The sequence below is a fragment of the Eutrema salsugineum genome, unplaced genomic scaffold (assembly GCF_000478725.1).
Source record: "Eutrema salsugineum unplaced genomic scaffold, Eutsalg1_0 scaffold_14, whole genome shotgun sequence".
Taxonomy (NCBI): Eukaryota; Viridiplantae; Streptophyta; class Magnoliopsida; order Brassicales; family Brassicaceae; genus Eutrema; species Eutrema salsugineum.
This window is the reverse complement of record NW_006256877.1, coordinates 5,508,424-5,580,512: the sequence shown is the minus strand read 5'-3', so window position 1 is coordinate 5,580,512 and position 72,089 is coordinate 5,508,424. Positions and strand designations below refer to the sequence as shown.

The 72,089-nt window shown below is 40.5% G+C and overlaps 4 protein-coding genes and 1 non-coding gene across 5 annotated transcripts; 1 reads left to right on the top strand and 4 right to left on the bottom strand.

The window, feature by feature from the left end:
* Positions 1–20,717: 20,717 nt before the first annotated feature.
* Positions 20,718–22,205, bottom strand: LOC112088410. Its single transcript, XM_024158685.1, has 6 exons — positions 22,025–22,205; positions 21,737–21,968; positions 21,579–21,660; positions 21,391–21,446; positions 20,805–21,337; positions 20,718–20,737 (listed from the first exon to the last, which is right to left on the bottom strand). The coding sequence occupies exons 1-6, from the start codon at positions 22,203–22,205 to the stop codon at positions 20,718–20,720; spliced, it is 1,104 nt and encodes a 367-aa protein (XP_024014453.1).
* A 1,553-nt stretch (positions 22,206–23,758) lies between these two features.
* Positions 23,759–24,571, bottom strand: LOC18022656. Its single transcript, XM_024158684.1, has one exon. The coding sequence runs from the start codon at positions 24,569–24,571 to the stop codon at positions 23,759–23,761; it is 813 nt and encodes a 270-aa protein (XP_024014452.1).
* Positions 24,572–31,537: 6,966 nt separating this feature from the next.
* Positions 31,538–31,645, bottom strand: LOC112088724. Its single transcript, XR_002900668.1, has one exon. It is a non-coding gene; the product is annotated as a small nucleolar RNA R71 (small nucleolar RNA).
* Positions 31,646–46,368: 14,723 nt separating this feature from the next.
* On the top strand, positions 46,369–46,944 carry LOC18022655 (putative B3 domain-containing protein At1g78640). Its single transcript, XM_006405689.1, has one exon. The coding sequence runs from the start codon at positions 46,369–46,371 to the stop codon at positions 46,942–46,944; it is 576 nt and encodes a 191-aa protein (XP_006405752.1).
* A 9,140-nt stretch (positions 46,945–56,084) lies between these two features.
* On the bottom strand, positions 56,085–59,299 carry LOC112088409. Its single transcript, XM_024158683.1, has 2 exons — positions 58,553–59,299; positions 56,085–58,490 (listed from the first exon to the last, which is right to left on the bottom strand). Exons 1-2 carry the CDS (start codon positions 59,297–59,299, stop codon positions 56,085–56,087), a joined length of 3,153 nt encoding a protein of 1,050 aa, XP_024014451.1.
* Positions 59,300–72,089: the final 12,790 nt, after the last annotated feature.

Genomic DNA, 72,089 nt, shown 5'->3' with positions numbered 1-72,089 from the left:
GTTGGGACGTTCAAGTAGTTAAAAGGGCTTAAGGATTTTCGGGAACTTAGTTCTCACGCCTTAACATCATTTTTCCGCGGATCCAATCAGCCAGCTTAGTCACCCCCTTGTTTCAAGCCTTTCACCGCGAGTTTGGGCCTAACGATCTTCGGGTTTCAACCCACCCCTTAGCATCTTCTCCGTGAAACCGTTTAGAGTCAAGGATCTATCAGCCAAATCCGATCAAGAGTGTGATTTCCTTGGGAAGATCATATCAAGTGGTATCAGAGCCACACCCCTGAAATCGATATTATCTATCTTTTAGTCTTTTAAACTTCCGCCTTATCTTCTCTTTGTTTTGTAAAATTCCCAGATCATAAAAAAAAGAGGAAAAAACGAAAATCAAAAAAGAAAAGAAAAGAAAAGAAGATCTGGTTGAAAACGAACATCTTTTCTGTCTATCTACTCTTTTCCTTCTTCATAATCCGCTTGATATTCTGTTTTGGTTTGGGCTTAAATCGAGTTTTCGATCTAGTTCTACAAGAACCGAGGAGAGTTTCTAGTGTTGTGAGAACCTTAAGAGTGATTGAGTGAAACACTGAGTGAAACACTTGTGAGAAAACTTTTACTAACTTGTTTGTTCATTTTGCGAGGTACATCATGTCTTCTAGTGAAGATCCATCCTGTGTTCGTTCAGGAGAAATAAGGGACGCAGCCGTGGTTCATAAAATGGATCAGATCACCCAGATGTTGAGTCGCATGAACCGGCGTATGGAACGGTTAGAGACCACGTAGCCCCGACGAGCTGATGAAGCCGGACCAAGCGATGGTGGTCGAAACCGTTTATGCCAGAGGAGGAGAACTCAAGACCAGGAAGAGGTTGTCAACGAAAACCCATTTTATAATGACAAACACTCCTCGGATGGAAGTAGGATTCGACACAGGCGAGGTCGGGAGGATCGTGATCGGCCAAACCATGACCACAACCCAAGACAAGAACGGCACGAACCAGATGCAGCCCGAGGCCGACCTGATAACGACCTTGGCGGGCTGAAGTTGCGAATACCACCCTTTTATGGGAAGAACGATCCCGATGCTTATCTGGAGTGGGAAAAGAAGATCGAGATCGTGTTTGGTTGCCAGAATTTTACAGAAAGAAAGAAGATCAACCTGGCAGCTATAGAGTTCCACGGCTATGCTGTCAATTGGTGGGATCAGATTGTCACCAACCGGAGACGGAACGGGGATCGACCCGTTGAGACATGGGACGAGATGGTGGGTCTAATGCGACGGCGGTTTGTTTCGAGCTACTACAACCGGGAACTACACAATAAACTATGGCGGCTGACCCAGGGCCCCAAGAATATCAAGGATTACTACCAGGAAATGGAGCGACTGATGCTCAAAGCCGACGTAGAAGAACCGGAAGACGCTACTATGGCACGGTTCCTTAGCGGTATGAACCGAGACATGCAGGATCGTATGGAGATGGAGACCTACCGAAGTTTGTCCGACATGTACCATAAGGCCATACTTGTGGTACAGCAGTTGAAGAGGAAGAGCACTGCCCAGTATGGATCCAGCTCGCGGCCCAATGACAAACCGAGCTATCCTTCCCGATCTGATGCCAAGCCCAAGTTAGATTCCAAGCCGACTTCATCTACAGCCGATTACAAAGGCAAGGCCGAAGCTACCCCGGTCAGGAACAGGGACATTGAGTGCTTCAAGTATAGAGGCAAAGGGCATTATGCCAACAAATGTCCGAACCAGCGGGCAATGATTTTGCTTGACTCGGGTGAGATTGTGTCAGATGACGAAGAGGATACCGGACCAGTTTTCGACGATGATGAGGAGCATGCAGCCGAGGGTGAATTGCTCGTATCCAGACGGGTTTTGCTAACTCAGGAACCGGTCAAGAAGGAGGAACAGCGGGAAAACATTTTTCATACCCGATGTGTTGTTCAGGGAAAGGTGTGCAGCCTTATCATAGACGGAGGAAGCTGCACGAACGTTGATAGCACTACCTTGGTGGAGAAATTGAACCTTGTCACTCGGAAACATCTGCAGCCATACAGCCTTAGGTGGTTAAACAATCAGAGGCAGCTGAAGGTTACTAAGCAGGTTTCGGTGCCCTTAGCCATCAGCCGATACGAGGACGAAGTGGTGTGCGATGTGTTACCCATGGAGGCCGACCATATATTACTCAGGAGACAATGGCAGTATGACCGGAGAGCAGTACACGACGGCTTTACCAACAAACTTTCCTTCGAATTCAAGGGCCGGAAGGTTACTCTTGCACCCTTATCTCCCCGCGAGGTATCTTTGGGCCAACTTAGACTCGAGCAGAACAGCAAAGGAAAATCCATTGTGAGTGATCTTCCAAATACCCCTTCCACTAAATCTGAGAGTGAGAGTCTGAGAAAAACCCAGAAAATGGCCTTTGAGAATGAACCCGGGAGATCAAACCATTCATTATTTGTGAGGCCGAGTGAGATTAAACACGCCTTGCTTTCTAGGCAGCCTTTCATTCTTCTCTTGTTTAAGGATGCTTTGACTAGTATTTCTGACCCAGAGCCGGTTCTTCCGAGCAGTATTTCATCTGTTTTGCAGGAATTTTCCGATGTGTTCCCGGAAGACAACCCAGGCGGCTTGCCACAGATCCGAGGGATCGAGCATCATATTGATTTTGTACCTGGAGCCTCCTTACCGAACCGGCCAGCTTACAGAACCAATCCACTTGAAACAAAGGAGCTTCAGAAGCAGGTTGGCGAGCTTATGGAGAAAGGCTACATCCAAGAAAGCATGAGTCCATGTGCGATACCCGTTTTGCTTGTGCCGAAAAAGGACGAAACCTGGAGGATGTGCGTAGACTGTCGGGCTATCAACAACATCACAGTTAAGTACCGCCATCCCATTCCCAGGTTAGATTATATGCTCGATGAGTTACATGGGTCTAGTGTCTTTTCGAAAATTGACTTTAAAAGTGGTTATCACCAAATCCAGATGAAGGAAGGTGATGAGTGGAAGACCGCTTTCAAAACCAAACACGGTCTGTATGAGTGGCTTGTCATGCCATTTGGCCTTACTAATGCACCCAGCACTTTCATGCATTTAATGAACCATGTCCTTAGGTCTTTCATAGGAGTCTTTGTTGTAGTATATTTCGATGATATCCTGATTTACAGCAAAACTCTAGATGATCATGTGGGACATTTGCGACAGGTTCCAGAGGTGCTTAGGCAAGAAAGACTTTTTGGTAACTTTAAGAAATGTTCTTTTTGTACAGATAACGTGGTCTTTTTAGGGTTTATGGTGAGTTCACAGGGCATACAGGTAGACGAGGAAAAGATTAAGGCCATCCGAGATTGGTCAAGCCCTAAGACGGTTGGAGAAGTCCGAAGCTTTCATGGCCTAGCAGGTTTCTATAGGCAATTTGTTCGGGACTTCAGCACCATTGCCGCACCACTAACCGAGGTCATCAAGAAGGACGTGGGCTTTAAGTGGGAACAAGCCCAAGAGGATGCATTCCAGCTGCTAAAACACAAGCTTACTCACGCCCCTTAAATTTTCTCAAAACTTTTGAGATTGAATGTGATGCTTCTGGTGTAGGTATAGGAGCCGTACTGATGCAGGAAAAGAAGCCGATTGCTTTCTTTAGTGAGAAGCTTGGTGGAGCCATGCTGAACTATCCGACTTATGATAAGGAACTCTATGCCTTAGTCCGCGCACTTCAGACCTGGCAGCACTACTTTTGGCCGAAGGAATTTGTGATACACACCGACCATCAGTCTCTCAAACACCTTAAGGGACAACAGAAGCTGAATAAGAGGCATGCTCGGTGGGTAGAGTTCATAGAGACGTTCCCTTATGTAATCCAGTACAAACAAGGCAAGGAGAATGTGGTGGCCGATGCCTTGTCCCGACGCTATGCACTGATTTTAACTCTTGACGCCAAGTTCTTTGGGTTTGAGAAGATCAAGGACGCCTATGCCACCGACCCAGATTTCAGGAAGTCTTTCTTTCTTGTGAAAAATTTGCTTATGGCAAATATTTCCGAAATGATGGATTTTTGTTCTATGAGAACCGACTATGCATCCCTAACTCTTCATTGCGAGATTTGCTTGTCAGGGAAGCACACGGTGGGGCTTTAATGGGACATTTTGGCGTGGCCAAGACCCTTCACATCTTGCAGGACTACTTCTTTTGGCCTCATATGAAACGCGATGTGGAACGGATCTGCGGCCGGTGTACAATTTGTAAGTTTGCCAAGTCCAAAGGCCAAAATCAAGGTCTGTATTCCCCTTTACCCATTCCTACCAAACCATGGACGGACATTTCGATGGATTTTGTTTTAGGTTTGCCTAGGACTCGGAAAGGAAGTGATTCGGTCTTTGTTGTGGTAGATAGGTTCTCGAAAATTGCCCATTTCATACCTTGTTATAAAACCGATGATGCATCGAACATAGCAGATTTGTTCTTTAGGGAGATTGTTCGATTGCATGGAATGCCTAGGACCATAGTCTCGGATAGGGATACAAAGTTCTTGAGTTATTTCTGGAAAACTCTTTGGTCTAAGTTAGGAACAAAACTTTTTTTTTCCACTACTTGTCATCCGCAATCAGATGGTCAGACCGAGGTGGTCAATAGGACTCTTTCCACCCTTTTGCATGCTGTGATTAGGAAGAACATTAAGTCTTGGGAAGATTGCTTGCCTCATGTAGAATTCGCTTATAATCATGCTGTGCATTCTACTACCTTATTCTCACCATTTCAGCTCGTTTATGGCTTTAATCCACTTACACCTCTTGATCTAACTCCTTTACCTATGAGTGAGCATGTAAGTATGGATGGTAAGAAAAAGGCCGAGCTGGTCAAGCAGATACACAAAAAGGCAAGGCAGAACATTGAATGCAAGACGGAGCTGTACCGAAAGCATGCAAACAAGGGTCGGAGCGAGAAAATATTTGAACCAGACGACCTTGTGTGGATTTACTTGAGAAAGGAACGATTTCCAGAGGAAAGAAAGTCCAAGCTCTTGCCCAAAGTGGACGGACCCTTCACTATCTTGGAGCGGATCAACAACAATGCCTACAAGATTGATCTCCAAGGTAAGTACGCCGTGAGTTCTACTTTTAATGTGGCTGACATTATTCCTTTTGTTTCAGATGGACCAGACTTGAGGACAAGTCCTTTTCAAGAGGAGAGGGGGGGGGGGATGATGTGATCATGGACCCAGAGGCACAAGTGGAGATTCCGGAATCAGCCTTTGTCGTTCCGGAGGGTCCTTTAATGCGATCCAAAACCCGGAAGCTTGCTGGAGCTGTTTGGAGTTTGCTTGAGGAAATCAGGAACATGGAGGTTCATGGCCGGGTCAATGAAGATCAACTTACACTTGCTATCTTGACCTCAATATCGTACCAGGAATCGGATTGAGGTTTGGCCGGTGTGTAAGTTCATGGTACTCTTTTTCCTGTGCTCAGTTTTGTCCCAATGGGTTTTCCGGGTAGAGGTTTTAACGAGGCTATGGGCTTACATTCCTTTACCGGCCCAAACTCATGAAGAATTCCAAGAGTCATCTCGGCTGGCAGTCCAAGAGTCAGTCAAGGCAGCCGAGGAGTCAGTCCAAGTTTTATTTATTTCGGTCTTAGCTTCATTTAATAAATTGTCTTTACCGAGTATGGCTTTTCGCCTGCTCTTTCCCCTATATAAACGATGTAGAGATCCCAGATCTCATTCATTCACTTTTTCCTTAATAAATTTTCTTAGAGAATTCTCTCTTTTGTTCTTCGTGAACTTTTTCTGATTACTTGGTGGTTAGCCATTGATCATTTTCGGTTTATCAAGTGTCGTTCATTACACTTGACGCAACCTTCACCCAGTGGGCTCGTTGGGACGTTCAAGTAGTTAAAGGGGCTTAAGGATTTTCGGGAACTTAGTTCTCACGCCTTAACATCCTTTTTCCGCGGATCCAATCAGCCAGCTTAGTCACCCCCTTGTTTCAAGCCTTTCACCGCGAGTTTGGGCCTAAGGATCTTCGGGTTTCAACCCACCCCTTAGCATCTTCTCCGTGAAACCGTTTGGAGTCAAGGATCTATCAGCCAAATCCGATCAAGAGTGTGATTTCCTTGGGAAGATCATATCAACAAGGGTTGCCTTTGTAAAGAATCAGCCAACAAGTTTTTTAAACGAGGGATAAAATGAAATGAGATAGACACAAAGGCTTCACTCAAGAAAAAGATGTCCTGTAAAACGCCTCTTAGAGCTTTAGTCCAGCTTCTTGACTTCAGAAGGTTGACGAGGACTTGACAATCCAAAAACACACAGAGAGTGTGGAGATCATACCTTATAGCAAGGGACATTGCGGTATTAACAGCAAGGGCCTCCGTCTGGAGAGCAGAGGGAACAAAGCAACTCTGAGAGGAGAAATCCTCTAGATCCTCACAACCAGGTCCAAGGAAAGCACCTCCAACTCCACAGACTTCCGAAGTGGCACACCAGGCTGCATCTACGTAGCAAGTAGAGAGGTCAATGGGGCACTAACCGTGACAGGAGAGCACCCGGTAGGAAGAGGTTTCTAAATCTGTGATTTAGCCGCAGCCCATTCCATAGCTTCACATAGAGCTTTAAGAGCAATTTTTCTAGATGATAAAACACGGTCCTCAAAAAGGAACCAATTCCGAGCTTTCCATAAGCTCCACAAAACCCAAGGAAACAGAGGCGTCGAAGCAAGTCCTGTTGGCGGTAAGTTGACGATGGTTGTGCAGTCCTTTAAAAGTTGCTTCACGGAGTAGTTGGAACTGAATTGAGGTTTGTAATCACCGGAAGTAAGTCCCACACTTGATCAGCAAAAGGGCATAAAAGAAAGAGATGGAGCTCATCTTCTTTATCCCCACACCGCTTGCAGGTAGCTCAGGTGATTCCACGTTTTGCAAGGTTTTCTCCAACCGACAGAGCCCCACTCGTCGTTTTCCACATAAAGTTTTGCAGCTTTGGAGGCGTTGCAATATTCCAGACGCATTTCTTCTATGGAAAATCAGTGCTAGATAACTCAGGGGGTCCAGAAGCAACCTTAGATAGAGCGTAGCCTGATTGGGTTGAGTAGACACCAGAGCGTTCAGGTAACCAGATTAAACTATCCGGTACAGGCGATGAGTAGATATAGATCTTCCTGATCAGAAATTCATACTGAGGGAGATGGTAACGAATCAAACCAATGTCCCAGCTTTTCGAAACAGGGGAAATTAAATCTGAAACCCGGAGATCTGCATATTCCAAGGGAGGGGCCCCATAGGAGCCAGAGGATGCTCGAGAGACAACCAAGGGTCTGATGATAACACCATATTTTGACCACTTTTATGGATCGTTTTGAAATACTTTTTCTATGTTTTTAATTACTTTTAAGTACTTTTATCACGTTTTTCTAGTATTTGTAGTTCCAAGACTCTTTTCAGGAAACTTAGGGAAAAGCTTAACAAAATGGATAGAAAACCAGATTTCAGCTCAGAGTCAAATCGTCAGAAGTTCACCCATGATTGAAGGCCTTCTCACCGTCTGATCCAGCTCAAATTTGGAGACCTTAAAGATGGAAGTATCAGCTTTCCAGTGCACTTTACAGCTTGGCAATCCAACGGTTCAATCAAAAGATACGCGAAGAGCAAGATGTCCCGTAAACCAGCTGGCCAGCACTTCCACCCGCGGCCAACAAGCATTTTCCTGCGGTCAGGAGCATCCCGACCGCGGAAAACCACCCATTCCCCGCGGTCAGAGCACTCCCGACCGCGGCCTTCAACCTTCGAGCCCATAAAGCCCATTTCTGGAGCCCACATTTGGAGAAACCCTAAGTGACGTCCAGAGAGGTCTTGAGCACTATAAATACATGTCTTAGGAACCCTATATCGTGTAACCAGTAAGCTCATATCATCTTTCATTACTTCAAACTTTTATTGTTTTTGCTTTAGATTTTAGGGAGAGAGAGATTTGTTCTCTTGAACCCTTGTTCTTTCTTTCTCAATTTCGATTTATATTCTACATCTTAATACTATGTCTTTGATTTCGTTCATTATGTCTGAGTAGTTTTATTGTTGGGATTAAGGGATTTTCGATGGGGATTTATATGTTCGATGAGGATTCCATGAGCTTTTGAGCCGAATCTTAGAACTTTTTCTTCTGAATTCGTTTTTACTGCATGAGGGTAGCGTCATGAACTACAATCTGATCCAGATGCTTGGTGACACGAAAGTGTTCATCAGGTATCAGATCTAGTTTGGGAGAGCAAAACAAACAAAGGAGTGGAAACCTACCTATGGGCGATTTGTGAATTAGGACGAGTCTTAAACATAATGCATCTCTTCTCTTCTAGGGCCAGAGTGGAAACCTACTGGTCAGGGTTGAGAGAGATAGTTGTCTATGATCACGACAGTGGCGTATTCATACGTCCGTGACTCCAGTTCGAAAAGTTTAAGCTAAGATCTTACAAAATTTCCTCTATAGCAATGTTTTGAATCGTTCGTACCCCTGAGAAAACTTCCCTGAAGCCCAACGCCTTTTCTCCATTGATTTACACCGATTTTCTTTAAGCTTTAGTTCAATATTGTCTTTCCTTTTTAGTAGATTTTCATTTAAGCATTAGAATATCCGTTTTTTACATTTTTAGTCATTTTCGTTAAGTTTAGTTATTACGTCATTTAATTTCCGTATTCTCTTTTAATATTTCGTTTTTACATTTTAAAGACACCACCAAACCCCCACTAAACCGTTTTGTTCTAGACTTCCTTACTTTAACTTATTTCAAAGGCTTTTTGCAGCAAAAGATCCTCCTTCCCTGTGGATTCGATCCCTAAGTACTACAATTGATCAGCTGTGCACTTGCGGCTATTGATTTCAATTAGGGTAAAACTTGACAACCCTCTCAACACACGACAAGCATCCATCAAGTTTTTGGCACCGTTGCCGGGGAAGGCACGCGTTTTCTTTTCTGCAAAACCCCGAGAAAGGTTAGTAAATCGACTCTAGAACCCCCTTTTTCTGCAATTTTCCATTTTTCGGTTATTTTGTTTCCATTTCAGAAGATATGGATCCTATAAATCGAAATAGACACTATGAGGAAGGTTTCTATAACACTCCTCAAGCCACCAGACGCAGAGAGAAGCATCTACGCGATTTCTACGAAAAAACTCAACCCGAAGACTACAAAACGTTCCAGAAAGAGCCCTACGCACCTCAGATGGCAAACCCTAGATACTCTATGTATTGGCTGCCTCACCAGGTTCTCCAGCAAGATGAGAACGTCCAGCTCAGCAACAGGTTGAGCCAGCTCGAAGGCGTGATCAGTCAGTTCATAGAAGCTCAAGCAACCGCTACAAATGCTCTAAACGAAAGGATTGATGGGATATCGAAACTTTTCAATGAAAAAATCGATAACCTAGCCTCACAAGTCAATTCAATAGAAGAAAGTGCAACCAAGGATGCAGCTATGATTGCTAACAGGTTCAACAGCATGGAGGAAGAGCAAGCAAAGAAGAACTATGAGCTTCGCAACACCAAAAACAAAGTCATGGACCTAGATTTCAAACTTGATGACGTGGAAAAAGCCCTAAACGAAGCTAAGAACGAGTCTTATGACTTTACAGTCGAAGTTTCAGAGAAGGTTTACACAGTCATCGACAAAACCGAAGAGCTTGACTCAACCATGGACAAAGTAGTCTATGCTCTTGATGAAGTTGAAGAAAAGGTTGAGGAGATCATGCAAGGACTTGGAGAGCAGATTCCAGCAACCAAAACTAAAGACTCAAGTCCAGAGAGGAAGTACATCAAGCCAGAAGATCCAGGAGATCACCCAGGAGGCAAAGGAGGAAGCAACAGCAGCAGAGAAGCTCGGAGACCAATTCCCGCGGTCGCGTTGGCTCTGACCACGGCCAACAGGCGTTCCCCCGCAGTCGTGATGGGTCTGTCCGCGGCCCATGGTCGCTTCCCCGCGGTCGCGTCACCTGCAGTCAAGGCCAGCCGTAAAAACGTTCCAAAACACTCCCGTTCAGCTCATACAAGCATCTGTACGTCTGGTACACCTCCTGGGATGACTAAACCGCTTCATCAACAACTGGTTTGCTCCATAAGCACCCAAAGATCTGAAGAAGAGGACAAGTCATGGCCTTGCAACATGGCTTTGTCTTGTGAAGATGAGTATGAAGAGCAATACTCTGAAGATGAAGAGTATGGGTTGTTTGTAGAAGATCCAAACGCAGGATATTCTTCAGAAGACGACTCAGGAGAAATTCAATGGATCACCAACAACATCAGTAGAGAGAAGCTAATGGAGTTCAACAACGTAGTCAGGTCATTCCCTGCTCATTTAAGCTTTGATGAAATCTGGAAACTTGTTCGTTTGCAAGTCTTTTTCAGGTACTGCAAGGAGTCTAAAGAGGATATCCATAGATACTTTATGAGAGCTCGATACATGACAACACCAGAAGCAGCTGTCTATGCAATTCACCTCAAAAATCCGGAAGACTGCAGCCACTACACCAACAGAATCAATAAAGAAAAGCTCGATGAATTCAATGATGTAGTTCGAAATTTGCCTGAAGGAATCACGTTTGCCAAAGCTTGCAAGGACTTCATGATAGGCCACTACTTCTGTGAGAGCAAAGAATCAATCCCTGAGATAGAGGACTTGTTCAATCATGCCATAAGAGGTAAACCTGTTCGAACACTTCACAAAATAGAAGGTGTAGGTCAGTTTCTTATCTCTTGTTCCATTAGAGGAGAAATGTTTAAAAACGTTTTATGTGATTCTGGAGCTTGTCTTAACATGATGTCCAAGGCAATTGCTTTGAGACTTGGTATTAGACACCTGCGCAGGACTAGAGAAAAAATTAGCCTAGCTGATGATTCAAATGCAACACCTCAAGGAATAGCTCATGAAATTCCTTTGAGAATAGGAGATTGCATAGTGCCTGTCGACTTCTACATTGTCGAGACGAGAGATGCAACATATCCAGTGATTCTGGGATGGTCTTTTCTAGCAACTTCCGGAGCTATAATGGACTGGCCAAACCGGAGGATTTCATTTGCTAATATCGACAAAGATGTCTTCACAGAAGCTGTTCCATACAACAGCAAAGCAGGAAAACGTTCTGCAGCAGAAGAGTTTGAAGAAGAACTTTGGAGTGACGAAGAACCTGCTAAGCAAAGCAAGGAGATGTCGAAAAAGACTTGTCTCAGGACAAGGTCTTCTTCATTGGAATAAGTCACGTCCAACACCAAAAGTCGAGCTAAACGACTTAAAACAGAAGCGCTTAATGGGAGGCAACCCATTTAGGTATTGTTTTCTTTAGGATTTTTCTTTCTTTTTCTTAGTTTCAGGTGTTTCCTATAAAACAAAAAAGCCAAAAAAATAAAAAAACCAGAAAAAACCAAAAAAAAAGATGGTACTTGACTGCTCGGCCCAGCAGGAACCAAGGAGAATCAGGAAGAGGCCGCGATATAAGCCCCCGCGGTCGCAGGTGTTCGGACCGCGGGAAACACATGGTCGACCGCGGTCGCGTGAATATGACCGCGGCCAAGCACTTGGTTGCCGCAGTCGTGCAGCCCCTGACTGCGGCACTTGGTCGTTGACATCAAACCCGACCCAAACCACCCCTTCCACCTCATTTCACCTCACCTATCACCCTCCACCTCATTCATCACCTTCCACCACCTTCATCACCACCTAATCACCCTCCCGAACCCCTTCGAATGAATCCGGTTCATCTCCACCAGCATCCCGGATCCAGGTAAGTTCTCTTTGAACTTACCAATTCGATTATCTATGCATTTTTCTCATCCAATCTCGACTTGTTTCACACTGAGGACAGTGTGATTTAAGTCTGGGGGAGGATTTCATCCCTTTCTAACCACTTTTCTTTCATGAGTCTTGCATTATCTACATTTTTTGCATTTTCCTTAAAGTTTTTCAAAATCGGTTTTCAAAACAAAATACGTTTTAAAGGGAATGGTGAACATGAATCAATGATAGTTGACTGTGTGCTTTAGACTGTTCCTAGTGACTTGCTCATTCATGATTTAGGATTAGACTAGGCGGTAGCTAGCACATTTGAAACGAAGTACCCCAGAGGAATTTGAATGATTTCGATTTAGATGAAGGGATACACTAGCTCTGTTTTATTTGACTTAATTTGGACTTAATTTTCTCATTGAAGCATTAGACCAGGGAAACGAATCATACATTCAGGACTCCTTTATCCTTTTACCACTCTCTGTTGATCCTGAATGGCTAGTTCATCTTTAGCTAGTTCCCCACCTTAACCAATCCTCTTTCAAACCACATGCACTCTTGTTTTCTATTGTCTTATATGCAGATAAGTGCAAAAACATTGGAGAGAAAGAGGAACGACGCAGTTTTCAGTCACCAAGGACAAAGACCTGCGATTTGCCGGAAAAGTTCCCGGAAGGATTCAACACAAGAGGAAGCTCAGTTTGCCTTAGAAAAATCTCAAATTTTGGTACAATCTCGTCCTCTAGTCTCTCTCTCTTTAAAAGGCATTTCCTTTGCAAAAAAAAAAAACAAATCCGAAAATAAGAAAAGAAAGGAAATAAAAGCCTTAGAGAGTCTAGAAAGGTCGAATTCTAAGTCCCAAGGCAACTGGAGTTTGATTTTATGGAGTTTTTGGAGATTGTTTTCTGATTCCCGGAAAGAATCTAAGTCTGGGGGAACAGCTGTTTACAACAAAGGAGGAAGGATTATGCAACAAAAATTGGCAAGAAGAAATGACTGAAAACTGTGGTCATCAACAGGTCCTTATCTCTCTTGCGATTTTGCATATTATCTTGCATCCTCCAGATCTTCAGGTAACCCAAAAACACTTTAACTCCACCACTTAAATAGTCTTTTAATGCCAAACGCCGTCTACCCTGGATGATGTCTTTAATGAGAACTCACTATTGAACTTAATGAATGTAGAGAGCTAGTTGACTGAAATCAAGATTTAAATTGTTTAAGTTTTGCATGACGGAAAAAGTGGACTAGTATCTCTTGTGCTTTGGTGAGAATTTTCTAGACTAAGTTGTGGATTGATGCACTATCTTTGGTCCTAGTTTAGAGTTCATGTCTATGAGATTTGTGCATTCCCTATTTTTGTTTTCACTTAACCAGTTTAGGCTTTTGCTTTGTTTGAGGACAAACAAAGGTTTAAGTCTGGGGGAGTTGATAACACCGTATTTTGACCACTTTTATGGATCGTTTTGAAATACTTTTTCTATGTTTTTAATTACTTTTAAGTACTTTTATCACGTTTTTCTAGTATTTGTAGTTCCAAGACTCTTTTCAGGAAACTTAAGGAAAAACTTAACAAAATGGATAGAAAACCAGATTTCAGCTCAGAGTCAAACCGTCAGAAGTTCACCCATGATTGAAGGCCTTCTCACCGTCTGATCTAGCTCAAATTTGGAGACCTTAAAGATGGAAGTATCAGCTTTCCAGTGCACTTTACAGCTTCGCAATCCAACAGTTCAATCAAAAGATACGCGAAGAGCAAGATGTCCCGTAAACCAGCTGGCCAGCACTTCCACCCGCGGCCAACAAGCATTTTCCCGCGGTCAGGAGCATCCCGACCGCGGAAAACCACCCATTCCCCGCGGTCAGAGCACTTCAACCTCCGAGCCCATAAAGCCCATTTCTGAAGCCCACATTTGGAGAAACCCTAAGTGGCGTCCAGAGAGGTCTTGAGCACTATAAATACATGTCTTAGGAACCCTATATCGTGTAACCAGTAACCTCATATCATCTTTCATTACTTCAAACTTTTATTGTTTTTGCTTTAGATTTTAGGGAGAGAGAGATTTGTTCTCTTGAACCCTTGTTCTTTCTTTCTCAATTTCGATTTCTATTCTACATCTTAATACTATGTCTTTGATTTCGTTCATTATGTCTGAGTAGTTTTATTGTTGGGATTAAGGGATTTTCGATGGGGATTTATATGTTCGATGAGGATTCCATGAGCTTTTGAGCCGAATCTTAGAACTTTTTCTTCTGAATTCGTTTTTACTGCATGAGGGTAGCGTCATGAACTACAATCTGATCCAGATGCTTGGTGACACAAAAGTGTTCATCAGGTATCAGATCTAGTTTGGGAGAGCAAAACAAACATAGGAGTGGAAACCTACCTATGGGCGATTTGTGAATTAGGACGAGTCTTAAACATAATGCATCTCTTCTTTTCTAGGGACAGAGTGGAAACCTACTGGTCAGGGTTGAGAGAGATAGTTGTCTATGATCATGACAGTGGCGTATTCATACGTCCGTGACTCCAGTTCGAAAAGTTTAAGCTAAGATCTTACAAAATTTCCTCTCTAGCAATGTTTTGAATCATTCATACCCCTGAGAAAACTTCCCTGAAGCCCAACGCCTTTTCTCCATTGATTTACACCGATTTTTTTTAAGCTTTAGTTCAATATTGTCTTTCCTTTTTAGTAGATTTTCATTTAAGCATTAGAATATCCGTTTTTTACATTTTTAGTCATTTTCGTTAAGTTTAGTTATTACGTCATTTAATTTCCGTATTCTCTTTTAATATTTTGTTTTTAAATTTTAAAGACACCACCAAACCCCCACTTAACCGTTTTGTTCTAGACTTCCTTACTTTAACTTATTTCAAAGGCTTTTTGCAGCAAAAGATCCTCCTTCCCTGTGGATTCGATCCCTAAGTACTACAATTGATCAGCTGTGCACTTGCGGCTATTGATTTCAATTAGGGTAAAACTTGACAACCCTCTCAACACACGACAAGCATCCATCATCTGACCACACATGGACCGAACTCCCATCTCCTATAGAGAAGGCTAAACATTTCTGCAGCATCTCCAAGCCCAAGAGGATACCTCTCCAGTCGTGGGAGGCAGATGATGGTGGTTTCCTGCAGTCCAAGAGCTTGGAACTGTGGAAGTACTTCCCTCTTAAAACTTGAGCAAGGAGGGATTCGGGGTTTTGGAGGAGCCTCCATCCAATTTTTGCAAGTAAAGCATCATCAAAGGCTTGAATATCGTGAAAACCGAGTCCACTCGCAGATTTAGGAAGAGTGAGCTTATCCCAAGCTACCAGCACATCTTGTGTTGATCCGGCTTAGCATCCCACCAAAACCTGGTAATAGCCGACTGAATCTGCTTACAAAGAGACACTGGAAACTTAAAGCAAGACATTGCATGCAAGACATTGCATAAGCTGGCATTGCCGCAAGAACAGATTGGAGGAGGACTTGTTTCCCAGCCTCCGACAGAAAACGAGAACTCCAACTGATGATGGTTCTTTGGCGGATCTTATCCACAATGGATGTAAAAAATATCTCTCTTATAACTACCAAAATGCTCAGGAAGCCCTAAATACTTTCCAATGCCACCTTCATTTGGAATTTGGAGCATTCTCTTCACTCTGTCTTTTGCATCTGAAGGTGTCTTCGTAGAGAAGGTGATAGCAGATTCTGGAGGTTTATCCGTTGACCTAAAGCTTCTTAGTATCGTTTCAAGATGGAATACAGAGTCTTGACACAAGAGGCATTCGATTTTCAGAAAACATGGTATCATCGGCAAATAAAAGGTGGTTTATAGCCGGACTACCACGAGCTACACAAATGCCAGGCAAAGTTCCATCAGTTTGAGCTCGACGACATAGACCTGAGAGCACTTCTGTGCATAGGATAAAGAGGTAAGGGGAAGAGGATCTCCTTGCCGGATTCCGCAAGAGGGTTTAACCAATCCTTAAGGTCCACCATTTATCAAGAAAGAATAGGAAACAGAGGTAACACACTCCATTAACCAACCAATCCATACACTACAAGAAAGAGGCACATTTCCAACGATTTTTTACGTCGATTATAAATTTTCGTAAATTTATGACTAAATTACGTCGAAATTATGACGCAAAACTATTTCGTCGTAATTTTGACGTAAATTCTTATGTCGTAAAATCGGCGTAAATATACGACGATTTTATGACGATTAAACAACGATTTATATATCGTCGTAATTTTGTCGTAAAATTTACATCGATTATACGATGATTTGGCATCCATCTTATATTCGATGTAATATCAATGTAAACATGATGTAACACAGATTTCAACGTAAATTTGATGTAAATATTCAATGGCAATATGCTGGTAACCAAAAAAAAATCTATATATACCCCCTCATTATTCCACCAAACAAAAAAAACATACAAAGACACAATTGTTGGGGTCTTTGAATGTTTGAGTATAATTTTAGTAGTTGAAATTTACATCGAAGTGAAAAAACAAAAAGTTAATTTTTTGTTTTTGAAATGTCTATATACGATCTACGAAAGTGGATGTATACGTCCAAAAATGCCGAAGGGTCGTTGACTGAAGATTTCAAAAACGGATTGGAAATATTCATGTATTACGCCGGCCTTATGCAAACTGTAATTGAAAGTGACAAAATGTATTGTCCTTGTGTGAAATGTAAAAATAGGAAACATATTCCTATTGACACTGTCTGGCAGCATTTATTGAATAGAAGGTTCATGCCACAATATTTTATTTGGTATCAGCATGGAGAGGGATATGCTCAAAGTAGTGGTCAGATGGCTGCACGGAGTAGTAGTAATCATCAAGAACATGGAGATTTTGAAGCGTCAAATGATTATCAAAGTAGTCAAGTTCAGAGTGAAGATCAGGATAGGATGCATGATATGGTTACTGATGCATTTCATGAAACACATGCTGATATTGTTGAGGAGCCCATGCAGATGCGAAACGCTTTTATGATATGTTAAACGCAGCAAAACAGCCTCTTTACGAAGGATGTAGAGAAGGTTTATCTAAATTATCATTAGCAGCTCGGATGATGACAGTAAAAACTGATCACAATTTATCTGAAGTTTGCATGAACGATTGGGCAGATCTTATTAAAGAGTATTTGCCAGATGATAATTTGGCTGCTGAAACGTGTTATGAAATTAAAAAGTTGGTTTTTAGTCTTGGATTGCCTTCTGAGATGATTGATGTATGTGTTGATAATTTTATGCTTTTTTGGAGAGAAGGTTCAAGAATGCTGTTTCTGCCAAAAGCCAAGATATAAACCGGAAATTGATGGACGTAAGAAGATTCCGTACCAACGAATGTGGTATCTTCTTATAACTGATAGGTTAAAAAAGACTATATCAATCTGAACGGACAGCTGCATCGATGAGATGACATGCAGAACATTCACAAACAGATGGCAAAATGACTCACCCTTCTGACGGAAAATCTTGGAAACATTTTAACACCGTACATCAAGACTTTGCTAGATCTAAGTGAAATGTTGATCTTGGTCTTTGCACTGAAGGGTTTAGTCCATTTGGTATGTCTGGTAGGCAATCTTCTTTATGGCATCTGATCCTTACGCCATATAACCTTCCTCCAGATATGTGCATGCAAAGGAAGTTTTTGTTTCTAAGTATCTTAGTCTTTGGTCCAAATCACCCGAAGCGGGCCCTTGATGTGTTTTTGCAGCCACTCATACATGAGTTAAACCAGTTGGCATGTCGGAGTATGAACATATGACTGTTCGAGTGGTAAAAACTTTACGATGCGAGCAGTGCTTATGTGGACAATAAGCGACTTTCCGGCATACAGAATGCTATCAGGTTGGACAACGCATGGGAGGTTTTTGATAGGACTAATGCATTTCAGGTTAAACATGGTCAAAAAACCTGTTAGTTTGATTGTCACCGTCGGTTTTTACCACCAAACCATCAATATAAAAGAAACATGCGTTTGTTTATAAAGAACAAATTGGTTTGTCTCCCCCACCAGTGTACCTAACATGGGTAGATCTTGAAGCGCAAATAGATCATTGGGGTGGACTTGAAACGGTCCCTCGTGGAGGAAATTAGCACACTCCAGTGAATATGCCTGAAGGATATGGGGTTCATCATAATTGGCACAAAAAGTATATTTTGGGATCTGCCATATTGGAAAGATCATTTGCTGAGACATAATCTTGATGTTATGCACATGAAGAATTTGTTTGATAACATCATGCATACCGTATTGAACATCCAAGGAAGAACCAAAGACAGGGTCAAATCATAGATGGACTTGCCTGATATATGTAATAGAATTAAGTTGCATATTGTGAGTAATGGAAAAGCACCAGTTCCGGTATTTCGGTTGGGTGCAGAACAAAAAGAGTCATTGTTTAATTGGGTATCATCAGCCGTGAAATTTTCTGATGGGTATGTATCTAATTTAGCTAAATCTGTGGAGAAATGACAAAAGTTTTCAGGGATGAAGAGTCATGATTGTCATGTGCTTATGCAACGATTCCTTCCTTTTGCATTTGCTGAACTCCTACTGGGACATCTCCATGAGGCTCTAGGAGGCATTGGAGCTTTCTTTCGTGATTTAAGTACAAAGACGTTATCAGTAGATGTAGTTGCACAACTTACAATAAATATTCCAATACTGTTGTGCAATTTAGAGAAAATATTCCCACCTGCATTCTTTGATGTTGTAGAACATTTATCTATACACCTCACTCACAAAGCAGAGTTAGGAGGATCTGTTCAGTTTAGGTGGATGTATCCGTTTGAACGCTTTATGAATCATTTAAAGGGTAAGGATAAAAACTTAGCAAAAGTTGAAGGGTCTATCGTGGCGGGAAGTTTGACAGAAGAAACTTCTCATTTCACGTCTTACTATTTTGCTCCAAAGGTTTGTACACGAAAACGGGCTCTTAGACGTTATGACGATAGTGGTGTAGGACAAACTTACGCAGTAGAAGGTGTACCAGATATATTCTCACCGATTGGACGTCTAAGTGGGAAACTAAAGGAAACTTGTTGGTCAAATGAAAAGGACTACCACAGCGCACATACATACATCATTTTGAACAGCGACGAATTGGCTCCTTACGAGAGGTACTACAAGATTACTTATATTGATTACCATATATGATTTGATGCAAAAAAAAATATTAATTAACAATATTTGTTTTGCAGCACTTTTGTCAGTCAAATCCGAGAATGCATTGACGGTGTTTCAGAAGATGAAATTAACAATCGGAAAGACCAACTTTGTGCATTGTGGTTAAAATCTCAGGTCGATCATGATGACATGACATATGCAGTATGATTTTACGAGTTGCTCCATGGTCCTATATATAAGATAACTACTGCAACTATGTATTTCACCCGTGGCTATGTTTTCCATACTTACAGTCATGGCACTCAACGGGCAACTACCAACTATGGAGTTTGTGTACGAGGTGAAGTGGACTTTTATGGGATCATAAAAGAGATAATTGAAGTGGAATACCCCAGATTAGTAAGGATGAAAACTGTTCTATTAAAATGTGATTGGTTTGATCCAACAGTGGGTCGTGGAGTGCGTATTAACAAATTCGGAGTGGTAGATGTAAACACCTCATGACGGTACAATAAGTTTTAGCCTTTTATCCTTGCATCACAAGCAGAACAAGTCACATTTGTTCCATATCCTCGAGTTCGAAGTACTGGAATTTCATGGTTGGCAGTTATAAAAGTTGCTCCAAGGGGTATATTTGATGGTGTAGATCTCCCGCCTATGCAACAAGATGATTGTGTAGACATTACTGAACCTGAGGTTGAAGAACGTGTTCTTTTAATTGATCCACGTAATCGACAAGTTGAAGATCTCCATGGGGACGAGACTGAAGAAGCTGCTGATGAATTTGAAACAAGCAGTGATGAAGATGATGAGATTGAGAACGGCGAGGAAGATGATGAACACAATGACATATCCCCGGAAGACGTACCTAAATGCTAACCATAATATTGATCAGTGTCTCGACGTCGTCTCATGCATTAAACGTAATTTTAAATGTTTTGGGCACAGAAATATTGTTAAATGTTATAAAAATAACTTTTTATTACTTAGAAATGTGTAAAAGTGAAAGACAATCAAGTTAAGAAAATTGTCAAATGTTGACTTTAGACAGGCATTGACTTTTACGACGACTTTACGATGAAATTAAAAAATCGTCGTAAATGCGTCGTAATACTCTAACCCTAAACCTATAGGGTTTGGCTTTCTCACCTTATAGAATTGTTTTTTTAAGGAGTTTCCTGAGGAAACCCATTTATGCTATAAGGAGTTCTAGTATAAGATTCAAAAACTTGTAAATCTATGGTTAACATTACGTCGAATTTACGACGACTTGTACATGATCCTCGTAAATGCGTCATAATTCACCGTCAAAGTTACGACGAAATATAACCCATAAATCTTGTAATCATCATTTCCTGGGCTATATGATGGGTTTCAAGCATGAAAATTACATGGTTTACATTCTCATAAGATACATATACGTTATATACAAAAAAAAAATATTTTTTTTTCATATATATACGTTATCAAGTGTTCTTAAGTACATATATACATTTAGGGAAACATGTAAGGATTCATCTTAAACATTAGTATTTTCATCATTATGCTATATATACTTACAAGAAGTTGTATTGCACACATATACAATGTTTAGTAATGCATGTATATACTTGGGCACGTATAAATTTTTTCATTTTATCAAATTTTGAAAAATATTTCGTAAATCTGTCGTAACATATTTGGAAACAAAGAATCTGTCGTAACTCCAGTCTACAGTCGAAGTCTGCTTTAGAAGTCTACTTTTGACATTTTTGTAAAAACGCGTTTTAAGCAAATTTATAAACTATTTTTCAATTTTTTTTGGTGTAGAAATGTTTCTTAGTAAGTGATTGAACTACCTAGTGAATTTTATTTCGTTTCAATGGATATTTATTGTTGAATCAGAAGTTTCGATTTTTAAGGTACTTAGCTCTGCAGCCATTTTCTCCCTGATTTTTCGAATGTTTTTATCGCAAAGTTCCGGAGGAAATGGCAAATCCAATGCATGACACTCGATGTACTTCAGGCAGTACACTCCGCAATCACCACTCTGAATGTTTTGAGGTATCTCCGTACCTGGTACTCGCGAATGGGTGAACGGCGTGTAGGGGAATCTCCACTTGTCATCGTCAGATGCACATGTCTGAAGAAGGTAGGGTATCATAACCGCAAGAGGCTCCACAGCTTCGGCAATTTGTTCGTCAGATGCATATTTGGTTCTCGCATGGCTATCCCATATCGTGATATGCCTCGACACAAATGAGACATGTATAGCTACCAAATGGTCCTCCCTAATGTGCAACATGGAGTACAAATAGTTGACATCATATGCCCACGTCTTCTTAGTCTGGCAGTAGATAGGTAATTCGCCAGTGTAGTACGAATATGCTCCAGGCGGTAGAAGTTTGCCAGACCCATCTGCATTCGGGTCAGAGTTTTTGAAGTCTTTGTAGTCACGCCTCCAAACAGTAGCAAACATGAGTTGAGGAAGCAAATCCGGTCAGATACAAACCACTCCGAATGCTTGGATAATCGCAGCCTGAGTAGGTTAATGTAAGCTTCCATGTGCTGCATATTGGTGAAAATAAGACATGAGTGAAGTCTGCAAACGAAGTCTAAATTCTGCAATCGAAGTCTATTATAGAAGTCTACGTATGAAGTCTAAACATAAAGTCTAATATGAGAAAGTAAAACACTAACCGTATCAGCTAGCCATTTCGTCGGTGTCCGGAGAATGTAATACCACTCGATCGAAGAGTGTCTTGGGCGTTTTGGATAGGCACTGTATAAGTGAAAAAGTTAGATAGGAAATAATACTACGAGGAAGTCTACTTACATACGTATAGAAGTCTACTTACGGGTTTGATTTGATAAAGTTCATTAGAGTAATATGCTTCGCCTTGACACCGGTTTGATCAAAAGGATCATATCCACGGCGACGGCCGGAGTGAGATGCCGACGATGGAATGATGGCCTTTGCGGTGCTGTTTCCTAAGAACGGACTCTTCTGTGTCGCAGCCAGCTGGCGGTGTCTGACACTCGTTGCTTGGGCAACTATCTGAGCCGCTTCTCTGGCTTTGGCATTTTTGGCTAGTGCAACCGCGTCGAAGTCAACATCACACGTCTTCGGGTCAATTTCACAAAACTAGGCTCTGGGGCCTCTTCTTCCTTCATCTCTGGGGCCTCTTCTTCCTTCACAGTGGCCTTCTTTCCTTTTGCATCCCCAGGGGCGTTAACACTCTCACACGCACCAATGTTGACATTATCTTTCATTGGAGCATCATCTTTATCTGAATTACTCTGCAGTTTATTGTCAGAAACATGCATGAATATACAAATGAGTACACCAATGCTATAATTTAGTAACATGTTTTATCATAGTCTGAAAATTGTAAACAACTAGTTTTGAAAACATAAGTAAATAATCTCACATGGTACATAACACTAGTAAACATGTTCGAATTCAAATGACATTAGTATTAAGTGTTCCTAACTTTGTGTGATCTTGTTCGCATGTAATGTTTTCGTACAGGCGGAGGGTTTTTGGTACTAACCCCTTCATGCTTCTTGGATCCAGTGCCCTGCTGCTGGGTTGGCTCTATATTTTCTTTAACCTCTTCCTCAGTGTGCTTCGCCGACCTTTGAAGCCTCAGAAGGCGATCCAAGAAGCAGCAGGGCACTGGATCCAAGAAGCCTCAGTGTGCCATACTTCCTCTGTTTATGGTCCAGCCATGGTCCCACTTCGCGAAACGTCCTTCGTGAAGACCAGCAAGCAATACGTCCATAGGCCGGGATCAATCATGCGCTCTAACGCGCCTAGATTAACACCAATCAACAATACATACAATAGTTCTCAAAGAATCATTCATGTTCGTTTTAATTACCAATCAATCTCTAATTCTAGGTTCAGCACACACATATACAAATATGTCTAAGACAACCTATAGATCCACAAGTCCCGCCTCACCTTTGTCATTTGATGAATAACGAATATGGTTCACCTTCGGATAGATTTGACATCCAACAGAAAAACGATCATAAATTTCTTGTCACAGCTCGAAATGGGTATCAGAAGATTGATCTGGAAAGCTGGATTAGAGATCTTCACGCCGGTATGTAGATCGCCTTCTGAGGCTTTCTAGATCGCCGGAAAAATGCACACTGAGGCTTCTTGGATCCAGTGCCCTGCTGCTGGGTTGGCTCTACATTGTCTTTAAACTCTTCTACCGCACGCTCTACAGATTCAACCTTCTCGGTGAGACGTTTGATCTGCTTTTCACAGCTTCCAAGACCATTCAGCATCTTGGTTGAAAAGCTTTTGAAGCATTGGTCGAAGTGCGCTTTCATAGTAGCGACAACTCCGACCCCTTCATCATCAACGAATGATGCGGCAGAGGCAAAGGCTGTGCAGGATCTCTTGCGACTTGATTCATCTGAGGGAAGGCTCCTCTTTCCGGCTTCTGCCTTGACGATGTGTGCACCCAAAACACCTTCCAAAGGCCAATGGTTTTTTGAGAACTTGAAATTGGGGTCATGGAGTGCATTGACAATCTTAACAATATCTGGATCCTGTTCGTCATCATCCCACACGGGAAACATAAACGCCAAGTCCTTAGCCATGCAGGACTGTATGCGAGCCTGGAAAAACACAATAAGTAAATGGATTACTAGCCATATGAAGCCTCGGAAAACTACGTATGAAGTCTACTCCTGAAGTCTAGCATAGAAGTCTACTCCTGAATGTCTCACACTATTAATGGTACATATAGAAGTCTACACATGAAGTCTACTTCTGAAGTCTACTTTGAAAATACATTACTACATAGAAGTCTACTACACTAATACAGTACCTGTTTTAGCATGTTGGCTTTGACGTTCTTTCATCCTCTTGATCCTTTGTAAGCCAGCAAAAGAGGTTCTTCAGTAACATTTGGCAATGGTTCGCCAAATTCAGCAGCAAAATCCGGTAGAGCATAGTACACCCACACTTGAAGAGCTTGCACAAATCCTTCTATATGAATATTTTTGCTGAGATCTTTCTCCTTAACAGACTTGATCAAATGCTGAAAAGCAATTCTTCCCCATGGAAACTCCTTAAAACCTTCGAGATCCATCACTAGTCTGGCATGGTTGACATTTGTGGATGAGCCAGGTCTTGTTGCCACTATGAAACCAGCGTAGATACCAAGATAACCCAACCGCAGACTATCATCCCGAGACCATGATGAGCAGTTGGAACAGGCTTCGATAATTTTGGTAGTGCTTGGGCCCGACTCGGCAACGACCCCCATTAGCTCCCAAAATGCACGCATGTCATCGACAAGCGCAAGATCAGTTAAAGCCAAGTCATCCACGTACCCGCAGTTGAGTCCGGTGATCTCCTCAAACTCATGCAATGAAAACCGAACTGGAGTGGTACCAATCAAGCTCCATATCTCGTACCTCTGTTTGCAAACTATCTGAAAGGTCAGCATGTGGTGCACCAGCCTAGAAGCCCAACCAAAATCCAAGTCGTGGAACTTTAAAAAGACACCCAACGGTGACTTGTAAATCTCTTCCCATTCATCCTCTTGTAGAGCTGACTTTAGTGCAGGGACCAGCCTATAATCATCAGCATAATAGCCGATGCTTTTATCCGGGGCTGGCTCAAACCCTTTGGTGTACAGTCTTCTAGGGAATTCAGAGGCCACCATCAACGGTAACAAAGTTCTAATGAGAAAAACTAGTAACGGTTTGAAACTATACACAAATGAAGTCTACATTTTCAAAATGAAGTCTACATTTTCAAAATGAAGTCTACTTTATCAAAATGAAGTCTACTTTATCAAAATGAAGTCTACTTTATCAAAATGAAGTCTACTTTCACAAAATGAAGTCTACTTTCACAAAATGAAGTCTACTTTTACAAAATGAAGTCTACTTTTACAAAATGAAGTCTACTTTCACATTCTAAGTACAATCCGAGTCGAGAAGTCTACTGAAGCCAACCGAAGCAATCTTAACATAAAAAAACAGTACTCCCTCCGTTTCACAAAGAGTGTCGTTCTGACATTCTTCACACAAATTAAGAAATAAGATAAAAAGTCTCTTATATCCTTATTAATTTGCAGAAAATGACTCTTGGAATTATATTTATAATTAATTTTCTGAATTTATTGAGGTTAAAAATGGTATTTTATGTTAAAAATTACATTGGAATTCTAAAACGACATTCTTTTTAAAACAAAAAAAGTATCAGAACGACATTCTTTGTGAAACGGAGGGAGTATATTAAGTCAACGGAATCCACATGAAGCAATCAAAACATCATAAATACTGCATATGCAGTCTACAGAACCCAACCGAAGCAATCAATACATGATAAATGCGGTATATGAAGTCTACTAAAACAAATCATCGAAATGGAATCTACAAAGTTTATAGTGTTGACCGCCTTTATTAGATGAAGCTGGCGTCGAGAAAATACAACCAGATCTGGGAAAAAAACCTAAGTCAAATCCGACGGAAAAAATTACAGGAAGATAGAAGAAATTTAAGAATTGCTAAGTATATAACTTCGGAACAACATCTACTAACCGTTTTGAGGCAGAAAATGACATTAACCTCCAATGGCGAAAGCAGATCTGCAAAAAAAAGAAAAACCCTAATTTCAGATCTGGAAACTGGGGGTTACGAAAACGGAAAGGTGATGAATACGGAGGAGTAGGGAAGCATGGGGGTGTGGTTGAGGAAAGAAAACTTGCCTGAACGAGTTTATCGGCGGCGGTTCTGTATGTCGGCGGCGCCGGAGCAGAGAAACAGAAATCGCCTTCGACTTTTTTTGTTTTTTTACACGGAACTTTCGACGGTTTTTTTTAACGGGATCTGTAAAATTCGTATATATAGTCTGGTAATTCCGTACGGTTCGAGTAAGTTTTTTCGGTTAAGGTTACTAATTTTACGGGGTCTAGGTAAATTTACCTGGTTACAGGCAGTTTCTCTTGGTTAAGGGAAGTTATTCGCGGTTTAATTTCGGTTTAAATTTCGGTTAGGTTAATTTATTCGGTTTAGTAGACTTCAATATAGAAGTCTACAACTTTTAAAACCTAAATTATAAATTTACTTCTACTTAATTTAAAAACATACATTACCATTTACCAATATGAAAAAATAATTTCTGTACATTTGGGTTACGATTACGGAATTTATGAATGTAAATTTGATACCAAAATAATTTTTAAAAAATTTAAAAATTAAATTTAAAAATTTAATTACTTAGTAGACTTCATTTCGATAAAATTCATTTTCACTTTAGTAGACTTCGTCAGGGTGTAAACGGTAATTAGGACATCCGTTTTTTGTTTACTCAAACAGGATTAAATGGTCTTTTCACTACCCCTTTAGGTTATTTCTGCCAAATATTTTTTCAGGGGTCTACTTTTGTATTCAAAGTCAAGTTTTGGGTTATTTTTAGCAAATACCCCATAATTGAAAGACACCCACATGTGTTTGTCTTATTCGATTTGTGGATCAGTGACTATTATGCGTCGGATTTACGACACTTTTGTCGTAAATTTACAACGGATTTACGATGAATATAAAAACTATATATATATAGACGCACCCTTCTCCACTTCGTCGCTCATTCCTCCTGTCCTCTCTCTCTCTAAACCTCAGCCTTCTCTCCTCTTCTCCACGCCTCTCCCCCTCGTCTCTCCTTTTTCAGGTATTTTTTTTTAATTTTTAATATATATTTATAATTAATATTAGTTATAATTAATTTAGGTTTGAAATTAGGTTTGGAATTTGTTTAGAATTAGGTCCGGAATTAGATAATAGGTCCAGAAATTAATTTTAATTAGTATGAATTGTCTTTTGTAGACGATGCCTCCTCGGAAGACCCACTACATCAATTTTATGGCGGATGGACATTCTCTTTCTTGGACGTCTGCCTCGGGTAATACCAAGATCCCATATTCCTCCGGAGCCTCCCAAGTTCCGACGGCGGCCGAGCAGTCTCCACCACCGCCTTCACCACCACCTCCACCACCGGCACCCGAACCCTGCCCTCCGCATCCGTATGCCCGGTATATGGTGGGGGACCTATTAGCCCTACCAGGATGGGAAGGTTTTCGACGTCTGGTCATCGGAAAAGTGGTACCAAGCTCTTATTGGTAAGTAATTTTTTCTTTATCTTATTATTTTTTAAATAAATCATTGACTTAATTAATAATATATTACGTTTTTGTGTTATAAGTTTGGCTTGGATAATTGTGTCCGTCGGAGCGTTTCTGACACAATTAAGAGCTATTTCGTCGAGCCTCACTACAATTGGGGCAAAGTGTCGCAAGACATTTTCGACACCTGGTACAAATGCTTTGCGGTAAATCTCTTTTTCTCCTTCTTAATTCTAATTATTTAAAAATTGTTACATATAAATGGTTTTAACAACTATATTGTTTATTTTGAAGCAAAGGTGGGACTGGGACATCTCGATCAACGAGGAGGTCCATACACAGTTCCGCCTAAAGGCGCAGAAATGCCTTGTCAACACCGTTTCCGACTGGAAGCGGGAGTGGGAGATAGACTTCGACGACGCGAAGCCGAGCTCGATGTCCACTTACTTCTGGAATGGGTTGAAGGTGTATTGGATGGACCCGCATGCACAAGAAGTAGCTGCTAAGTGCTCGGGCGTTCGAAACCGGGTCAGTCCTGACGGTCGGAAATTAGTGACCCCGCACACTTCTGGCCAAGTACCATTTGCGATAAAACATCTGATGATGGGTTAATTTTAAATTATTTATATGTATATTTTTTTAATATAATATTGTATATATATATGTTTACTAATGTTTTAATTTAACCTTTTTTTTTGTAGGCGGAGGAGAACGGAAGAGAGCTTCCTCCAATGACGAAGCTCTTCAAGTTCACTCACCAGAAGAAGGACAAGACTTTTGTAGATGCTCGGTCAGAGGAGATCTACAACGAAGCTATGACGAGGATCGCCGAGCGGAAGACCCAGGTCACATCTGACGGTACTATCCAAGTACCTTTGACCGTCTTCGAGCAAGACAAGATCTTCGAAGAGGTATAATTTCAGTATTTTTTTTTAATTTAATTACTATATACTTATCTGTAAATATATATAACATTTTCACTTTTATTTGTAGGTTGCTCCGAGGAAAAAGGGCCACATCTTAGGGCTCTATTAGAGACTGTCCCATCGCCTCGTCTTCGGGAAGCCGTACGTACGAGGATCTGAGTCAACTGCGACAGGAGCTTGCTACAGCCAATGCTGAGATCACAAGTTTACGAGACGAGCAAGTGGCCCAGAAGCAGGAGCTCTCCGAGATGAACGGGCTCTACGACATCATAGCGGCAGTGGTTCTGCAGTTGGCTACCGCAATCCGAGAGAGGCAACGCCGATCACGGATTCTTGGAGAGGGTTATTTCGGTGGATCTTCTTACCAGCAGACGATCCAGGGTCAGACTTCGGTTCTCGTAGTTCAGACGGGAAACGACGGTACAGCGGCTACGGGCGAACATGACGAGGAGCCTTCTCGGATGTCGATCTCAACCTCGAAGATATTGATATCACTTTGTAGATTAATTTTAATTTTAAAAACATTTTGTATTTAAATTTATATTTTAATATATTAATTAGTTTCAAATTTAATTTTTTTAATTATTATTTTGTTTTATTTAATATTAATTTATTAATTTATTTTTAATATTAATTATTAATTAAAAATCAAATTTTCATTTTTTTTAATCGTCTATTACAGACTATGAGAACTACAGATTATGAGAACTATTATGAGGACAATTTTACAACTGACAATCTACCCATTCTAAGTAATTCACGCAGCCCGAAATCACTACGAATGACTTTCATTGCACCACGCTGAAAATTTCCTTATAAGTTTGCCTCCATAATAACCTGCAGAAATCGCATCTTCTGGCAATCGACCACTGGACTAAGAGGCTTCCATTAATTAACCTTTAGTCAACCACTGGACTAAGAGGCTTCCACAAAATCGTATTTTCATTAATATTTTTTTTTAATATTCAACGTAAATTCGTCATAATTTACGTCGATTTTACGTCAAACAATTTACGATGAATTAACATCGAAATGTTTTACGACGAATTAACGTTGATAATTTATGACAAATTTACGTCGATCTCTAATAATTTTAATTGTTTTTTATGAAACAGATTGTCTCATAATCATTGTTTATTCGATGTAATATTACATCGAGTTTACATTAATTTTGTGTTGAAACCATAGTCGTCGTATTGGCGTTGGAAAAACGTTACGTAAATTTTACGACGAATTCTTTCCGACAAAATTACGACGATTTCTGGATGTTGAAAATTTTACGTCGATTTTATGACGATTTGAGTTTTACGACGATCGTATTATGATAACACCGTATTTTGACCACTTTTATGGATCATAATTGTATCTTATGCAGGTGTTTTAACTCTGTTTTCAATGTTTTTAAAGTGTTTCAATGTTTTAGAGTTTCAAAAGACTTTACAGGAAACTTGGGCAAAAGATATGCAATTTGGAACAAATGAGCAATTTTGGATAAATGCAGACCGTCAGAAGTATGACAAGCGATGAAGACCTTCTCACCGTCTGATCACCCCCAAAATTTGAGACAACATAGAGGATCCAACCAGCTTTCTAATGCACTTGGTTTGGAGACAATCCAACGGTTAGATGTTCAGATATTCCAGATGCAAGAATGACAGAAAATGCAGTTCCGGAAGAGAGCAAGTGCCGGGACCGCGGCAAACACCTACTTTCCCGCGGGTAGAGCCACCGCGACCGCGGAGCTTGGTCGTTCACTTTTCCGACGACTTAATTAAAGCCCAGATCAATTCTCTTCGTTATTTTTGAAGCCCTAAGTGTCCAGAACCACCCCAGAAGCTATAAATACCCCATTTAGGTCATTCCTAAAGGTGTGGAGACGAAATAAGATAGAAAGAGAGAGAGACACACAAACCCTAGAGAGAGGGAGCCGCCGCCGTCGATCTCGAAGAAGGAGCCGCCGCTGGAGAGCATCATCGCGCCTCCACCTGCAACTCTGTTCTTCATTTTTCTTCCTTCTTTTCTTTAGTTTCCTGCACCTTCAATTTCGTTTATGATGCTTTGTTACAATATGTTTGAGTAGTTACCCAGTTGGGTTTAAAGGGATTATTCAAAGGGAATTTCATGTGTCTTTTCTTATGAATCGATAGATTTAGGATTTATAATCTTCTAGATGTTCTTCGTTTGCCTTTAATCTTACTGCGTGATTCTTTGCTGGCCACTTAGAAGCCGATCTGATATGATATGTTGCGAAAGCTTTCATTGATTTTCTGAACTAGGGTGAAACGAGCAATTCTTCTATAGGAGTGGAAACCTACATGTAGTTGAGTTGTGAATATTGATGAGTCTTGTCCTGCTATTGCATCTTCTCCCTTCCAGAATCAGAGTGGAAACCTACTGATTAGGGTTGCGAGAGATAGTTGTTTAGTGCTGCGAAAGTAGGCTATTCATACTTCCGTGCCTCGAGTTCTAGAACATACGTAGTTGATTACCTTTATCACTTGTTTAAAATCGACATAGCATAGACAATGAACCCCTGCGAAACCCCTTGAGCCCCAACGTTTGTCTTTCATTGCTTACAACCTTCAATTTAGTTTGCTTTTCATTTGCTTGTTCTTTGCTTTCAATCGCCTAGTTTAATCATTATTTACTTGCCTTCTATTCGCTTTGTTTCATCGCTTTACCTGCTTTAGTTTTCTTTCAATTGTTTTTTAATTGCTTTCTAGTTTAGATTTAGTGACAACCAAAACCCAAAACCAAAACCTTTTAGTTCTAATCTGATTTAAGCATTGTGTTGAATTCGTACTGAAACAGCTAAGTCTCTGTGGATCGATACCCTAAGTACTACAGCGCACATCTGTGCACTTGCAGACATTTAGGGGTTATAAATTTAAAACCTGAAGCTTAGTAAAACGAAAAACACACAAACCCCGTTTACAACTCGCTCATCAAGTTTTTGGCACCGTTGCCGGGGACTTAAATTTGTTTCGTTGCGAATCCCAGCTTAAATCCATTAGAACATTTGTTTATTTTTACTTTTTCTTTTGAATTTTTCAGGTTTCTCTGCGATGAGAGACCGGGAACATGTTCCCGGGACTCTTGGTGATCCACCAAATCGTGTGGATGGTGATCCAAGCGATGATGACCTGACTGATGATGAGTTTGAAGAACCGATCTATGATGAAAATGAGCCGATCGGATCGGTCAAACACAAAGATGATGAAGAACTGATTGGAAGTTTCGATTCACTCGAAAAATTCATGGGAGATCGAAGAGCTATTCAACCAGCCTTACCTGAGGATGGCAAAACCAAAATTAAGGTACCCCATATCCATTTAGTTCAACAAAATCAATTCTCTGGTTATTCACTCGAAAATCCGATAGACCATATCGAGACTTTCGAAGAATTATGTGCAACCATTACAGCAAATGGAGATTACCACAAGTGTAGTCTTTTCCCATTCTCTCTTAGAGATAATGCCAGCAAATGGCTAAAATCTTTGCCACCTGCTTCACTAAAAACGTGGGCAGCGTGTAAAACTGCTTTCCTAAATCATTTTTACACTAGAAATCTTGCAAATCTCTTAAGAAAGAAGATAAGAACTTTTAAACAAAAAGAAGATGAAGATCTTTTAGATACTTGGGAAAGATTTAGGGAATACCAAAGAGATTGTCCACACCATGGATATGCCGAGGAATACCTGCTAAGTATCTTCTATCACGGCATAACTCCAGAGTTACGACACTCTTTTGATATAGCAAGTAATGGAGATTTCACAACTAGATCTGTAGAAGATGCTCACGTTTTCATTAAAAATTTAGGAAACAGCATCCGAAATCAAGTAACCTTTGATAATTCTGCACTTCCTGAAAAGAAAGAAGAAATTTCGGAAGTTATAAAGTGTCTCCGTCACATAATGAGTCATCTTGGATTGCAACAACCAAATAGGGTACACAATACGTGTAACTTTGATGGCTGGGACAACCCAATGGATTCTTATGGTCAAGGAATGGTTAACACTGCAGAAGTCTATCAAATTCAAGACTTTCCATTCGTTTCTGATCACCGCGGGTCCATGCATCCGGACCGCGGCCAAGCAAGGTTTCACCGCGGTCGTGATGCTGCTGACCGCGGCCAAGACATGATTCACCGCGGTCGTGAGCCACCTGACCGCGGGAAAACGTCTTTCACCTGGTTGGAAAAAGAAGGAATCACGAATGAAGATGTTGAAAAAGAAGTGGTAGGAGAAAAGGGTGGACAAGAAGTAAGAGAAGATTCATCCCGGGAAATCCTTGGAGAAGACCCAATTCCACCTCCACCAACTCAAGTCTATAAACCTAAACCTCCATATCCTAGAGCCTTAAGAGCCCCTAAGAAAGAGAAAGAAAAAGCTAAGCTGAAAGAGTTAATTGATCAGTTAAATGTGAAATTACCTTTCGTAGAAGCTTGTGCTATGATTCCTGATTTAAGAAAATACATGAAGGGTATTCTAACAAATTCTTTAACTCTTGAAGAATGCGTGATGATGATAACCCATGAATGTAGTTCTATCTTGCAAAGCCGAATCCCTGAAAAGAAAAATGATCCTGGAAGCTTTGTACTTTCATGCACCATCAATGATGTAGCTTTTGAGCGTGCTCTCTGTGATTTAGGATCTAGCATAAACATGATGCCTCTTTCTGTAGCAAAACGTTTAGGACACCACACTTTCAAGCCCACTAAAATTTCTTTAGTATTAGCTGATCGTTCTGTTAGACAACCTGTAGGTATCTTAGTAGATGTTCCCGTCGAAATCGAAAAATGTTCCATACCAACCGATTTCGTAGTTCTAGAACTAGAAAAAGAACCTAAGGATCCACTTATTCTTGGAAGACCATTCTTATCTACAGCCGGAGCCATAATCAATGTCCCTAAAGGAAAAATCGACCTTCATCTAGCCGGCCTAGTTATGCAGTTTGACATGAACAAAAGTTTCGATAAACCAACTTTAGATGGCAAAATTTGTTGGGTTGATGAGTTAGACGGAATTATTGAGGAAGTCTATGAAGATCTGCTTCTAGACGACCCTTTAAGTGTCACCCTTTCACCCGCAAAAGATGAACGCAATTTCCTTGAAGGAATTTCGAGTGAATGCGCGCGTATGCTTGATAAGTCCGAAACTTATAGGAAACCTCTAAACTATCTAGATCTTAAGGACCAAACAAACATTCCTACACCTCCTAAAGACACTGCTGCAGCAATTAATGACCCTTGGAGCGAGCTTAAAGCCCCTAAAGTCGAGCTTAAACCTCTTCCTGTCGGACTTAAGTACGCTTTCCTTGGACCAAATTCTACTTATCCTGTCAAAATAAACTCTGATTTGACGGAAGAAGAAACCACAATGCTGTTGACTGAGCTGAGAAAGCATAGAAAAGCCTTAGGATATTCACTTGATGACATACCTGGAATCTCTCCAGATCTTTGTATGCACAAGATAAATCTAGAGGATAATGCTAAAAACTCAATCGAAAGTCAAAGGAGACTGAACCCTAATCTCATGGATGTTGTCAAGAAGGAGATTATGAAGCTTTTAGAAGCTGGAATAATCTTTCCTATCTCAGATAGCACTTGGGTTAGCCCAGTTCATGTTGTTCCGAAGAAAGGAGGAGTCACTGTCATTAAAAATGATAAGGATGAAATGATCGCTACAAGAACAGTAACTGGACATCGTATGTGCATCGATTACCGGAAACTGGATGCAGCAACTAGGAAAGATCATTTTCCACTTCCCTTCATAGATCAAATGCTAGAAAGATTAGCTAATCACCCCTACTATTGCTTCCTTGATGGATACTCCGGATTTTTCCAAATTCCTATTCGCCTAGAGGATCAAGAAAAAACGACATTCACTTGTCCATATGGCACGTTTGCTTACAGATGTATGCCTTTCGGATTGTGTAATGCACCTGCTACCTTCCAGCGGTGCATGATGTCGATCTTCACAGATTTTATTGAGGATTTCATGGAAGTATTCATGGATGATTTCTCCATCTATGGATCTTCTTTTGAAAAATGCTTAGCCAATCTTGGTAAAGTTCTGCAAAGATGTGAAGATAAGCATTTAGTATTAAATTGGGAAAAATGTCACTTCATGGTACAAGACAGAATCGTGCTTGGGCACAGAATTTCCGGAAAAGGTATTGAAGTTGACAAAGCTAAGATCGAAGTCATGACCAGCTTACAACCACCCACAAACGTAAAAGGAATTCGTAGTTTCTTAGGACACGCAGGATTCTATAGGCGATTCATAAAAGATTTTTCTCAAATAGCTAGACCTCTTACGCGTTTGCTTTGCAAGGAAACGAACTTCAAGTTCGATGATGAGTGCTTAGCCGCGTTTCATAAGATCAAACAAGCTCTTGTTTCCGCGCCAGTCGTGCAAGCACCTGATTGGGAACTCCCATTCGAAATCATGTGCGATGCAAGTGACTATGCAGTCGGAGCAGTGCTTGGCCAACGAAAAGATAAGAAACTGCACGTAATCTACTACGCAAGCAGAACTCTAGACGAAGCTCAATGCAATTATGCTACAACAGAGAAAGAACTTCTAGCTGTCGTATTTGCTTTTGAGAAATTCCGTTCTTATCTCGTAGGATCTAAGGTTATAGTTCATACTGATCATGCTGCAATCAAGTATTTAATGTCTAAGAAAGACGTTAAACCTCGGTTGATAAGATGGATCCTCCTACTGCAAGAATTCGATATCGAAATTCGAGATCGGAAAGGAGCGGATAATGGAGTTGCAGACCATCTTTCACGAATTCGAGTTGAAGAAAGATTGCCTTTAAATGACAGTTTGCCTGAAGAAAACATCTATGCAATAGATACTACCCCCAATGCTAATACCGCACCACCACGTCCTCTAATGCGAAGAGCAGATGCTTTCAACACCCCATGGTTTAGGCACATAGCAAATTACCTAGCAGCTGATGTAGAGCCCCCGCAATTTTTCGGGTATAGGAAGAAAAAGTTTCTGAAAGACGTAAGACATTATTTTTGGGATGAACCCTATCTCTACAAGAGATGTGCTGATGGGTTATTCCGAAGATGCGTGGCTGAAGAAGAGATAGAAGGAATTTTATTCGGATGCCATAGCTCGTCTTACGCAGGACACTTTGCAACCTTCAAAACCGCTTCAAAGATCTTACAAGCTGGTTTTTGGTGGCCTACTTTGTTCAAAGATACTCAAGCTTATATATCGCGATGCGATAAATGCCAAAGGATGGGCAACATAAGCAAAAGGAATGAGATGCCTCAAAATTTTATTCTCGAAGTCGAAATTTTCGATGTCTGGGGAATAGATTTTATGGGACCCTTTCCTACTTCTTTTGGAAACCAATACATTTTAGTAGCAGTAGACTACGTCTCTAAGTGGGTAGAAGCAGTCGCTAGTCCCACCAATGATGCAAGGGTCGTCATGAAGCTGTTTAAATCTGTTATATTCCCGCGTTTTGGAGTTCCTAGAATTGTGATAAGCGACGGAGGATCGCACTTCATCAACAGAGTTTTCGAGAACCTTCTTAGAAAGAATGGAGTTACACATAAAGTTGCTTCTCCATACCATCCCCAAACCAGCGGTCAAGTAGAAATCTCAAATAGAAAAATCAAGTCGATTTTGCAGAAAACAACTGCAGTTCATCGCAAGGATTGGTCTACAAAGCTTGACGACGCATTATGGGCATATCGAACAGCATTCAAGACACCATTAGGAACAACACCATTCAATCTAGTTTACGGAAAAGCATGTCACCTTCCAGTAGAACTCGAGTATAAGGCGCAATGGGCTATCAAGGAGATGAACATGAATCTGAAAACAGCTGGAGAAAGAAGACTACTTCAACTTCATGAGTTAGAAGAAATCCGACACAATGCCTACGAAAACTCGAAGATCTACAAGGAGAAGACTAAAGCATATCATGATAAGAAGATTATTCATAGAACTTTTGCTCCTAACGATAAAGTTCTTCTTTTCAATTCTCGTCTTAAGCTTTTTCCAGGAAAATTACGTTCAAGATGGTCAGGACCCTTCACGATAAAGGAAGTCAAACCATACGGAGCCATAGTCCTATGGGACAGAACCGGAAACTCATTTACAGTTAATGGACAGCGTGTAAAGCCATATCTGGCTGAAGAAACCGAAGACGAAAGAGAAGTGATGTTTTTGATTGATCCATCATCGGCCAATGATGAGATCAAGGAGTGTCACGACCCCGGTTAAGTCTAATCAAGCACAATGTCAAGCTAACGACTTGAAACAAGCGCTTAGTGGGAGGCAACCCACTTGGTATTTTATCTATTTCCCTTTGACCTTTATTTTCTATTTCCATTGCTTTGTTTCTGTTTCATTTAATTTCAGGTTTTCAATAAGGAAGAATAAATAAAAAAGACGAGCAGCACTCTCCAGCACGATAAGTTCACTTAAACATTTCAACTTTTCTATTTTCTTTACCATTCTTTCCAAGATTTATCACACTGAGGACAGTGTGAAATAAGTCTACGGGAGGATGTTCATCCGTTACTAATGAAATTTGATTTGTTTTGAGTTTGTTTTGGACACATAAAATTTTTCAAAAAGTTTTTCATTAAAAATATTTTTGAAAAAAAAAATAAAAAAAAAAATCGTTTTCAAAAAGTTTTCAAACCAGGAACACAATAAACAATACTATGATGAATTAGACCAGTGTGCTTCTACGCTATTTCCTCGTTTTTTGCTCTTATTGTGATTTAGGCCTAGACTAGGCGGTAGCTAAGTACTTGCATTACGAAATCCCACCAGAGGACTTCTATTCATGGAGATTCTTTCTGACAGGATATACTAGCTCATTTTATTTGACCTTAATATTGACATTTAATTTTCTCATCATTGATTTTAGGCAGGCGTCGACATACACATCTAGGACGTCTTTTACCCTCACTTTTACCACTCTTTGTCGTCCTAGATGACCAGTTTATCTTTATCTGGTACCATACCCTAAACCCAAAACCCTTGTTTTCAATCCTCATGCATTCTCTCTTTAGTTTATATCAGCAGATATGTGCAAAAACGTCTGAGAGAAGAGGAGCGACGCAGTTTTCAGTCACTCACAAAGGAGACTGAATGGAATTGGGAAGGAAGAGTATTAGAAACATCAAGAAGCTTTACAAGATAAATCTTAACTGGTAATTTCGTGCTCTCTAAGACTCTATATCTAAAGGTGTTCCCTCTCTTTCAAAAAAAAAAAAAAAAAAAAAAAAAACCAATGAAAAGAGAGAGGGAAACAAAAGCCTAATGAGTCCTAGATTGTCGAAATTTGTGGAGCAATAAGCAACCACTATTCGTTTAAGGAGCTATGGTTTTGAAAGACTTACAAAAATCTAAGTCTGGGGGAGTTAGGAGAGAACCTGAGGAAGAAGGCCAGTAATCTATGACAAGAAGAAAGTGACTGAAAACTGTGGATACCAACAGCTTCACTCTCTCTTGCGGTTTTGCATAATATCTTGCATTCTCCAGATCTTCAGGTAACCCGTAAACACTTTAAGCCTTACCCCTAGAAGAACCCTTTTTACACCTAGCCTAGACTGCCTTGCCTAGACTTTCTTTGATGAGAACCACCGAGATTTCTAATGAATGTTAAGAGCTCGTTGACTGGAAGTCAGATCTAAGTGTGTAGATTTTCGCATGACGGATTAACGGACTAGTTTGCTTGTATTTTGGTGAGAATTTTCTAGACTAGATCCAAATAGATGTTTTACGATAAGTTATGGTTTATAAGGACGGTCACTGAGATATTGTTTAGTTCCTGCGATTTTTCAAAATTTTCTTTCCTGACTTAAATTTGTTTGAGGACAAACAAAAAGGTAAGTCTGGGGGAGTTGATAACACTGTATTTTGACCACTTTTATGGATCATAATTGTATCTTATGCAGGTGTTTTAACTCTGTTTTCAATGTTTTTAAAGTGTTTTCAATGTTTTAGAGTTTCAAAAGACTTTACAGGAAACTTGGCAAAAGATATGCAATTTGGAACAAATGAGCAATTTTGGATAAATGCAGACCGTCAGAAGTATGACAAGCGATGAAGACCTTCTCACCGTCTGATCACCCCCAAAATTTAAGACAACATAGAGGATCCAACCAGCTTTCTAATGCACTTGGTTTGGAGACAATCCAACGGTTAGATCTTCAGATATTCCCGATGCAAGAATGACAGAAAATGCAGTTCCGGAAGAGAGCAAGTGTCGGGACCGCGGCAAACACCTACTTTCCTGCGGGTAGAGCCACCGCGACCGCGGAGCTTGGTCGTTCACTTTTCCGATGACTTAATTAAAGCCCAGATCAATTCCCTTCGTTATTTTTGAAGCCCTAAGTGTCCAGAACCACCCCAGAAGCTATATATACCCCCTTTAGGTCATTCCTAAAGGTGTGGAGACGAAATAAGATAGAAAGAGAGAGAGACACACAAACCCTAGAGAGAGGGAGCCACCGCCGTCGATCCCGAAGAAGGAGCCGCCGCTGGAGAGCATCATCGCGCCTCCACCTGCAACTCTGTTCTTCGTTTTTCTTCCTTCTTTTCTTTAGTTTCCTGCACCTTCAATTTCGTTTATGATGCTTTGTTACAATATGTTTGAGTAGTTACCCAGTTGGGTTTAAAGGGATTATTCAAAGGGACTTCATGTGTCTTTGCTTATGAATCGATAGATTTAGGATTTATAATCTTCTAGATGTTCTTCGTTTGCCTTTAATCTTACTGCGTGATTCTTTGCTGGCCACTTAGAAGCCGATCTGATATGATATGTTGCGAAAGCTTTCATTGATTGTCTGAACTAGGGTGAAACGAGCAATTCTTCTATAGGAGTGGAAACCTACCTGTAGTTGAGTTGTGAATATTGATGAGTCTTGTCCTGCTATTGCATCTTCTCCCTTCCAGAATCAGAGTGGAAACCTACTGATTAGAGTTGCGAGAGATAGTTGTTTAGTGCTGCGAAAGTAGGCTATTCATACTTCCGTGTCTCGAGTTCTAGAACATACGTAGTTGATTACCTTTATCACTTGTTTAAAATCGACATAGCATAGACAATGAACCCCTGCGAAAACCCCTTGAGCCCCAACGTTTGTCTTTTATTGCTTACAACCTTCAATTTAGTTTGCTTTTCATTTGCTTGTTCTTTGCTTTCAATCGCCTAGTTTAATCATTATTTACTTGCCTTCTATTCGCTTTGTTTCATCGCTTTACCTGCTTTAGTTTTCTTTCAATTGTTTTTTAATTGCTTTCTAGTTTAGATTTAGTGACAACCAAAACCCAAAACCAAAACCTTTTAGTTCTAATCTGATTTAAGCATTGCGTTGAATTCGTACTGAAACAGCTAAGTCTCTGTGGATCGATACCCTAAGTACTACAGCGCACATCTGTGCACTTGCAGACATTTAGGGGTTATAAATTTAAAATCTGAAGCTTAGTAAAACGAAAAACACACAAACCCCGTTTACAACTCGCTCATCATATTACGATAATTTTCTTTTCGTCGCTAATTCGACACAAATCGGCGATTACATCGATTTTATGTCGATATATTCCGATGTAAAAGGCCTTCTTTCTTATAGTGATATTTCATGGAAACCAATGGCTTCCACCGTTTTGCAGAGGAATCCCCATTCGATTCGATCGTACGCCTACTCATATCCATCTTAACCGCCATGGAGCAAATTTTTTTCGCCTCTGAAGTCCTCAAGAAGTGTAAGATCTCATGTGGGATGAGCACATTGTCTGTAATGGCTCGACCGGAAACAAAGGCTGACTGAGAAGGTGAGTTAATTGCCGGGAAAAGCGGTTGGAGTCGCCATGTTAAGATCTTAGCGATGATCTTATAGTGAGTGTTGTAAAGAGCAATGGGTCTATAATCAGAGACTCTCCGGAGAGCCATTCCTTTCGGGATAAGGTGGATGTGAGTCTTGTTTTGATGAGGGTGAAGAACACTAGACTCGAAGAAAGATTGGATATCCCAGAAAACATCATCACCAACTATCTGCCAATAGGCCTGGTAAAACTTGGCTGAAAAGCCATCGGGGCCAGGAGCTTTCCCTCCATTGATAGAGAAGACAGCAGCTTTAATCACAGTCGAAGGAGATTCGTTATCATCATCGCTACAAGATCAAACGGTTTTGGATTCCAATTTAATTTTTAATTGGATTATTAGCGAATTGTTTAATGCCATATGATCTAATTTTGTGTGGGCCTGATACTGGCTTTGACTGCGCTGTGTGCGTAAAGCATGTATATTAGTGAATTCCTTCATGGGATTCTTAGATATTTTTTAATAATTTTTTTTTGATTAATGAATAGTTTAGAGCATCTAATTTTTTGCTCATCTCAGGGTTTTAATAATAAAAAATTAATATTTTATACATATCCATTAATAAGAAAAAGAGAAAGAGAGAAAAAGAAAGGGAGAGAGAGAAGAGGACGCTAAGAGGCAAGAGGAAGAGAGGGTAAGGCGTGAGAAAGAAGAAGAAGCCTGATCACAACTTGTTATACTATATGTGTTAAACAACTTTCACAATTTGTTCGACCCTAAAACACAAACAACTTCATAATTCTATCAATCTACACTTAATTTTATTTTTAGGATTCTTTTGTTGCAAATTTACAATCACAATAATTCATCAGCTATATTAATGGAGATGATTTTTTTTATAAGTGTAATAGTATGACTGTTTTAATGGTGGTGTGTATGAATAGTCTATACAGCCCCGGCCCAACATTTATAAGAGCCCTAGGGCAAAAAAATATTTTGGGTCTCTTATAACAATCTAACACCAAAAATCTGTATTTAAGAGCCTTTTTAAAACAATATTTTTGCATATGGGCTTTTCAAAACAAAACATTTTGATAAATACGGATTTTTTTAAAGAGATCTTTTGTCATATATAGGCTTTTTTGTAAGAAAAAATTTATGAAAAAAATTAAACCCAGGAGCAGTGGCACCTCTGCCCACCCCTCTTGGGCCGGGCCTGAGTCTATACTTTTATATGGAATGCTTATTTTTGTAATTTTAGAATTTGTTTGCGTCTTATTTCTTCTACTATTGAGATTATTTTGTTATTTTGTATATGCTTGCACATATCATCACAAACTACGAATAAGGATTGCACGAACAGGGTATTATAAATTCCAAAGTAGCTGAGCGGCTGTTTTAGGGAGTCAAAATATTCACCTGAGAAAGTATCAGCAACCTAGTTTTTTATGTCTTGATTAAAAATAGTCTTTCTATGTTATTTATAAAAATAGTCTTGTTAAGTTGGTGGTGATACTATTTACGCCCACAATATTAATTTGTGTCTATTTTAAAAATTCAAGTCATGCTAAATTGAAAAAAATAGGATTCACTTTTTTCTCATCCACCAAACTATAATAGAGTGGCTATTTTATTGTTAATAAAATGTTTTTTTCTATATTATTAGTGATACTATTTCTTGGTCACAAAAAACAAATTTAGTATTTTTGTAGTTATAAAATATTGAATCAGTTTATAAAATGTGAATAAAAGAAGAAACAAAATCTATGGGGTACCAGTATGTACAGTAAATAGAATAATAATAAAATTCTATATTTGCGTGTTCAGAAGGATAAAAATGTTTGAAAGTACACCATTTTGTTACTTACTTAATTTTTCTAAAGCATGTTATATTCTCAACTAATTATTAAAATTGGTTATTGAGCTAATTAACCCGTGTGAAAAAATCTAAATCATATTAGGTGTGAAAAAAAATCTGTATATTTTCTGTAGTTATAAAATATTGAATCAGTTAATAAATTGTGAATAAAAGAAGAAACAAAATCTATGGGGTACCAGTATGTACAGTAAATAGAACAATATAAAAATTCTATAGTTACGTGTTCAGAAGGATAAAAACGTCTGAAAGTACACCATTTTGTTACTTACTTAATTTTTTTTTTAAAACATGGCTATATTCTCAATCAATTATTGAAAATTGGTTATTGAGCTAATTAACCCATAGAACTATCTTTTAGAGAAAAATTTGGATAATAACGGGTAAAAAATTAAGAGTATTTGAGACATGGAAACACTATTTAAAATATACATATCTTGAAACAAAGTGTCTTAATCTATTAGAGAAAAAAAAAATAAAAATAAAAATAGAAAATGTCTAATTTGAAAAATTGAGTTCTTCATTCATATCAATTCAACTGTAAACTGAATCCAGGTAGGTTAGTTGTATCCAGTTATGTGTTAATTGTAAAAGAGAAATTTTTCTAATTTTCTTGTTTGGGATTTTTTTTGACAAAAATAAAAAACTGTGTTTTGATTTAACTCTAGACGTCTTAAGTATAATTATTTAAGAAACTTACTTAGAAAAGTTTCTACATTACAAACATAATATAGGAAATTGGATTACTCCTTGCAATACATTCAGAAAGACCTAAATACAGCAAACACATAGATACTGAACAAAACCCTAGAAGAAAAGACCTGTGAAGTTAACTAATGGCTCGATCTCTGCTCGGAAACTGGAATCAAATTGGAAGTTTCACAAGAAAGTGAGAAACTTTTCTGAAGAAATGTGATTGAATCTTTGATTTATGAATCGAGAAAGGTAAAATGAACAGAAAAAAAACCCTAGAAAACCCCTAATAAGAAAATAACCAGTGGCTCGATTTCTGGTCGGAAATCAGAATACAAATTGGAAGTTCCACACAAAATGAGAAACCATTTGTTGACACTTGATACCCATTTTCACTTTTCTGAATAAAAGTGATTAAATCTCTGAGTTGACAAAAGGGTGTGTATCAAAAATAACTCTCTGTTAATTCACTACTTTCTTGTGTGTGTCTTTCAGGTATCTAAAGTACTTGACAAAGAAATACCTGGAGAAGCACAATGTGAGTGGTTGGCTCAGAGTGATTGCAGCGAATAAGGACCGTAACCTCTATGAGTTGAGGTACTTCAACATCGCTGAGAACGAGGGAGAGGCAGAAGACTAGAAAAACCCTTAAACCAGTTTTTTTTTTTTTGAATTCAAACAAAAAAATGTCATTGATACAATGAATGCATCCAGAGTTTAGGTTAAAACCGGTTTTGCTTAGGACGATACTCCTATTCCCTGTTTTTGTTGTTTTGGTTTCTGCTCGTTGCTCCAATACAATTTATTATCTTCGTCCGTCTTTTGTTTTTGACAGAATATATTTAGTATGGTTGAAGTTAACTCTTCTTCTTGGTTTCAGACAACTAGTTCATCTTTAAACACAGTTAATTCATTATATTTTTATTCTTATTGTTCTTAATTTTATCAGATTCATTTTCTATCATCATATTATCATAGTTTGTTATTTTTATTTTTGGTTTTTTTTTTCATCTTTAACATTTTTGTTCTCATATTTTCTGAAATTTATTTTCATCAGTTATGTGTTCTTCTTTTTCTCCTTTATTTTTTTTTTCATCTTTTTCGACTTCTATTTCTTTTTTTTGGTCAACACCCTAAGTATCTAGAACGGTTCAACTTCTTTTTATTTTTTGTTTCTTTCAGTTTTTCTTCATCTTCTTTTTTTGATTTTTTTCGTCTCTTATTTTTATTTATCTCATGTATGTATCCTTCTTCTTTTATTTGTCTTCATCTACGTATTTTCTTTTATATTTTAATTTTTTCTTCTTTTTGTTATTGTTCTTATTCTTTTTCATCGTCTATGATTTTCATTTTCATCATCATTTTTTTTAACTATGTTATTTTTATTTTTTTTCAATTTTAACTTTTCTTCTTTATAATAAAAAATATTAATAATAAATAGTATGTGAATTAATTAAGTCATTAATTTTAGTATTAGTATTTCTCTTGTATTATTAGATAAGAATAATATTAAATATTACTATTTTAAAATATCTGTATTAATTAAGTCATTAATTTAAGTTTTTTTCCATGCTGATGTGGACACCTTAGATGGAGAGAAAACTCTTTCATTATATAATAGACTAGGTGATGTACACGCGGGTTTATATACTATTTAGAGTTTTTAAGTTGTGTTTAATATAATAAGATAAATTGCGTATATATTTAGTGTCTAGGAGTTAAGTTTTGATTGGTAAGAAATATACTTTAATAAATATAACCTAATTCAAGACAGAGGATTGGTTATTCGATGAGTGACAAAATGTTTTTACTATTTAGAGTAATGTGATTTGTTATAACTTTTTCTTCTATTTTTTGAGTATTTCAGTTTATTCAATCTTTTTGTAAACTTCTCATAATAGTTTTTTTACTCTCTTTTACTTAACATTTTTAAATGTAAAACACTTTTCGTTTACTCTAATTATAATTATAAGAACCTAAATTCTTTAATTATTTGTTTCTTAAAAAAATCAAACATATACATGAAAACTTCTTGTACATCCTAGAGGACAGAGCAATATCCTTCGCTCTCTCATTCTTTTTGTTAGCCATCTCTTTGGTATATTATTTGTAAATTTTGACTCTCTCTTTGCCCTTTACTTCTTATATTTTTCTCTTTACACAAATTTTTAAAAATGCAGCAAAAAAATAATAATGAGAATGGAGATAACGAAGTACCTTATTAATAGCTAGTACTTTTCTCTCTTCATTTTCCTAGAAGCAATTTTTCCATTGACCACATAATCTTCACCATATATGTATAAACCCAAGAACCTCTTTGTATCCTTCTGATTTTATGCATTGAACTACACAGAAACTACCGTTGGTGTGGTGATATCACCGCCTTCTACTCTGTTATTCCTGGAAAAAAGATGAAACAACCTTCAATTTGATACGCATTGTCGTCTACTTTGGGGCAGTCTTTACAAACGATAAAAGAGTGAAATCTTACCAACTTGAGTGTCAAGTAACAGATAACATTAGCATTGTCTCCTCTAAACAACAAATGGAACTCTCCATCCTTGATTTTTTTGCCTAAAGAGCCACCAATACTCTTGTGGGAATCAGAAACATGTCAACTTTGAGCATCTCCGCCTGGTTTTAAATCACAATCTTCACACTTTTAATAAGCGCAGCATCAGTCTTATTGATGCAGTTGAGTTCAGATTCAAAAATCATTAGCCCAAGTTTTCTCAAAATGACGTCTTATGATTCTATAGTTCCATTACCATATGCTATCTGGTAAGAAAACTTGCATGATTTTAAAATATTTTCAAGGCTTTGGTCACGCATTTCCATTTTCTTGACATCTTTTCATTTGTTGGGATGATTTCTGTAGAAGTAGAAAATTTAGGTACTGAAAATTGGCATATAACAAACTCAAGTCAATGACTTTAGACGAAGAAACATTTGAATTAAAAGAACATATTAAAATTCCAAACCCTACAATTATAAAATTCCTCTGGAAAGACTATACAATACATGAAAATATAGTAAGATAACTGTAAATTTTAATTGTATTAAAATTTGTTCCCAAAATGGTTACTTACATAGTTACATCTGTGATTGTAGTTGTAACATTTTCAACTTTAAAATATATAAAAGGTTTATCAATCATACCAACTGGTTATGTTTAAAAATAATCATATAATTAGCCGAAAAGAATTTTAATAAAGGTTTAAATAGTTTATTTCTGATTCTCTATTTTAGTTCGTAAATAAATTTTTAGTTAGTAAATAACTCACATCTCTATTTTGTTAAGAGATTACAATTATAAAGATAGTAAATAATTCACAGCAAATTAATCATCTCAGTTTTACCAAGTTATTTCATTAGATGAAGTTTACTATCTTTGTAAAAACTACCACCATGATAACCATTTTATTCCATCTTTCCAACTTCTAGGAATAAGATTAATGAGATAATAATGAGTGTTATTGACCAAAAATGGACATTTCTTTCTTTTTTGATTTCTGGGATTATTAAAAAAAAATATTGGTGTAAATACTTTTTTCATAATAAATTTAAAGCTGATGTGTCATAAGGAGAAGAGCTGATGTGTCAAGTTTGTGAGACACAACCCACTCTTTATATAATAGATTGTTTAAGAAAAATATATTTTGGTAAAAATCGTATGATTCTAGAATGTGTTAATGAAAGCCTTTAATAATATTGGTGACGTAAATACTTCTTGTTGATCAAAATCATCAAATATATTTCAGATATGAGTATTCCAAAAATTGAGAGGATTTTAAATGTCGGTTTCAATTTCCGTGTCCTTTTCTTGAAATTGAAAAAAGAACTTATTTTGTTATATATATTATTATTTGTTGTTTTTTATTAAAAAAAAAAGAAGTCCCTTTCCTACGTAAACTGAGAAAATAATTCGCCATGTTCGAATCGAATTAGGAGCATGGAGGTTTTTCTTATATATATACCTGAACATAAAACTCAATTTATCATGGTTAAACTTTGCAAATAACAAAGGAAGAATGGTGTACACAGAGAACTCTCGTTCTTCGTCTCCAACAACGCCACGCACTCTCGATCTCTTTCCCACCCAAGCTGGAGATTTGGCACATGTGGTTTCTTCTGCCAACGACGAAGTGGTTACTCTCGCGCACTTGAGAAACAACTTAACGGAAGAGGCTGCAAGAAACGTATTGACTCTGTCCACAAAACCAATACGGGTACAAAGAAGAACAAGATGGGTAATCAAGAAAACACTCACAAGGAGCGACGTCGCAAAAAGCCAAACACGCCTTCTTATACCAATGCAATCCGTGAATGAGCATATTCGGAGATACCTCATGAATGACGAGATCAGAATGATCGAAGACGATGATAGTGGAGGCTTTATAGTCAATGTGTACGACACTGACACTCACTCTACTCATTGGTTGTGCCTTAAGAGGTGGAATTCAACTGGAAGCTATGTGTTGAAGACGAATTGGAGTAGCGATTTTGTTATCAGAAGGAATCTTCAAGAAGGCGATGAAATTGGACTCTTTTGGAATAATCCCGAGTTAAGGTTCCACTTTTGTGTGTTTCCTCCTCCTGGCCATTGATTCGATGATTTTGTTTTTCATAGATTTCAATCATAGATTTTTTTTTTTTTTTTCATTTATGTTATTTTTTTTTTAATGAATCGAAACTCATATTATCAGAAGATTTTCTTGGCACTTACGATATTTTACTTTCTTACTTTTTTTTTATTAATTTCTTCTTCTTTCCGATGCTGAAAATCGAAATAGACAAATTTGCATAATTATTATTTTCGCAAATTTTTTTTGGAGTATTTATCCACCAATAACTAATATTCAAACCATAAATGAATTTTCTCAATTAACATATGAATAATTTGGATTTTTATACTGTTAAATCTATATACTTGGAAGATCAAGTTATATCAGCTGATTATTTTTTAATGACTGATTTCACAATAAACAGAGCTATTAAAAAAACGTTTTCATAATTAAAAATAAAGTCATAATGTATAAAAATTCAGTAGATAAAACAGTTTAAAAATATCGATGACTGCTATCGGAGTGGATTGGTTTATTTTCTTGTTCCGGTTTCCTTTAGCTGGTTCGACATTGTAAATTAATTGTAATTAGTTTGGTTTAGATTAGTTCACTATTTAGCAATTGTATATAAGTGTAACCAGATCAGATTCTAATATCTTTTCCCATAACAAACTTTCCATCGTCGTCTCCATTTTCTCAATCAACTAATATGGTATCAGAGCCATCCATGCTCTAATTTCTGTTGTTTTTTTCCGATTTGAGCTTCATTTTTGACTTACTTGGTTCGATCTGAAGCTACAATGGTGTTTTTGAAGAATTTACCCCGTCGGTCTACTCGTTCGAAAGCTTCGACGAGTTCAGCTCGCAAATCGACTCGATCCTCATCTGATGTTGCAGATCTTCCGAATACGCCTCCGGTGGCTCAAGCTCAAGTTTTCGGAAACTCGCGAAGCTCTGCACTCTACGAATCACAGGATCCAAGTCAATCTCCTTACTATATGCACAATGCGGATCATCCAGGTTTGCAAATCATTTTTCTCAAACTTGATGGTACAAACTACGATGATTGGAATGCTGCTATGTGTATTGCTTTGGATGCTAAGAATAAGATAGGTGCTGAATCGGATCCTCTATTCTGCATCTGTTCTCGTTGTAACAGTATGGTGAAATTCTGGCTGTTAAACTCTGTTTCTCCTCAGATCTACCGTAGTGTGTTGAGAATGAATGATGCTACAGATATCTGGAGAGATTTGTATGGTAGATTTTATATGACAAATTTACAAAGGACTTTCAATCTCACACAAGAGATACAGGATCTCCGTCAAGGCTCCATGTCTCTTTCCGATTACTACACTACTCTGAAAACATTGTGGAGCAATCTGGAAAATACTGAAGAGCTCCATGAACCCTGTACATGTGGGAAAGCTGCTCGTCTGAAACAGAAGGCAGAGAGAGCTAAGATTGTCAAGTTTTTGGATGGTCTCAATGAATCTTATACCATCATTCGAAGACAGATTATAATGAAGAAGGTCTTACCGAGTTTGGCTGAGGTTTACAATATCTTAGACCAAGATGATATCCAGAAAGGTTTCTCAAATATGATGCCTTCTGCGGCTTTCCAGGTCTCTGAGAATGTTACTCCTGGTGCACAACAAGAAATGATTTGTTATGTCCAGTCTTGTCCAAACAAAGGTCGTCCTATTTGCTCATTTTGTAACAAAGTTGGTCACACTGCAGAACATTGCTATAAGAAGAATGGTTTTCCTCCTGGATATGGTCAGAAGAACAAGGCACCTGACAAAACTCAGAAAGCTTCACCTTCGGTTGCTGCTCAGGTTGGTACATCTTCTCCAATTGACTCCGGGGGTAATGGTTCAGATAACTTAATGGGCGGTTTGACTAAGGAGCAGATACAAAACTTCATTGCTCTCTTTAGCTCACAACTTCAGCCTAAGTCTGTTGCTGATGCAACTCCTTATATGCCTGCAACAAATCACTCTGGTATTTTCTTTTCCCCATCTACGATGCATTTTGTTGGCATTCTCACTATCTCCAATCACACATTGTCTAATCAGTCATGGGTAATAGACTCTGGAGCTACGAATCATGGACACTATTTGTTTCAATAGATATATCTATTGCAAACTCAGTGAATCTGCCAACAGGATCTACAGTGAGGATCAGTGGTATTGGATCAGTAGTGATAAACAAACATATCACTCTCAAGAATGTTTTGTTTATCCCTGAATTCCATTTGAATCTGATAAGTATCAGCTGTTTGACTACTGACCTTAACTCTCGTGTCATCTTTGATCCGGACTCTTGTGCGATTCAGGATCATACCAGGGCTGTGATGATTGGACAGGGTATTGGCAATCTCTATGTGCTCGATGTTCAAGCTTCATCAGTTTCGATCAATTCTGTTGTAGATATTGGCATTTGGCACCAGAGACTCGGTCATCCCTCTTTTGCTCGTTTAGATACTATCTCTGAAGCTTTGGGCACTACACGTCTCAAGAATAAAGGAGCAGCTTACTGTCATGTTTGTCACTTAGCCAAACAGAAGAAGTTGTCTTTTCCTCTCTGAATAATGTTTGTAATACACCATTTGAGCTGTTACACATAGACATATGGGGACCTTTTTCAGTTGAGACAGTTGAAGGTTATAAATATTTTTTGACCATCGTTGATGATAATTCATGAGCAACGTGGGTTTATCTTCTTCGTACAAAATCTGAGGTTTTAACTGTGTTTCCAGCATTCATCAATCAGATTGAAAACCAGTATGACAAACGGATTAAAGCTGTACGATCAGATAATGCACTGGAGCTTAAGTTCACTGAATTATTTCAACAAAAGGGTATTACATCTTTTCATGCATGTCCAGAGACACCTGAACAAAACTCAGTAGTGGAAAGAAAACATCAACACATATTGAATGTGGCAAGAGCTTTTATGTTTCAATCCGGAGTTGCTTTGTCACTATGGGGAGAATGAATTCTCACTGCTGTCTTCCTGATCAATCGGACTCCTTCACCATTGCTCTCCAACAAAACTCCATTGGAGATTCTAACTGGTAAAGCTCCTACTTATGATCGAATCAGAACTTTTGGCTGTCTATGTTATGGGTCTACTTCTCCCAAACAGAGGCACAAATTTCAGCCAAGAGCTCGTGTTTGTGTGTTCTTGGGATATCCGGCTGGCTATAAAGGGTATACGATTATGGATTTGGAAAGTCATCAAGTCTTCATTTCCAGGAATGTGGTGTTTCATGAAACCATTTTCCCTATGCTTCAAGGCCCAGCTTCGGAACAGTCCATGGAATTTTTCACACCACGAGTCTCTTTGTCCTCAGATATTACATCTCGTACATCACCACCTGAAATTTCTACTCCTTCCCCATTACCAAACTCAGTTTTAAACACTCGACCCAGAAAACTCCCTGCCCACCGCCAAGATTACCATTGTTATTCTCTTGAATCCAACACTGAATATCCCATATCTTCGTCCTTATCTTATGAGAAGATAACTCCTACTTATCTCTCCTATCACCAAAATACCTATATCTCATTTGTATACTCAGGCAAAGGAATCCAAAGAGTGGTGTGACGCTGTTGATAAGGAATTTGATGCTATGGAATCAACTTAAACTTGGGAAGTTACATCTCTGCCTCCAGGAAAGAAACCAGTGGGTTGTAAATGGGTTTTCACAGTGAAGTTTCATGCAGATGGTAGTCTGGAAAGGTATAAAGCACGGCTGGTTGCAAATGATTTAATTCAGAAAGAGGGATTGGACTACACTGAAACATTTTCCCCAGTTGCCAAACTCACTACCGTGAAACTCTTATTGAAGGTATCTGCTTTGAAGCAATGGTATCTCACTCAGTTGGATGTTTCTAATGCTTTTATCAATGGAGACTTGGAAGAAGAGGTTTTCATGAAACTTCCAGATGGATACGCTGACAGGAAAGGGGCCTCTTTGCCTCGTAATGCTGTTTTATGCCTCAAGAAGTCAATTTATGGCTTGAAACAGGCTTCGAGGCAATGGTACAAGAAGTTTTCATCGGCTTTGCTTACATTGGAATTCACTAAGGGTGATGGTGATCACACTTTGTTTGTTAAAGACTGTGATGATGGAAACTTTCTTGCAGTGCTAGTATACGTTGATGACATTGTTATTGCAAGCACTGATACTGATTCTGCATCTCGCCTAACTAAAGCACTGAAAGGTTGTTTTAAGCTTCGTGATTTGGGGAATCTGAAATATTTTTTGGGTTTGGAAATAGCTCGCAACTCTGCAAGAATCTCTTTATGTCAACGAAAATATGCATTGGAGATTCTTACATCAGTTGGAATGCTTGGTTGCAAACCTGTTTCTACACTGATGGTTCCAAACCTCAAGATCTCTAAAGAAGATGGAGATTTACTTCCTAACAAAGAGATGTTTCGAAGTCTTGTAGGCTGTTTGATGTATCTAACCATAACAAGGCCAGATATCACCTTTGCTGTAAATAAGCTGTGCCAATTTTCGTCTGCTCCCCGCACTACTCACCTCAAAGCTGTTTACAGGGTTCTGCAATACATTAAAGGGACAGTTGGCCAAAGGCTGTTCTACTCTGCGGGTTCTGATCTTAATCTCAATGGTTTTGCAGACTCTGATTGGGCTGCTTGTCAAGACAGCAGACGATCAACTACTGGTTTGTATATGTTTTTGGGATCCTCCTTGATCTCTGTTGGAGGTGAAAACCGCACCCCGGTTTTCTCCGGTACAAACCGAGATCGGCGTGACATAAGCCCGGTTTATGAAGAAATGTACCGGGAAGACTGGGCCTAGTAAAACCTTGGGCCGAACGCAGCTCATTAGGCCGAGGTCGGCGAGAAGCTTCTCGAAGGAACAGAGAGGTTCCCCGAGTTCGGTCGAAAATAGGAAAGTTTCTTAACGGAAAAAAGAAATGAGCACGAGAAAAGGAAAGGAACCGAGAGAAAAAGAAAGTCCTCTCGGTCCCATATCGCCAAAGATGTGCTTGAAGACCGACTCAGAGGATATATATAAACGGAGATGAATCGACAGCAGAGAACACAAGATATTCCAGAGAAGACTTAGTGACTGAGAACTCATTACGCTAGATTCTTAGTTTCATAAAGTCTTAGTTCGTTATTATTTACTCGATAACCGAACTCAGTTGTATTCTCCCGATTCGATCTAATAAAACCGAGTTTACCGATCTAAAGTACTGTTTTACCCCTTATCGATATTCACATATCAACAATTGGCGCGCCAGGAAGGGGCCAATGAGCAGCCGGAAGAGCTGCCGCCTGCTGCGAACTCACCTGACCAAGCCGGTCAGAAGAAGCTGAAGAAGAAGAAGTCTTCAAAGAAGATTAAGAAGATTGAAGACTCTTCTCGGGCGCAGGACGCTCCCGCTGAGCTCGAGGCGCCAACGGCTGTGGCGTCAGACCTCGCTCTTTCTCAAGATCGAGCTGAGGCTTCTCATTCTCGAAAGAGACAAGCCGGAGACCGCACCAAAGGTTCTCCAGAGCCAGAGCCAGCGAAGAGGGCTAAAGTCTGTTTTGACTATGATGAGGAGACTGCTTTTGAGGAGACATCGATGCCTGCGCCGAGCTCTACCATAAGATCTCTTCTCAGGTTCCGAGTCTGCCGGCAGTTACCGAGCTCTGCTTCCCCAGTATGTACAAAGGGATCGCACGTACAACTGCTGTGGTAACTTTCTGATTCCACTTCTCATTTTATTATTTTCTTTAAGTATGAGTTCTAACTCATGCTTTATTTCATGTAGCTCGCCAGTCAGACCAACAACTTGGTCGCAGCGTATGAAGTCGCGCTGTACGACGAACAGGTTTGGGTTGCCGAGCTACAGGAGAGGGTCTCCAAAGCGGAAGAGCGTCTAGCCACCGAACTCCAAATCAACGACACTCTCCATTCTTCGGTTGAACTGCTGAAGCAAGAGAGTGCCGAGCTGAAAGCGGTGAGAAAAGAGCTGACCGAGGCTCAAAACATGCTTGCTCAGGAGTTCGAGAAAGATCGGGAGCGGCTTCGGGCCTTGGTGACCCACTGGAAGGGTCGAGCTAGGAGCGTTCACGCACAGGCTTGCGAACGCTTGGAGAAGGTGATCCGCAGCTTGGACGACGCAGATCGAGCCCGCAAGCCTTACTTGGTGGTTAACCAGCTTACTGGAGTTCTTGGCTTCATTAAGCAGAAAGCCTTGTACGAGGTCCCGCCATAGATGGTTGCCGACATCGAGGCAAAGCACGCTAAGGCGTTGGAAGACTTTTGTTCAATCGATGCTTGCGTTCTCACCGAGGAGGATAAGCGGATGACTCCGTTCGCGGAAGAAGATGATATCCCGGTCGTGGCTGTGACCCAGAGCGAGCAAGATCCTGCGAGGGGTGAGCAATTTGGATCGAACGAGGACATGCTGAACGCCGATCAGGCTGCAACCTCAAAGACCGCTTAGTCTCTTTCTATTTCTTCTCTTTCTTGAACTCGCTTGCCCTTTCATGGGTTTATTTTGCTTTGTAATATTTTTATTTCCGAACCCTTGGTGGGTTCTTGAACTTATTTGCCTCTCGGGAGGCTTTTAATTATATGCTCGTTCTTCTTCTTTCTTATCTTGATGACTTAGAAAAAATCTTTTAAGTAGTAGATCGGTACCTAATTTGAACTTTGTCTTTATTTTATCGGATAATACCTAAGTACTAAATCGGTACATATTAGATGATGTTTTGAACATAATTTCGTCTTTTGATAGCGAATTGCGATAATTCGGCTTACGTTTTGCGAGTGTTGTGAACTCGGCTTACAGTGCGAATCTGAGGAGTTTGGCTTATTGTGCGAGCGTTTGAATCTGAGGGGAACCCAAGTGAATCGTTTCATACTGGAAGAGTGAATTAAATCGAACTCCTGTAAGCGCACGAAACGAGTTCAAGGTTTTTCCAAGTCGAACCTAAGTATGCGAGATGTGCTCGGCTTATTGTTCTTGGTGACTTAGAAATTTAATTGCGGGACTGGCCCCGGCTTTTGATATGTGGTTTTACCACGGCACCATGTGGGTGCTTGCGAGACGGATCTCGGCTTTTTAAGTTTGCATTCATGTGGAATGCTATCGAACAACTGGCCAGGAAGTCGATGTAAAAACAAGGAGTTCGGTATCTTGTGATTTCCGAACTAGAACTTAGACGTTTTTTGACTTAATAAAACTTTATTGATGTTATAGCTGGACTCGGTAACGAGCTGCCTACGTACCCTTTAAAGGGATCAAGCCATTCGTAGTTCTAAGTACAAAAGTATTTTTTGCTCCGACTAAGTAGTTCGGAGGTTTTTTTTTTTTTTTTTTTGATCGGTTCGTAACGAACTAATAGTAGTATCGTTTGAGATGCATCGAGTTCCAAGATCGTGGGATCGGAGTTCCGTCTAACTTCATGGGTTGATAAACGCCGGGCTTAACAACCTTCATCACTTGGTATGGGCCTTCCCAGTTCGCGCTGAGTTTCCCTGCGTTCTTTTCTTCTGTGTTCTGATAGACCTTGCGAAGTACGAGATCGCCATCTTCAAAGTGACGGCCTTTAACCTTCTTGTTATAGTAACGAGCTGTCAGTTGTTGGTAGTTTTGTATCCGGAGTAATGCTCGTTCGCGATGTTCTTCGACTAAGTCGATTGTGTCGAGCATCATGTCGTTATTCGCGTCGGGTTGCTGGGTGAGCATGGTTCGGCGAATACTTGGGACGTTGAGTTCGGCTGGACACATAGCTTCTGTACCATACGCAAGGAAGAATGGTGACTGACCAGTCGAACATCGTGGTGTAGTTCGGTGAGACCACAAGACACCATCGAGTTCGTCCGCCCAAGTTCCCTTAGCGGTATCGAGTCGCTTCTTCAGGCCATCGATAATGGTTTTGTTCGTGGCTTCGGCTTGTCCGTTCCCTTGTGGGTATCGCGGGGTGGAAAAGCTTAGTCGGATTTTCCACTTGGCACAAAAATCTGTGAAAATTATCGAAGTGAACTGGGTTCCATTGTCCGTAACGATCTCGTACGGGACTCCGTGTCAGCAGATGATGAACTTCCAGACGACCTTCTTAACATCGATTCCATGAATCTCGGGGTACGCCTCGGCTTCGACCCATTTGGTGAAGTAGTCCGTGACGACCAAAACGTACTGCTTCTGAGTCGTAGACCGGCGAAAAGGACCGATGATGTCCATTGCCCAGCGCATGAAAGGATATGGTGCGGTCGAGGTCATCAAGAGCTCGGTAGGAAGATTGATCATCGGGCCATGATGTTGGCACTTCTCGCAGCGTGCTGTATACTTTTCGCAGTCAGAAAGCATAGTAGGCCAGTAATAGCCAGCTTTTTTGATCTTGAACGCCAAAGACCGAGCTCCGGAGTGATTTCCTCCTTCTCCTTCATGTACTTTCTGCATTACTTCCATGATGTCGTTGCCGTGAACGCAAGTCAAGAGTACACCGGACGCATCCCATCTGAGAAGAGTACCCTTAATGACCATGTATCGAGCTGCACGAGCCTTAAGGCGCCGAGCTGCCCATTTATCCGCGGGGACCGTTCCGTCTCCAATGTATCCCACAATTTCTAAGGTCCAATCTTCGGGCTCGTCTTCACCTTTGGCCTCGATATCGATTGGAACATGTTGGCCCTCGGACTCGTCTTCGAGATCGGAATTATCATCAGGTTGTTCGTCCGTGTTGTTGTCGAGATCGGTGACGACTTCTCTGGGTTTCGTCTTTCGGGTGAGGGGTGGAGCGAGATTGGCTTGGGCTTTGTAATCACGTCGTCGTGTAATGATGTTGCAGTTCGGGGCAGGCTCGATACTTGGTCGTTCAATTGCCGCGATTGGGATAGTTCGCCGAAGATCGGGATCAGAATTAGTCGCGAGAGCGGCTAAGGCGTCGGCGGTCGCATTCTCATCACGAGGTATCTTTGTAAGCTTGAAGGTTGAGAACTCCGAAGCAACATCCTTAAGAGCTTTGAGGTACGCGTCCATGCGATCATTCTTGGCCTCGTATTCGCCGTGAAATTGGTTAGCCACAAGTTGAGAGTCGCAGTAAGCGTGTACGTGCTCGGCACCAATATTTTTGGCAAGTCGTAGTCCGGCAATCAATGCTTCGTATTCGGCTTCATTGTTGGACGCCGGGAAGCCAAGACGGAATCATTGTTCGATAACCTCTCCTTCGGGGGATTTGAGACGAATCCCGACGCCGGATCCTTTATGGGATGAGGAGCCATCGGCGTGGAGAATCCAGGGGTGTATGACCGGATTAGCTTCGACGAGCTCAGGTGGGAGCTCGACCAAGAAATCCGCCAGGACTTGAGACTTCGTTGCAGTTCTTCCTCGGTATTCGATGTCGTACTCGCTACGTTCAATGGCCCACTTGGCGAGTCGTCCGGATTGACTTGGGCTGTGAAGGAAAGTGCGAAGAGGGTAATCGGTTAGGACAACGATCGAGTGAGACTGGAAGAACGGGCGTAACTTCCTTGCGGAAATAACCACGGCAAAGGCGAATTTCTCCAAGGTCGGGTAACGATATTCTGACCCATCAAAGGATTTACTTGTGTAGAAAATTGGCTTTTGCTCGCCACGATCTTCTCGAACCAGAACGCTGCTGACCGCGAACTCCAAAATTGCGATGTAGAGGTAAAGTGTCTCGCCGGTTTCAGGTTTGGACAAGTATTTCTTTAGTTCGGCAAAAGCTTCTTTGCACTTCTCATTCCACTCGAGATGTTTGTTACCGCGAAGAAGTTGGTAGAAAGGTAGGCACTTGTCTGTCGATCTAGATATAAATCGATTCAGTGCTGCAATACGTCCGGTGAGTCGCTGAACTTCGCGTTTGGTTGTCGGAGACGGGAGCTCGAGTATGGCTGCAATCTGTTTTGGATTAGCTTCAATGCCTCGCCGTGTGACTATGTATCCGAGGAACTCTCCAGATGTTACGCCGAACGTACACTTAATGGGATTAAGCTTCATGCCATACTGATCCAAAATATCGACGCATGTGCGAAGTTGACCGACGTGATGGGAAGCGACGAGCGATTTCACGAGCATGTCGTCAATGTAAACTTCCATAGTCCGCCCGAGCTGGCTTGCGAACATCCGATTCACCAGTCGTTGGTATGTTGCTCCAGCATTCTTCAGGCCAAAAGGCATGACCTTATAGCAGTATATGCCGCGGTCCGTGATGAACGATGTCTTTTCCCGATCTTGCGGATGCATAAGGATCTGATTGTATCCAGAGAATGCGTCCATAAACGAGAGTAGCTCGTTCCCGGCAGTTGCTTCCACGAGGCGGTCGATATGAGGCAAAGGAAAACTATCTTTCGGACATGCCTTATTGAGATCGGTAAAGTCGACGCAGATCCTCCATTTACCATTCTTCTTCTTGACGACTACGGGGTTTGCTAACCAATCAGGATATTTGACTTCGGTGATGGATCCTGCTTTGAGCAACCACTCGACCTCATCGTTGACGGCCTGTGCCTTCTCTGGTCCGAGCTTTCGGCGTTTCTGCTTGATTGGCTTATACGTCGGATCGATGTTGAGCTCATGACACGCGATCTGTGGATCGATCCCAGGCATATCTTCTACCGACCAAGCGAAGGTTGACGAATGCTGTTTCAGAAAGTGAATGAGTGGCTCGCGGATGTGTGGGTCGAGTTCGGCGCCGATTCCGACTTGACGCTCTGGCTTTAGCTCGTCGATGCAAACTTGAACGATCGACTCCTGCTTAGGTTTTGTCTGCTGGACGACGAGCTCGTTCGTCGGTCCTAACGAACTGATGACACAAGCTTGGTTGGCCGAATGAAGTTTGCATTCGTTTATGTAGCATGATCGAGCGACGGCTTGGTTTCCTCGGGGAGTGTAGACACCGTCGGGAGTCGGGAACTTCAGGCATTGATGGTACGTCGAAGCGACCGCCTTCATTGCGTGTAACCAAGGCCTACCGAGAATAGCGTTGTAGATCACCGGTTTGTCGAGGATGAGGAACTGGGTCATCTTTGCGACTCCACCGAGGTAGATTGGGATATTTACCATGCCAACCGTCATGCAACGTTCTCCACCGAAACCTGTAAGTGGCTCGATAAAAGGCTCGATCCTATCTGATGATAAATCGAGTTGATCAAGCGCTTCCTTGAAGATAATGTTGACCGAACTGCCTGTATCGACCAGAATACGGCTAACTTCGACGTCGTCGAGAAGTAGTTCAACGACGAGGGCGTCGTTATGCGGTTTGTGCAACCCGATTGTGTCGGCCTCGGTAAATACCAAAAGCGTTCCCTTCGGCGGATCGTGCGGAACTTTGGGCACGTTGGCGGCCTGTCTACTGTACTCCTTGATAGCTCGAACCGAGTAGCTGCAAGCCTCGATGGCTCCCATGATCATGTTGACGCGTTTCCTTGCTTCGGGAGCATGGTTCTCTTGTGCTCGGTCATCGCGATTGCGTTTCTGTTGTTCGGGCAAAGCAGGCGGATTCGGTGGCGGTGGTGGTAACGCCGGTAAAGTTGGTAGCGTCGGTAAAGCTGGTGGGGTTGGTGGATCCTTAGTGAGGGCGTTCTCGAGCTGTGCATTATTCAGTCAAGGCATGTTTGAACGACGGAGATCGTCGATCGAGGTCTGTCCACTGTTCCTGGCGCGTTTAAGCGGCGGAGATCATCAACTGAGATCGGCCCCTTTCGGTATTGGCCGAGTAGATATTCTCGCAAGTGTCTGCATTCTTCGGTGCTATGTCCTCTACGGTTATGGAATTCGCAGAACAAAGACTCGTCCTGATCTTCTTCACCGCGGACCCACTTATTGTTCCACTGTTTGGTCGGTTGTTCGATAGCGTTAGCGTAGAACTTTTTACGATTCTCATACCCTCGGCCGTATCCTGACTGTGGCTCGTTAGTCGTTGCTTTTGAACGTTCGGGTTGTTTGGTCGAGTAACTTTGCTCATAAGCGGCCTCTTCTTCTTCTTCGGCGATGTAAGTATTAGCTCGGTGTAGTGCATCCTCTAATGTCTGCGGAGGGTTATGCGTGATCGCGCTTTGGAAGCTAGTCTTTATCCGAGCTTCTTTCTGAAGGCATAAAAGAGCGGCTTCATCGCTGATCGTACAATTAGCTACGATCGTCTTGAAGCGCTGGATGAAATCGCGAAGGCTCTCGCTTGGTCCTTGGGCTATTTGCCAGAGCTCGGAGTTCTTGGTGTTTTGTCCGATGAACATGGAGAAGTGCTTGACGAAGGCCGTCGTTAACTCCTTGTAGTTATCGATGGAATTGGCTTCGAGTCGTGAGAACAAGTCGAGAGCTACTCCTCCCAGACTTTCCACAAATAGTTGGCACTGAACTGCATCTCTCTCCTCGGCAGATTTGAACTGGTAGCGATTCATGCAGATGTCGAACGATGTCAAAAAGTGCTGGGGTCGGTATTGCCTTCATAGATCTTTATCTTCAATTTCTGTGTTTCCTGAATGACGCGTTCGATCTCCGGAGCCGCGCTTGTTGCTTGATGTATCTTCGAAGTAATCTCGCGGAGTTGTGCCTTCATTGCTTCGAACTCGGCGTCTCGGCTCAAATCTGATGCTGGTACATTCGCCGATCCGACTGCGGTAGACCTCACAGTTACGGCTGGATATCCGTCAGTATTAAGATCGTCAATGATGTTCTGAACTCGAAGGGGAGTTCGTGCGATTTGTGCCGCCATCTGACTGAAACGTTCCTCGCTCCTTTTGTTAATGGCCTCGAACTGGGCGTTGAACACTTGGAGTAGCAATTCGGTTCCATAACCTCCTACAGCTGCGGGGGTTTGGCCGGCTACAGTTCCAGCGTTTTCTCCAGGAGTTCCTCCTCCCTGTCTGTTGGGGCGTTAGTGTTCTCTCCACCGAGAGGGTTTCCTTCTTCGTGAATGTTGGTCTGATCTGTCATGTTGATTCGATCTATCCGAAGTCCGATCTAAGACTGAAAATTCTGTTTAGTCCCCCTCTTCTGTAGCTCGGCAACCCTAACCTGTTCGTCGTACAGCGTGACTTCATACGCTGCGACCAAGTTGTTGGTCTGACTGGCGAGCTACATGAAATAAAGCATGAGTTAGAACTCATACTTAAAGAAAATAATAAAATGAGAAGTGGAATCAGAAAGTTACCACAGCAGTTGTACGGGGAAGCGGAGCTCGGTAACTGCCGGCAGACTCGGAACCTGAGAAGAGATCTTATGGTAGAGCTCGGCGCAGGCATCAATGTTCTCCTCAAAAGGAGTCTCCTCATCATAGTCAAAACAGACTTTAGCCCTCTTCGCTGGCTCTTGCTCTGGAGAACCTTCGGCGCGGTCTCCGGCTTGTCTCTTTCGAGAATGAGAAGCCTCAGCTCGATCTTGAGAAAGAGCGAGGTCTGACGCCACAGCCGTTGGCGCCTCGAGCTCAGCGGGAGCGTCCTGCGCCCGAGAAGAGTCTTCAATCTTCTTAATCTTCTTTGAAGACTTCTTCTTCTTCAGCTTCTTCTGACCGGCTTGGTCAGGTGAGTTCGCAGCAGGCGGCAGCTCTTCCGGCTGCTCATTGGTCCCTTCAATAGCAGGGATGGGGGTCGGATCGGTGACGTTCGGCTCCTCTTCGTCAAACAAAGTTGGGATCTCACCAGCGAAAGCATCCTGGCAGTTCGTGTGCGTTTGGCTTGCGACTTAGGCGCCTTTCGTCTTGGAGCAGCTCGGGGCTTGTTAGCTCTAGCTTTTGGCTTCCGTGGCTTTGGCTCTCGGACGGAACCTACAAGGGAAAAATATTAAGAGGGAGTTCGGAATAAATTCAAGATAAGGAATAAGAAAAAAAACTCAACAGACGAACCTGCTTTCTTAGAACGACGTTGAAGGATTTCTTCCCAAACTTCGGGCCAACGACGCTTGCCGGCCTCACTAAAAGCAGCTTCGAACTCGGATGTAAGACCAGAGTTGAGAATAAGACTTGGGAGATGACGACCTGCAAAGACGGAACGAAATAAAGTTAGCGAGCAATGTAGTCAGAATTTAACTAAGTATGAGATCATCTAATTTACCGATCGGAATCTTCCACTCCGATTGAGTTGGGATGTCAGAGTTGCTGACGGTGAGATCGTTCATCTCGAGATAGAAATATAAAGATTCCCAGTCGTTGAATTTACTGGGTTTAGGCCCAGTAACTATGTTCTTCTTCGGCTTAGCGTTTGCAGCGAAGAACCACTCCTTGGATTTGTGGATGTTCACCGAGAAGAAGTCCTCAAACAATCGACTGGAGGGGATCTCACCGAGCTCATCACATAAGGTAACGAACCCTACGTAGTTCGTTACCGAGGCTGGCATCACCTGAGTGAGAGCTACACCACGCCGATTGCAGTATCCGAGGAGACGAGAGGGGATAGGAAGTGAGAGCCCGCACTGCGTGAAATAGGTCAAGTAGACGCAGAGGAAGCCTTCGGGCACGTCCCACGACCGATCTCCAGCTTTGGGAATTATAAAAGCAATTTGGTCTGAGAGCCCATTTTCTTCGAGCACGGCCTGAACAGCACCCGGGCTCACGGAAGAAGATGGCACGTTGTTGGGGCGAACGATCCTCCGTCTTGGGAGCGGTGGTGAAGCGTGGTGCACCACTTCGAGGTTGTCTTCGACAACTTCTGCTTCGGTGGCGTTCTCTTCCTGATTATCCTCTTCAGGTTCTTCGACCTCCTCGATCTCGTGGTCGATACCACCAGCGTTCGGTCCAGCACGAGCTTCCGTCTCGCGAGTTTCTGTCACCAACTGCTCGGTAGCTTCGACTCTAGGTCTAGTACGGCTGCTGCTCGCGTCAACAGACCTAGAGTTCTTGCGAACTAGTTGTGGGGGATTGCTTTCTCCCTGAGACGAATTCGATAAATGAGGGTTTGAGGAGGAAGAGCTCGGCTCCGAGGATTTGCGGCGATCCTCCGGAAGGATTTGGTTAGAAGAAGAGTTAATTGAAGAACTGGAAGACATTTTGAGCTCGGAAAAGTAGATTCGAAGGAGATCTAAGAAGGATGAAGAACAGTTTGAAGATCAACCGGAAAAGATTGAAGATTGATCGGGAAGTTTGAAGATTGATCGGAAAAATCGAGGGTTTGCGGCGGCGAAAGTTGAAGAAATGAGAGAGAACTACGAATAAAAACTAGAGAGAGAAACAAAAATCTAGAGAGAAGGGAGAGCAGCGTACCTTATATATGCTTGAACGAGAGTAATGAATGAGAGAAGAAGTTTTTCCCTTATAAATAGTGGGAATCGTGGGTTCCTCGATTTTCGCGAAAATCCCGGAATTCACGCGCCTCATTGAAGATAGGGTGCGAAACGTCCGGGAATGCGAATCGATTGCAGTTACCGATCTTAGTTTGTGACTTACTTTGAATCAAATGAGTTCGACTAAAGCCACTTCCTTTCATCGAACTGAGGGGGGGGGGCTAACTGTTGGAGGTGAAAACCGCACCCCGGTTTTCTCCGGTACAAACCGAGATCGGCGTGACATAAGCCCGGTTTACGAAAGAATGTACCGGGAAGACTGGGCCTAGTAAAACCTTGGGCCAAACGCAGCTCATTAGGCCGAGGTCGGCGAGAAGCTTCTCGAAGGAACAGAGAGGTTCCCCGAGTTCGGTCGAAAATAGGAAAGTTTCCTAATGGAAAAAGGAAATGAGCACGAGAAAAGGAAAGGAACCGAGAGAAAAGGAAAGTCCTCTCGGTCCCATATCGCCGAAGATGTGCTTGAAGACCGACTCAGAGGATATATATAAAGGGAGATGAATCGACACCAGAGAACACAAGATATTCCAGAGAAGACTTAGAGACTGAGAACTCATTACGCTAGATTCTTAGTTTCATAAAGTCTTAGTTCGTTATTATTTACTCGATAACCGAACTCAGTTGTATTCTCCCGATTCGATCTAATAAAACCGAGTTTACCGATCTAAAGTACTGTTTTACCCCTTGTCGATATTCACATATCAACAATCTCTTGAAAATCTAAGAAACAGGACACGGTATCACACTCATCTGCGGGAGCGGAATACCGTGCTCTGTCTCTAGCTTCTTGGGAAATCACTTGGCCAGAGAAATTGCTCGTTGATTTGCGGATCCAGATACCTACATCGGTGTTATTTTCTGATAGTACTGCAGCCATAAACATTGCTACCAACCGGTCTTTCACGAGAGAACTAAATACATCAAGAAAGATTGCCATGCGGTTCGTGAAAGACTGGACAGAGGGCTTCTTAAGACTCTACATTTGCGTACTGAAGATCAGGTAGCTGATATTCTCACCAAACCACTCTTCCCTCATCAATTTGACTATCTAAAATCCAAGATGAGCATTCTCAACATTTTCGAAACTACATCTTGAGGGGGCTTATTGGAGTGGATTGGTTTATTCTGTTGTTCCGGTTTCCTTTAGCTGGTTCGACATTGTAAATTAATTGTAATTAGTTTGGTTTAGATCGGTTCAAAATTTAGCAATTGTATATAAGTGTAACCAGATCAGATTCAACAATCTAATGAGAAAATATCTTTTCCCATAACAAACTTTCCATCGTCTTCTCCATTTTCTCAATCAACTAATAACTGCCAAAATCTCATAACTTATGTCTAATATAAACTAAAACAAACTCTTAGTAGCAAACAAAATAACCTGTTCAAAATAAACGCGAGTTTCTAAACATGTTCTCAAACACATCTTTGTAAACAATGTTCATTGTCTTCTTCTATGCTTTTTCGTTCTTATTTGTAATAAGAATCTTCAACCCTTGACGCGTTGTAATCCTAGACACGGCGACATCAAGTTGACCGTGAGAGAATACTGGCTTTGGTAAATATAATCCCACTTTTTGTAGAGTCTGACCCTGGCTTTTGTTTATAGTCATAGCAAAAGCTATGGTAATGTGAAACTGCCTCCGACGCATTCTAAAAGGAAACCTGCCTTCCGGTGGTGAAACAAACATTCTAGGTAAGATAACCCTTTTACCTATTTTCTTCCTGGTGATATGGCTTGCCTCGATTACATGCCTAGCTAGTAAAAAGCAATCTTGTACCATTACACAAACCACCCTTAGGATCAATATTCCTAAGCAACATTATTGGAGCTCCTATCTTTAACTTGAGAGAATGATTTGTCAGCCCCGAGACCTTTATACTATTAAGGTACTCCTGTGTATAGACGACTTCGTCTATTTTGCTTGTGTCTGAAGTATCAATGTTATCGGCACTAAAGTATTCGTATTCATCACCTAATCAAAGCATTTCAAACTATTTTAGTATTAACATATATTATAATATAAATACGTATTAAAAGGAGTTATAAGAAATTATATAACAAAAACCTGCGAGTTGTGATAGCATGAATTCATTGATAACATCGACATCCTGATTCTGTGGACTGAGTATTGCCCTTTCCTGGAAAAAAAAACTGGATCACGTGTGGTTGTGTAAGATTGACCATAAATCTCCGACACTATTCTTTTCACAGGATGCCATCTCCCCTTATCAACAAATCCGCTGGAATATCTAATTCATCTTCTATGGTATCATGAATATTTAGTTTTCCATCACCAATATCCAAGATCCACTTGGCAAATTCTTCTATTTCTTGATTAATAAAATTACTATCGTCACGAAGTAGTCTCATGTTTGTCTTTAGTTCCAGAACTTTGCAATCAGACCAAATATGAGACGAATTCACAGTTGCCAATATAGTCTCTGAGCTGTTGCTTCCGATAATAACGGGAAGTATTTGTCAAAAGTCACCTCCCAAAACAATGACCTTTCCACCAAAGACTTCCTCACACTTTAATATATCTCTCATAGTCCGATCTAGTGCCTCAAAACAATGCTTGCTCATCATCGGAGCCTCATCCCATATAATAAGATCGGCTGCTTCAATTAACTCTGCTTGGTGTGATCCAGAACTCATATTACAGAATGTATACTCGTTGACAACCATGGGTATTCCAAACCGAGAATGTGCTGTTCTTCCTCCCTCTAATAACAATGCTGCAATGCCACTTGATGCAACATTAAGAAGTATTTTTCCTTGAGAACGAAGAGCAGCACCTTAAAGCCTCCACAGGTAAGTTTTACCTGTCCCACTATACCCATAAACAAAAAACACTCCACCGATACCTCTTGTAACTGCATCCATTATCTCACTATAAATATCCTTTTGTTCATTGGTTATTGTTGAAAACAACCTGACATGATCGTTTGCGAGTTTTTCACGATCGTATGATTTCTCGTCACGGATTAGATGATTTGATTTTTTATACTTGCCAATATCATCTGGAACTGGCATCTCTCCTTTATAGTCGGATAATGAATGACCGTTTCTACGCATATACTTTTCTATATCCGACAAACCAAAATTCTTATATTGGGCTTCAGTCAACACCAGACCTAGAAAACCAATAAGTATGTTAGCAATTAACATAATGTGATTTTTGTAAAATAGTTTATAATTTTAAATTGATCATACTTGGTTTATTCTTTTCACGCCTTTGATGATATAAGAAAACCTCGATTAATATTTGCCAAGTAGTATTCCAGACGTTGATCGGAACAGCTACACTACTCGAAAGAAGCATTATAGCAAAAAGCTTACGAGGAAACTTTCCAGTTCCCCAAAGACTGGCCTCTTTAATCCCTTCGATGTATTCTTTATCATCGTCTAACAAAGCGCAAAGCATGCTTCTCGAAAAGAAGAATATATAACACCCTTAACCTTTTTTAAGTCATCAAAACTCTTAGGCCCCTTTACTATATTGAGAATAATTCTCAAATGATATGCGTCTTTCACTGAATGTGATAGATACACAAGCCTGCCTATGGCAAAACCTTGTTTTCGTATTTTCCATATCCGCTGCTTTGAGACCCATACGAATTGGTTGGTAAATCTGCATATGTTAGCGTCTTTGCTAAGGCATATTCTTTGTTTGCCTCCTTCCACGCTAAAAATTGTGACTGCCCTACCGATGCCTTGTTTAACACTTGGTCAACGCTCTCTTCTTTGTGATATATACACATTTGCTTACCAGGCAAATGAAACGAAAGTTGCACTACTGTCGTGGTTTGGTACGATGTAGGAAGCTTTAGAAGCCTCCAAGAAGATTCATATCGTGAAATGTACCTAGGAATGAGCAAACAAACAAAATCACTAATTATGTTTAATTTGGAATATACTTTAGTAATTATTAAACTGATTAAATCTTAATAACTAGTTTCGTAAAGTTACCTGCAATTATAATGTTGCTTAACCTCATCCTGGATATAACGGGTTTACCGTCTTCATCCTCAATCGCTGCTCTAATATAATCTAGACCCTTATTTGAATAGGTACCTTATAGACCGAGTTTGATTGCACCACTCAACGTTAACATGTTCCCAAAAACGCTTTAACAGATACTCGATCTGGGCAAGGTAATCAAAGGGGATCATCGCTGGCTCATGTTCCCCTGTCTGATAAGCAAGATAATCTGACGACAGCTCATCTTATAGCCGGAAGATGGTGAAATGTGGATCTTCCCAACCAAGTACAAGAAGGATCCTCGCAGTGGTGAAATGTTTCTTAAGAAAGAGGCAGCAGCAGCAACGGTAGAAAAGGCGAAAGGGAAAAAGAAGAAAGACTCTCGAGAGAGAGGCCTCCACCAGCTCCAACGTCTCGCGATTCTGAGCCACATTTCTGTTCGAAGGCAGCGTTCGAATCCTCTGTATCTGCCGGAGGTGTACATGAGGTACGTGCCAGATGCTCCTGGAAGTGCTGAAGATATTCAGACCGCATTGGAGGACGTATCTGTAGCTTTGCAGAATCTGTGAGTGATCACGGCCATGCTGCATCAGGAAATGACAAGTATGTGTGTCGAAACCCGTTCTAAACTTGATTATATTGTTTGATCATCGAATTGTTTTTAACATATGTGCTCACAAGCAGGGGAGAAAATTGAAAATGATTGATGCAGGACTTATGGGGAAGTTTTTTGGATGTTGTTGGATTTTTTTGTGTGGGTTTTAATTCTGTTGATTCTGGGAGGAGTAAGGAGAGAGAGTTAAAGACTTGTGTTATTTTTCCTTTTCTCCTTGAACTTGGTTTATGTTAAGACTAGATACTCCATTTTTTGGAGTTCTTTTGGTTAATCAGAATCATTTCAGAATAACTTGTGTTTGTGTAGTACTTTGGCTTGTGTTTGTGTGTCTTCGATTTTTATGGACAGGTACTTGTGAGGCACATATGCTAAAAAGGGAGAGATTGAAGCTGCAAACAAAGTTGTGGCAGCACGTGTAGCAGTCAAACTAGCTCAAGAGATGACACGGAGAAGACTTGTAGAGCAGTCTACACACATGGAGGTGAGCTGGTAGCTGAGCTGGAGCTGCAGGACGTGTTGGACACTTCAAGAGACGAGAAGCTGACTTGGACAGGAGTATCTTGAAGGATTTTCGGAGAATATATCAAATTTTCTCTATCTTAGGAGAAGATAAAGAAACAGGAGATTCTGTTGAAGATTTGGAGAAATCTCCAAGGAGAGTCTCAGATAGGTTTAGCCACAAGTCCTATTGTGTATAAATAGGCGTGTGAGAACCTTGAAGGGTTTCAAAACAACTGAGTGAATTCTTAGCAAAGGGTGAGCAAATTTCTTGTAAGAGTTTGTGAGCTAGTGTGCTAAGGGTTTTGGGTGAGAGGTTCTTCAATCACGTATCGATTCAAAAACACGGAGATGCTAGAGTAAAAAATCAAGGGGTGTGTTGAGTTTGCTCTAAATCGAGTTTTGTATACTTATAAGTTACAAAAAGATTTACTAGTAATATATTTTCGTGTAGAAAAAAACTTGTGTTGTGTTCTGTGTTAGTTCCTGATGCTGCTAGGGTTGACTTCGCGGCTTCATGTTTTAAATTTATAACCCTAGATATCTGCAAGTGCACAGCAGTGCGTTGTAGTACTTAGGGTGTCGATCCACATAGAATCCACGCTTTACCTGCAGAACCTTAGAACCAGAACTAGTAAACGAAGCCTAAGACGAAAAACGGGTTTTGGATAGGTTGTGCGATTTCTATATATGTATTTTAAAAAGGGATTTGAAAAGGTTTTAAAAAGAATTTTAAAAAGGGTTTTAAAAAGGGTTTTGAAAAGGGTTTTGAAAACAAGAAGTGAATAAATCGATAATAAATTTAAAGGATGAACAAAGCTCTTAATAGTAAATTCTTAGAACTCGAGTCACAGACGTATGAATACGCCATTGTCGTGATCATAGACAACTATCTCTCGCAACCCTGACCAGTAGGTTTCTACTCTGGCCCTGGAAGGGAAAAGATGCATTATGTTTAAGACTCGTCAACATTCACAGCTCATCCATAGGTAGGTTTCCACTCCTATGGTTGATCTGCTGTTCTCAAACTAGATTCAACCCCGTATGAATACTTTCGCAACACCAAGGACCTAGATCAGTTTCTAGTTCGCGACGCTAGATCCATGCTTTAAGTATAAGTTTAGAAGAAAGATTTCTAGAATTTGGCTTTGGTTTATCTCGCGAAGATCCCTACCGAACATAGTCGATTCCCTTCGATCGAGCCTTTAAACTCATACCTCATCATTCCAAAACGTGCATAAAGTAAATAGAAAAGACATGCATAGATTAATAAGAAGAAAGAAGTAGAGAAAAACAGACAAGGAGAAGAAGAAAAAGCATCTCGATTTCAAGAGCTCGGCTCGGAGAAAACTTCTCTTCAAATTCTTTAAACAACTAATATAATTTGAAGAAGATGAAAACGAAATTGAAAGATTCATAGAAGTAAAAACCGAATTGAAATAAAAGTAGAACATAAAGAGGGTTCAAGAGAAATCTCTATCTCCAGAAACTAAGAACTAAGAACATAGGAACATAAAACTCTAGAAAACTAAATTTGATGGCTCCCAAAAGGGATTCTTCTGAGGCACACGAAAATAGTTCTCCAAAGATACATATTTATAGGTCTTCAACTCTCTCCAGTCGTCCTTAGGATTTTCTATGAAGAGAAGACGAATTGGGCGTGAAACTGGGTCATGGGCCAACCTTTTAGTCGGTCCTGGTCGCGAGGCTTCTGACCGCGGTGAATTGGGGTTTGGCCGCGGCCAGATACTCGTAACCGCGGTCAAGGGTGTGTTTTCCACTGTCGCGGGGATTGGTCTTTGAGGTTGAATCTTCATTCTGTGCTTGCTTCCTTCGCGAGACTGCAGAACATGTCTTCAGTGCATCAAGGATTTCTAGAGATCTAACCATTGGATTGCTTCCAAACCAATTGCATTTGAAAGCTAGTTGTCTTCTTTATATTTATTCCAATTTTGGGGATGATCGGACTGTGAGAAGGTCTCCATCGAATGTAAAATTTCTGACTCCCTGAATTTATCCAAAATGATCCTTTGCTCCAAAATGCACACCTTTTGCCTTAATAACCTGAAAAGAGTCTTAGAACTACAAATACTAGAAAAAAATAATAAAAACACTTAAAAGAAATAAAAAGCATTTGAAAATCATTTGAAAACGATCCACAAAAGTGGTCAAAATACGCTGTTATCAACTCCCCCAGACTTAAACTTTTGTTTGTCTTCAAACAAAGCAAGATCTAAGCCTAGAAAAAGCTTTTAACAGAAATCATAGGGAACTCAAAATTCTCAGAAACCATACTCCTAGACTATAATCAATCATAATGCATCAATTTGGGTGTAGCCTAGAAAATTTTCACCAAAATACAAGCATAACTAGTCCGTTGATCCGTCATGCAAAAATCTATACACTTAGATCTAACTTCCAGTCGACTAGCTCTTTACATTCATTAAAAGTTTCAGTGGTTCTCATCAAAAGAAAAATAAACAAGGCTATCAAGAATAAGTATTCAAAGGGCTTTTTAGGGGTGAGGTGTAAAGTGTTTTGGGTTACCTTAATTTCTGAAGAAGCAGGATATTATGCAAAACAGCAGAGAAGATTGAGCAGTTGATATCCACAGTTTTCAGTCATGTTCTTCTTACCTTAAGATCTCTGATTTTCTTTTTCAGGTTCTTCTTATAATTCCCCCAGACTTAGATTTTTGTCTAGGTTATTATATCTCCCATAAATGAATACTTATTGCCTTTGCTTTGAATAATTTCGACAATCTAGGACCCTTTAGGCTTTTGTTTCCTTTCCTTTTCATTCTTTTTCTTTCTCTTCTTTACTCTCATTTTTTTATTATTATTATTTTTTTCTTTTTTTTATTTAAGAAAAGGAAACACATTTAGATAGAGTCCTAGAGATGCACAAAAATTACCATTAAGAATGAGCTTTCTGAGGCTGTCAAAGATTGCTGATACTCTTTCTTCTTAACTCCATTCAGTCATTCTCTGAGTGACTGAAAAATGTGTCGTTCCTCCCTCTCTAGCGTTTTTGCACATATTTGCTGATATAAACTAAAGAGAGGATGCATGAGGTTCGAAAATAAAAGTTTTGGGTTAAAGCTATGGTACCAGCTAAATATGAACTGGTCATCTAGGACAACAAAGAGTGGTATAAAAAATAAGGAAAACGATATCCTAGATGTATAACATGATGCCTGCCTAAAATCAATGATGAGAAAATTAGATATCAATATTAAGTTCAGATAAAATGAACTAGTATATCCTGTCAGAAAGAATCTCCATGAATAGAAGTCTTCTGGTGGAAGTTCGTATTGCAAGTACTCTAGCTACCGCCTAGTCTAGTATTAAACCATAAAAGAGCAATCATGCATAGTATAGAAGCATACATGTTGGTTATCATCATAGATTTTTTTCATAATTCCCTCAAAACGTATTTTTCTTTGAAAATACTTTGTAAAATACTCCTGGACCCGCGGGGATTGGTCTTTGAGGTTGAATCTTTATTCTGCGCTTGCTTCCTTCGCGAGACTGCAGAACATGTCTTCAGTGCATCAAGGATATATAGAGATCTAACCATTGGATTGCTTCCAAACCAATTGAATTTTAAAGCTAGTTGTCTTCTTTATATTCACTCCAATTTTAGGGATGATCGGACGGTGAGAAGGTCTCCATCGAATGTAAAACTTCTGACTGCCTGAATTTATCCAAAATGATCTTTTGCTCCAAAATGCACACCTTTTGCTTTAATAACCTGAAAAGAGTCTTAGAACTACAAATACTAGAAAAAAATAATAAAAAAACTTAAAAAAATAAAAACATTTGAAAAGCATTTGAAAAAGATCCACAAAAGTGGTCAAAATACGGTGTTATCAGTTCTTGAGTTACGGCTCTTGCATTTTCAGCAGACTAATGTTGGAGTGGCCTTACTGAATGCTACACCTCCCTTCTCGAAAGTGCCAATAGAACCAGCAAGTAAAACCGCGATTCAGAATGGAGAAGGATCATCAAAGAGGAATATCAAAACCCCAAAACTGCCACTTTACTGCTGCGGAATTTCAGAGACAAAGGTTAAAGAAGATGATGGATGAACTAAACAGTGGTGATGGTGATGGCCGGTCAGCTCCATTAGTCAATCTTGGGGATGCATCAATGGCATCTCCCTTCACAGCCAAACATGCGTCGGTTGCCCCAGTGACAGACATAATCCGACAGGGTCATAGTGCACTTGTGACGACTCTTCAGATGTTCAAAATTCTTGGTCTGAACTGTCTTGCGACAACTTATGTACTTAGTGTTATGCACTAGGACGGTGTGAAGCTTGGCGATGTCCAGACTACAATCAGTGGAGTATTTACATCTGCGTTTTTCCTCTCTCTTTCTCATGCTCCGCTTTAAACCCTCTCTGCAGAGCGACCTCACCCGAGCGTTTTCTCCCTGTACCTCTTTCTCTCTCTGCTTGGGCAGTTTGCTGTTCACATAACCTTCTTGATCTACTCTGTGAAGGAAGCTGAGAAACACATGCCCGAAGAATGCATCGAGCCAGATACAACATTCCATCCTAACCTGGTGAACACGGTGTCGTACATGGTGAGAATGATGCTTCAGGTCGCAACTTTTTCTGTGAACTATATGGTGCATCTCTTTTTTTTTTTTTTGAAAGAATGTCAAATTATATTCACCTCAAAAAAATAGCGTTTTTACATCAAATGCAACGTTTTTTGTTAATAAAACAAAGATAGAATCAGCTAGAAAAATTTATTATCTTGTTTCAAACCAGCGCTGCAAAGCGCCTTCGAGCGTCCTATCTCCCAAATCCC

What these genes read in the sequence shown, in the direction of transcription:
- LOC112088410 (XM_024158685.1), bottom strand. Translation starts at nt 22,205, where the DNA reads ATGCATGTTTCTGACAATAAACTGCAGAGTAATTCAGATAAAGATGAT. An exon ending in CGAAATGGCTAGCTGATACG is followed by an intron (nt 21,447 to 21,578) that starts GTTAGTGTTTTA and finishes ACCAATATGCAG; the next exon opens with CACATGGAAGCTTACATTAA. An exon ending in GAAAATGGCTGCAGAGCTAA is followed by an intron (nt 20,738 to 20,804) that starts GTACCTTAAAAA and finishes AAAATTCACTAG; the next exon opens with GTAGTTCAATCACTTACTAA.
- LOC18022656 (XM_024158684.1), bottom strand. Translation starts at nt 24,571, where the DNA reads ATGGTGGCCTCTGAATTCCCTAGAAGACTGTACACCAAAGGGTTTGAG.
- LOC18022655 (XM_006405689.1), top strand. Translation starts at nt 46,369, where the DNA reads ATGGTGTACACAGAGAACTCTCGTTCTTCGTCTCCAACAACGCCACGC.
- LOC112088409 (XM_024158683.1), bottom strand. Translation starts at nt 59,299, where the DNA reads ATGAATCGCTACCAGTTCAAATCTGCCGAGGAGAGAGATGCAGTTCAG. An exon ending in GCTTAAACGCGCCAGGAACA is followed by an intron (nt 58,491 to 58,552) that starts GTGGACAGACCT and finishes AATAATGCACAG; the next exon opens with CTCGAGAACGCCCTCACTAA.